Below are 72,089 nucleotides of genomic sequence, written 5' to 3'. Positions count from 1 at the left end.
TTAATAGGCCTTTGACAGTTAGGCTGGCGCGGAGCTGACTCCGGTGCATGCCCGCTGAACTGAATATCTGAATCTGACGCACGGTGATATTGGGACGCACGGCCGACATCACCGCACATCATTTTACGTGTCAACGAGCAGGCCCTGCCCCCACTCGCCAATCTGAAGATTTTGCTCTATATGAAAGGCACTATAGAAATGCAAGTTGTTGCTGATTTGCCCAAGTGCTAATCTTGGCACTGGTAGTACTCTCGTCTCAGAGTCAGATGGTCACAGGTTCAAGTTCCAGCCCAAAGTTCTGAGCACATAATATAGGCTGAATATTTCAGTGCAGTATCACCAGAGGGTTGCCCTGTCAGAGCTGCTGTGCCTTAATTGGGATGTTAAACTGAGTCTGCTTTCTCAGGTGAATGTCAAAGATTCCGATGGCCCTATTTGAAGAAGCTTAGGAGCTTTCCTAGTGTATTAGTATTTATTTCTCAACCAACATCACTAAAAGCATTTTACTTGGTCATTTATTTCAATACTGTTTGTGAATCCTTGCTGGGACCAAATTGGTTGGCACATTTTGCTCATTACAATAGCAACTACACTCCAGGAGTATTTCATTGGCTGTAGTGTACTTTGGGAGATAATGAAGCTTCTTCTTCTTCCTATTTTAAGGCCCAAGTCCTAAGAGACCCAATCCACTGGCAGAAGGCAGCAAAGTTGAGCTTTAATTTGCCCTTGGATCCTCATGCAGACCCTATCGTAAATCTGACGAATGGAGTCATTTAAAACAGACAGCCTGCATCTATAAGGAGGATGAAAATACATAATGCTGCTTTGACAGTGGATCAGAGACACAACTTCAATGATGGGGAACATGTCCAAAATGTTTAAAATTGCTCCTAAGGTAACTGTAATCAATCCTCTGTGAAACTCAGTACCTTCATCTGCTGAACTTCTGTAGCCTCCATTAGGCCTTCAAACAGAACACAATCCAATGGGCCAAATAGGGTGCAAGTCCCACAGGAGCTCAGTAATTCCTTCAGATTGAATTGCGGGCTGAAGACCCGCCTGCTCCCCACAACCAGAAATTCCTGTGCCGAATCCCAGAGCAACCAAGAACTATCCAAATTCTAAAGCCAACACTGCATTGTCCCCAACCTCAGGAATTTCAGATCCTTTGCTGTATACATGTGATGCCTCTTGTTTTGCATCTCTGTCATATTAGCATACAAGAAGGAAACACATGTAGCTAAAATAATTAAATGAATGCCCAGCACAAGAATGTGCAAGCCTGCCATACTTTCTTCAGTTTACAATAACTCATATACAAAGAAGAGTTATTTTCCAGCTGTTCCATGATCACAAACATCTGTGCTGTGTGAAAGCTGCAAATAGCACTCAGTAATCAGAGGGTTAACATGCAAGGTGGAACAAGAAATTACATACCACCACACTGCATTTCATGAAAAACTGACATGAGATGTTTCATAACTGAAAAGCTTGCTATCAGCATTTCCTAATTTAAGGATGTAATTTTCACTAAACTTATCAATCATCATAATTTTGTAATTTCACATTCAGGCTATTACAATAATTCCTCGCCTAACATTGCATTTGAGTTCCTGAAAAGTGCAACTTTAAGTAAAACAATGTTAAACGAATAAGATTTTCCCATTACAACCAATGTAAAAACTATAGTTAAGCTCTGTAGAACCTGTCTCATCAGAAAAAAATGAAACCCCACAAATTTAAATTCTGCACATTCCTGAATTTTGATATTTATAAATGAAATAACTTTTAAAATAACATATACTTAAAAACATAAAAGAAGTATGCAAATTCTTTCTACTTACTGGTTGACCCTCACACTCACAGCTACCTGTTCGCTGGCACCTTCTGTTCGCAGACTCTCTCCCGTGCCCCAATTCTCTCCCACTCGACGACTCTCTCCTGCTACTCGATGCTCTCCTGCTCACCGACTCTGTCCCACACACTGACACTGTCCCTCTCACCAACCGGCTCCTGCTCACACACTCACCCCCTCTCGCTGACTGTCTCCCGCCCACCGGTTCTGCTCCTCTTGCCTTTTCCCTCCCACTCACCAACTACCTTCGACTCTCTCCCACTCGCTGACTCTCTCCCACCCGCTGACTCTCTCCGACTCGCTGACTCTCCCCTCTCACTGGCTCTCTCCCTCTCATCAACTCTCTCTCTCTCTCACTGACTCTCTCCCACTCCCATACTATCCCCCCTCATGGACCCGGTCCCACTCAACGACTCTCCCTCTCACCGACTCTCCTCCTTTCAACGACTTTCCCCTATCGCCGACTCTCCCCCTCTCGCCGACTCTCCCCCCCACACGCCGACTCTCTCCCCCACACGCCGACTCTCTCCCCCACACGCCGACTCTCTCCCCCACACGCCGACTCTCCCCCCCACACGCCGACTCTCCCCCCCACACGCCGACTCTCCCCCTCTCGCCGACTCTCCCCCACTCGCCGACTCTCCCCCACTCGCCGACTCTCCCCCACTCGCCGACTCTCCCCCACTCGCCGACTCTCCCCCACTCACTGACGCTCTCCCACTCTGACCGACTCTCTGTCACCAATGACTCTCTGTTGCTCAATGACTCTGTCACTCACACACTCTTCCCCACTCACTAACTCGCTCCCTCTCACTGACCCTCTGCCACTCACTGATTCTCTGCCACTCACTGATGCTCCCACTCTAACCGTCTCTCTGTCGCTCAATGACTCTCTGTCGCTCAATGACTCTCTGCCGCTCACTGACACTCTCTGCCGCTCACTGACACTCTCCGCCGCTCACTGACACACTCCGCCGCTCACTGACACACTCCGCCGCTCACTGACACACTCCGCCGCTCACTGACACTCCGCCGCTCACTGACACTCCGCCGCTCACTGACTCTCCCCCACTCACTGACTCTCCCCCACTCACTGACTCTCTCCCTCTCACTGACTCTCTCCCTCTCACTGACTCTCTGTCACTCACTGACTCACTCCAATAACTGACTCTCCCCCACTCACTGACTCTCCCCCACTCACTGACCCTCCCCCAGTCACTGACCCTCCCCCAGTCACTGACCCTCCCCCAGTCACTGACTCTCCCCCAGTCACTGACTCTCTCCCTCTCACTGACTATCTCCCTCTCACTGACTCTCTGTCACTCACTGACTCACTCCAATCGCTGATGCTCTGCCACTCGCTGATGCTCCCCCACTCGCTGACGCTCCCCCCTCGCTGACGCTCTCACTCTGACCGACTCTCTGTCACCAATGACTCTCTGTTGCTCAATGACTCTGTCCTCACACGCTCTTTCCCACTCACTGACTCAATCCCACTCACTGACTCAATCCCACTCACTGACCCTCTCCCACTCACTGACCCTCTCCCACTCACTGACCCTCTCCCACTCACTGACCCTCTCCCACTCACTGACCCTCTCCCACTCACTGACTCTCTCCCACTCACTGACACTCTCCAATCACTGACACTCTCCAATCGCTGACACTCTCCAATCGCTGACTCTCTGCCTCTCGCTGACTCTCTGCCACGCACTGACGCTCCCCCACTCACTGACGCTCTCCCACTCACTGACGCTCTCCCACTCACTGACGCTCTCCCACTCACTGACGCTCTCCCACTCACTGACGCTCTCCCACTCTGACCGACTCTCTGTCACCAATGACCCTCTGTCGCTCAATGACTCTGTCACTCACACACTCTCTGCCGCTCACACACTCTCTGCCGCTCACACACTCTCTGCCGCTCACACACTCTCTGCCGCTCACACACTCTCTGCCGCTCACACACTCTCTGCCGCTCACACACACTCTGCCGCTCACACACACTCTGCCGCTCACACACACTCTGCCGCTCACACACACTCTGCCGCTCACTGACACTCTGCCGCTCACTGACACTCTGCCGCTCACTGACACACTCAAATCACTGACACTCTTCCTCTCACTGACTCTCCCCGACTCACTGACTCTCCCCGACTCACTGACTCTCCCCGACTCACTGACTCTCCCCCGCTCACTGACTCTCCCCCGCTCACTGACTCTCCCCCACTCACTGACTCTCCCCCACTCACTGACTCTCCCCCACTCACTGACTCTCCCCCACTCACTGACTCTCCCCCACTCACTGACTCTCCCCCACTCACTGACTCTCCCCCACTCACTGACTCTCCCCCACTCACTGACACTCCCCCACTCACTGACACTCTCCCACTCACTGACACTCTCCCACTCACTGACACTCTCCCACTCACTGACACTCTCCCACTCACTGACACTCTCCCACTCACTGACACTTTCCCACTCATTGACTCTTTCCCACTCACTGACTTTCTCCATCTCACTGACTTTCTCCATCTCAATGACCTTCTCCATCTCAATGACTTTCTCCCACTCACTGACACTCCGCCATTCACTGACACTCGACCACTCACTGATGCTCCCACTCTAACCGTCTCTCTGTCACTCAATGACTCTCTGCCACTCACTGACTGTCTCCCACTCACTGACTCTCTCCCACTCACTGACTCTCTGCCACTCACTGACTCCCTCCCTTTCACTGACTCTCTGTCACTCACTGACTCTCCGCCACTCACTGACTCTCCGCCATTCACTGACTCTCCTCCAATCACAAACACTCACCAATCACAGACACTCACCAATCACAGACACTCTCCAATCACAGACACACTCCAATCACAGACACACTCCAATCACAGACACACTCCAATCACAGACACACTCCAATCACTGATACTCTCCAATCACTGATACTCTCCAATCACTGATACTCTCCAATCACTGACACTCTTCCTCTCACTGACTCTGTCACTCACCGACTCTCGCCTTCGAACCGACTCTCCCCCTCGAACCGACTCTCGCCCTCGAACCGACTCTCGCCCTCGAACCGACTCTCTGTCACTCACCGACTCTCTGTCACTCACCGACTCTCTGTCACTCACTGATTCTCCCTCCCTCACCGACTCTTCCCCTCCAGCCGACACTCCCCCTCTCGCCGACTCTCCCCCTCTCCCCGTCTCTCTCCCTCTCCCCGGCTCTACTCCGCCCATGAACTCTAACCCCTCGCCGATCCTCTCCCATCACTGACTCTCCGCCACTCACTGACTCTCCGCCACTCACTGACTCTCCTCCACTCACTGACTCTCCGCCACTCACTGACTCTCCGCCACTCACAGACTCTCCGCCACTCACAGACTCTCCGCCACTCACAGACTCTCCGCCACTCACAGACTCTCCGCCACTCACAGACTCTCTGCCACTCACAGACTCTCCGCCACTCACAGACTCTCCGCCACTCACAGACTCTCCGCCACTCACAGACTCTCCGCCACTCACAGACTCTCCGCCACTCACAGACTCCCTCCCTCTCACTGGCTCTCTGCCATTCACTGGCTCTCTGCCATTCACTGACTCTCTGCCATTCACTGACTCTCTGCCATTCACTGACTCTCTGCCATTCACTGACTCTCTGCCATTCACTGACTCTCTGCCATTCACTGACTCTTTGTCACTCGCTGACTCTCTGTCACTCGCTGACTCTCTCCCTCTCGCTGACTCTCTCCCTCTCGCTGACTCTCTCCCTCTCGCTGACTCTCTGCCACTCGCTGACGCTCCGCCACTCGCTGACGCGCCCACTCTGACTGACTCTCTGTCACCAATGATTCTCTGTCGCTCAATGACTCTGTCACTCACACACTCTTTCCAACTCACTGACTCTCTCCCTCTCACTGACTCTCTCCCTCTCACTGACTCCCTCCCTCTCACTGACTCTCCGCCACTCACTGACTCTCCGCCACTCACTGACTCTCCGCCACTCACTGACTCTCCGCCACTCACTGACCCTCTGCCACTCACTGACCCTCTGCCACTCACTGACCCTCTGCCACTCACTGACCCTCCGCCACTCACTGACTCTCCCCCACTCACTGACCCTCCCCCACTCACTGACCCTCCCCCACTCACTGACCCTCCCCCACTCACTGACTCTCCCCCACTCACTGACTCTCCCCCACTCACTGACTCTCCCCCACTCACTGACTCTCCCCCAATCACTGACTCTCCCCCAATCACTGACTCACTCCAATCACTGACTCACTCCAGTCACTGACTCTCTGTCACTTACTGACTCCCCCACTCACTGACGCTCCCCCACTCACTGATGCTCCCCCACTCACTGACGCTCCCACTCTGACCGATTCTGTTACCAATGACTCTCTGTCGCTCAATGACTCTGTCACTCACACACTCTTTCCAACTCACTAACTCTCTCCCTCTTACTGACTCGCTGTCACTCACTGACTCACCCCCCACTCACTGACTCTCCCCCACTCACTGACTCTCCCCCACTCACTGACTCTCCCCCACTCACTGACTCTCCCCCACTCACTGACTCTCCCCCACTCACTGACTCTCCCCCACTCACTGACCCTCGCCACTCACTGACCCTCCGCCATTCACTGACCCTCCGCCACTCACTGACCCTCCCCCACTCACTGACCCTCCCCCACTCACTGACCCTCCCCCACTCACTGACTCTCTGTCGCCTACTGACCCTCCCCCTCTCACTGACGCTCCCCCACTCACTGAAGCTCCCCCACTCACACCGGCTCTCTGTCACCAATGACTCTCTGTCGCTCAATGACTCTATCACTCACACACTCTTTCCCACTCACTGACTCTCCGCCACTCACTGACCCTCCGCCACTCACTGACCCTCCGCCACTCACTGACCCTCCGCCACTCACTGACCCTCCGCCACTCACTGACCCTCCGCCACTCACTGACCCTCCGCCACTCACTGACCCTCCCACTCTGACCGAATCTCTGTCACCAATGACTCTCTGCACTCAATGACTCTGTCACTCACACACTCTGTCACTCACACACTCTTTCCCACTCACTGACTCCCTCCCTCTCACTGACACTCTGTCGCGCACACACTCTCCCGCTCACTGACTCTCCCCCGCTCACACACTCTCCCCCACACACCGACTCTCCCCCTCTCACCGACTCTCCCCCTCTCACCGACTCCCGCTCTCTCGCCGACTTTCCCCGTCTCGCCGACTCTCTCACACTTACCGTTACTCCCCCCTCACCAACTCTCTCCTGCTCACTCACTCTGCCCCTCTCAGCAACTCCCTGCCGCTCACCGACTTAACTCCTCCCACGAACTCTCCCCCCTTGCCGATTCTCTCTCATCACTGACTCTCCGTCACTCACTGACTCTCTCCCACTCACTGACTCTCTCCCACTCACTGACTCTCTCCCACTCACTGGCTCTCTGCCTCCCACTGGCTCTCTGCCTCCCACTGGCTCTCTGCCTCCCACTGGCTCTCTGCCTCCCACTGGCTCTCTGCCTCCCACTGGCTCTCTGCCTCCCACTGACTCTCTGCCTCCCACTGACTCTCTGCCTCCCACTGACTCTCTGCCTCCCACTGACTCTGCCTCCCACTGACTCTGCCTCCCACTGACTCTCTGCCTCCAACTGACTCTCTGCCTCCAACTGACTCTCTGCCTCCAACTGACTCCCTTCCTCTCACTGACTCTCTCCCTCTCACTGACTCTCTCCCTCTCACTGACTCTCTCCCTCTCACTGACTCACTCCCACTCACTGACTCTCTCCCACTCACTGACACTCTCCCACTCACTGACTCTCTCCCACTCACTGACTCTCTCCCACTCACTGACTCTCTCCCACTCACTGACTCTCTCCCACTCACTGACTCTCTCCCACTCACTGACTCACTCCAATCACTGACTCACTCCAATCAATGACTCTCTGTCAATTACGGACACCCCCACTCACTGAGGCTCCAGCACTCACTGACGCTCCCACTCTGACCGACTCTCTGTCACCAATTACTCTCTGTCGCTCAATGACTCTCTGCCTCCCACTGACTCTCTACCTCTCACTGACTCTCTCCCTCTCACTGACTCACTCACACTTACTGACTCTCCCCCACTCACTGACTCTCCCCCACTCACTGACTCTCCCCCACTCACTGACTCTCCCCCACTCACTGACTCTCCCCCACTCACTGACTCTCTGCGTCTCACTGACTCTCTGCCTCCCACTGAGTCTCTGCCTCTCACTGACTCTCTCCCTCTCACTGACTCTCTCCCTCTGACTGACTCACTCCCACTCACTGACTCACTCCCTCTCACTGACTCCATCCCTCTCACCGACTCTCCCCCACTCACCGACTCTCCCCCACTCACCGACCGTCCCCCACTCACCGACTATCCCCCACTCACCGACCCCACTCAATGACCGTCCCCCACTCAATGACCGTCCCCCACTCACTGACCGTCCCCCACTCACTGACCGTCCCCCACTCACTGACTCTTCCCGACTCACTGACCCTCTCCCTCTCACTGACTCTTCCCCACTCACTGACTCTCTCCCTCTCACTGACTCTCTCCCTCTCACTGACTCTCTCCCACTCACTGACTCTCTCCCACTCACTGACTCTCCCCCACTCAATGACTCTCCCCCACTCAATGACTCTCCCCCACTCAATGACTCTCCCCCACTCAATGACTCTCCCCCACTCAATGACTCTCCCCCACTCACTGACTCTCTCCCTCTCACTGACTCTCTCCCTCTCACTGACTCTCTCCCTCTCACTGACTCTCTCCCTCTCACTGACTCTCTCCCTCTCACTGACTCTCTGCCTCCCACTGACTCTCCCCCAGTCACCCACTCTCCCCCAGTCACCCACTCTCTCCCAGTCACTGACTCTCTCCCACTCACTGACTCTCTCCCACTCACTGACGCTCCAACTCACTGACTATCTCCCACTCACTGACTTTCTCCATCTCACTGACTCTCCGCCATTCACTGACTCTCGACCACTCACTGATGCTCCCACTCTAACCGTCTCTCTGTCACTCAATGACTCTCTGCCACTCACTGAATATCTCCCTCCCACCGACTCTCTGCCTCCCACCGACTCTCTGCCTCCCACCGACTCTCTGCCTCCCACCGACTCTCTGCCTCCCACCGACTCTCTGCCTCCCACCGACTCTCTGCCTCCCACCGACTCTCTGCCTCCCACCGACTCTCTGCCTCCCACCGACTCTCTGCCTCCCACCGACTCTCTGCCTCCCACCGACACTCTGCCTCCCACTGACACTCTGCCTCCCACTGACACTCTGCCTCCCACTGACACTCTGCCTCCCACTGACTCTCCCCCACTCACTGACTCTCCCCAACTCACTGACTCTCTCCCACTTACTGACTCTCCCCCACTCACTGACTCTTTCCCACTCACTGTCTCTCTGCCTCTCACAGACTCTCTGCCTCTCACAGACTCTCTGCCTCCCACTGACTCTCTCCCTCTCACTGACTCACTCCCTCTCACTGACTCACTCCCTCTCACTGACTCACTCCCTCTCACTGACTCTCTCCCTCTCACTGACTCTCTCCCACTCACTGACTCTCTCCCTCTCACTGATTCTCTGCCACTCACTGAGGCTCCCACTCCAACCGTCTCTCTGTCGCTCACTGACTCACTCCAATCACTGACTCTCCCCCACTCGCTGACTCTCCCCCACTCGCTGACATTCCCCTACTCGCTGACCCTCCCCTACTCGCTGACCCTCCCCCACTCGCTGACCCTCCCACACTCGCTGACTCTCTCCCACTCGCTGACTCTCTCCCTTTCGCTGACTCTCTGCCACTCGCTGACTCTCCGCCACTCAGACTCTGACTCTCCGCCACTCACTGACTCTCCGCCACTCACTGACTCTCCGCCACTCACTGACTCTCCGCCACTCACTGACTCTCCGCCACTCACTGACTCTCCGCCACTCACTGACACTCTCCAATCACAGACACTCTCCAATCACAGACACTCTCCAATCACTGACACTCTCCAATCACTGACACTCTCCAATCACTGACACTCTCCAATCACTGACACTCTCCAATCACTGACACTCTCCAATCACTGACACTCTGCAATCACTGACACTCTCCAATCACTGACACTCTCCAATCACTGACACTCTCCAATCACTGACACTCTTCCTCTCACTGACACTCTTCCTCTCACTGACACTCTTCCTCTCACTGACTCTGTCACTCACCGACTCTCCCCCTCGAACCGACTCTCCCCCTCGAACTGACTCTGCCCCTCGAAACGACTCTCTGTCACTCACCGACTCTCTGTCACTCACTGATTCTCCCTCCCTCACCGACTCTTCCCCTCCAGCCGACACTCCCCCTCTCGCCGACTCTCCCCCTCTCCCCAGCTCTCCCCCTCTCCCCGTCTCTCTCCCTCTCCCCGTCTCTCTCCCTCTCCCCGTCTCTCTCCCTCTCCCTGGCTCAACTCCGCCCATGAACTCGACCCCCTTGCCGATCCTCTCCCATCACTGACTCTCTCTCTGCCACTCACTGACTCTCCCCAACTCACTGACTCTCCCCCACTCACTGACTCTCCCCCACTCACTGACTCTCCTCCACTCACTGACTCTCCTCCACTCACTGACTCTCCTCCACTCACTGACACTCTCCCCCTCACTGACACTCTCCCTCTCACTGACACTCTCCCTCTCACTGACTCTCCACCACTCACAGACTCCCTCCCTCTCACTGACTCTCTGCCATTCGCTGACTCTCTGCCACTCGCTGACTCTCTGTCACTCGTTGACTCTCTCCCTCTCGCTGACTCTCTCCCTCTCGCCGACTCTCCCCCACTCACCGGCTCTCCCCCAGTCACCGGCTCTCCCCCAGTCACCGGCTCTCCCCCAGTCACCGGCTCTCCCCCAGTCACCGGCTCTCCCCCAGTCACCGGCTCTCCCCCAGTCACCCACTCTCCCCCAGTCACCCACTCTCCCACACTCACGGACTCTCTCCCACTCACTGACTCGCTCCCACTCACTGACTCTCTCCCACTCACTGACTCTCTCCCACTCACTGACTCTCTCCCACTCACTGACTCTCTCCCACTCACTGACTCTCTCCCACTCACTGACGCTCCCACTCACTGACTATCTCCCACTCACTGACTTTCTCCATCTCACTGACTCTCCGCCATTCTCTGACTCTCGACCACTCACTGATGCTCCCACTCTAACCGTCTATCTGTCACTCAATGACTCTCTGCCACTCACTGAATATCTCCCTCTCACCGACACTCTGCCTCCCACTGACACTCTGCCTCCCACTGACACTCTGCCTCCCACTGACACTCTGCCTCCCACTGACACTCTGCCTCCCACTGACACTCTGCCTCCCACTGACACTCTGCCTCCCACTGACACTCTGCCTCCCACTGACTCTCTCCCTCTCACTGACTCTCTCCCTCTCACTGACTCTCTCCCTCTCACTGACTCTCTCTCTCTCACTGACTCTCCCCCACTCACTGACTCTCCCCCTCTCACTGACTCTCCCCCACTCACTGACTCTTTCCCACTCACTGACTCTCTGCCTCTCACTGACTCTCTGCCTCTCACTGACTCTCTGCCTCTCACAGACTCTCTGCCTCTCACAGACTCTCTGCCTCCCACTGACTCTCTCCCTGTCACTGACTCACTCCCTCTCACTGACTCACTCCCTCTCACTGACTCACTCCCTCTCACTGACTCACTCCCTCACTCCATCTCACTGACTCACTCCATCTCACTGACTCACTCCATCTCACTGACTCACTCCCTCTCACTGACTCACTCCCTCTCACTGACTCTCTCCCTCTCACTGACTCTCTCCCTCTCACTGACTCTCTCCCACTCACTGACTCTCTCCCACTCATTGACTCTCTCCCTCTCACTGATTCTCTGCCACTCACTGAGGCTCCCACTCCAACCGTCTCTCTGTCGCTCACTGACTCACTCCAATCACTGACTCTCCCCCACTCGCTGACTCTCCCCCACTCGCTGACATTCCCCTACTCGCTGACCCTCCCCTACTCGCTGACCCTCCTCCACTCGCTGACCCTCCCCCACTCGCTGACCCTCTCCCACACGCTGACTCTCTGCCACTCGCTGACTCTCCACCACTCACTGTCTCTCCGCCACTCACTGACACTCTCCAATCACAGACACTCTCCAATCACAGACACTCTCCAATCACTGACACTCTCCAATCACTGACACTCTCCAATCACTGACACTCTCCAATCACTGACACTCTCCAATCACTGACACTCTCCAATCACTGACACTCTCCAATCACAGACACTCTTCCTCTCACTGACACTCTTCCTCTCACTGACACTCTTCCTCTCACTGACACTCTTCCTCTCACTGACTCTCTCCTTCGAACCGACTCTCCCCCTTGAACCGACTCTCCCCCTCGAACTGACTCTCCCCCTCGAAACGTCTCTCTGTCACTCACCGACTCTCTGTCACTCACTGATTCTCCCTCCCTCACCGACTCTTCCCCTCCAGCCGACACTCCCCCTCTCGCCGACACTCCCCCTCTCCCCAGCTCTCCCCCTCTCCCCGTCTCTTTCCCTCTCCCCGTCTCTCTCCCTCTCCCCGTCTCTCTCCCTCTCCCCGGCTCAACTCCGCCCATGAACTCGACCCCCTTGCCGATCCTCTCCCATCACTGACTCTCTCTCTGCCACTCACTGACTCTCCCCCACTCACTGACTCTCCCCCACTCACTGACTCTCCCCCACTCACTGACTCTCCTCCACTCACTGACTCTCCTCCACTCACTGACACTCTCCCTCTCACTGACACGCTCCCTCTCACTGACACGCTCCCTCTCACTGACACTCTCCCTCTCACTGACTCCCTCCCTCTCACTGACTCTCTGCCATTCACTGACTCTCTGCCATTCACTGACTCTCTGCCATTCACTGACTCTCTGCCACTCGCTGACTCTCTGTCACTCGTTGACTCTCTCCCTCTCGCTGACTCTCTCCCTCTCGCTGACGCTCTGCCACTCGCTGACGCTCCGCCACTCGCTGACGCGCCCACTCTGACCGACTCTGTCACCAATAATTCTCTGTCGCTCAATGACTCTGTCACTCACACACTTTTTCCAACTCAGTGACTCTCTCCCTCTCACTGACTCTCTCCCTTTCACTGACTCACCCCAACTCACTGACTCACCCCAACTCACTGACTCACCCCAACTCACTGACCCTCCCCCACTCACTGACCCTCCCCCACTCACTGACCCTCCCCCACTCACTGATTCTCCCCCACTCAGTGACTCACTCCAGTCACTGACTCACTCCAGTCACTGACTCTCTGTCACTTACTGACTCCCCCACTCACTGACGCTCCCCCACTCACTGATGCTCCCCCACTCACTGAAGCTCCCACTCTGACCGACTCTGTCACCAATGACTCTCTTTCGCTCAATGACTCTGTCACTCACACACTCTTTCCAACTCACTGACTCTCTCCCTCTCACTGACTCTCTGTCACTCACTGACTCACCCCCACTCACTGACTCACCCCCACTCACTGACTCACCCCCACTCACTGACTCACCCCCACTCACTGACCCTCCGCCACTCACTGACCCTCCGCCACTGACTGACGCTCCCCCAGTCACTGACGCTCCCCCACTCACACCGACACTCTGTCACCAATGACTCTCTGTCGCTCAATGACTCTGTCACTCACACAATCTTTCCCACTCACTGACTCTCCGTCACTCACTGACTCTCCGTCACTCACTGACCCTTCGCCACTCACTGACCCTCCCACTCTGACCGACGCTGTCACCAATGACTCTGTCACTCACACACTCTCTGTCACTCACACACTCTTTCCCACTCACTGACTCCCTCCCTCTCACTGACTCCCTCCCTCTCACTGACACTCTGTCGCTTACACACACTCTCCTGCTCACACACACTCTCCCCAGCTCACACACTCTCCCCCACAGACCGATTCTCCCCCACACACCGACTCCGGCTCTCTCGCCGACTTTCCCCGTTTCGCCGACTCTCTCACACTTACCGATACTCCCCCCTCACTAACTCTCTCCTGCTCACTCACTCTGCACCTCTCAGCAACTCTGTCCCGCTCCGTGGCTCTCTCCCTCTCACCGACTTAACTCTTCCCACGAACTCTCCCCCCTTGCCGATTCTCTCCCATCACTGACTCTCCCACTCTAACTGACTCTCCCACTCTAACTGACTCTCTCCCACTCACTGACTCTCTGCCTCCCACTGACTCTCTGCCTCCCACTGACTCTCTGCCTCCCACTGACTCTCTGCCTCCCACTGACTCTCTGCCTCCCACTGACTCTCTGCCTCCCACTGACTCTCTGCCTCCCACTGACTCTCTGCCTCCCACTGACTCTCTGCCTCCCATTGACTCTCTGCCTCCCATTGACTCTCTGCCTCCCATTGACTCTCTGCCTCCCACTGACTCTCTGCCTCCCACTGACTCCCTGCCTCCCACTGACTCCCTGCCTCCCACTGACTCCCTGCCTCCCACTGACTCTCTGCTCCCACTGACTCTCTGCTCCCACTGACTCTCTGCTCCCACTGACTCTCTCCCTCTCACTGACTCTCTCCCTCTCACTGACTCTCTCCCTCTCACTGACTCACTCCAAACACTCACACACTCCAATCACTGACTCTCTGCCAATCACTGACTCGCTGCCAATCACTGACTCGCTGCCAATCACTGACTCTCGCCACTCACTGACACTCCGCCACTCACTGAAACTCCGCCACTCACTGAAACTCCGCCACTCACTGAAACTCCGCCACTCACTGACAATCTGCCCCTCACTGACACTCCCCCCCACACTGACTCTCCCCCACTCACTGACTCTCCCCCACTCACTGACTCTCCCCCACTCACTGACTCTCTCCCTCTCACTGACTGTCTCCCACTCACTGACCCTCTCCCACTCACTGACTCTCTCCCACTCACTAAATCTCTCCCACTCACTAAATCTCTCCCACTCACTAAATCTCTCCCACTCACTGACAGTCTCCCACTCACTGACTGTCTCGCACTCACTGACTGTCTCGCACTCACTGACTGTCTCGCACTCACTGACTGTCTCGCACTCACTGACTGTCTCGCACTCACTGACTGTCTCGCACTCACTGACTGTCTCCCACTCACTGGCTGTCTCCCACTCACTGGCTGTCTCCCACTCACTGACTTTCTCCATCTCACTGACTTTCTCCATCTCACTGACTTTCTCCATCTCACTGACAATCCGCCATTCACTGACTCTCGACCACTCACTGATGCTCCCACTCTAACCATCTCTCTGTCACTCACTGACTCTCTCCCACTCACTGACTCTCTCCCACTCACTGACTCTCTCCCACTCACTGACTCTCTCCCACTCACTGACTCTCTGCCTCCCACTGACTCTCTGCCTCCCACTGACTCTCTGCCTCCCACTGACTCTCTGCCTCCCACTCACTGACTCTCTGCTTCCCACTCACTGACTCTCTGCCTCCCACTGACTCTCTCCCTCTCACTGACTCTCCCCAACTCACTGACTCTCCCCAACTCACTGACTCTCCCCAACTCACTGACTCTCCCCAACTCACTGACTCTCCCCAACTCACTGACTCTCCCCAACTCACTGACTCTCCCCAACTCACTGACTCTCCCCAACTCACTGACACTCCCCAACTCACTGACTCTCTGCCTCCCACTGACTCTCTGCCTCCCACTGACTCTCTGCCTCCCACTGACTCTCTCCCACTCACTGACTCTCTCCCACTCACTGACTCTCTCCCACTCACTGACTCTCTCCCACTCACTGACTCTCTCCCACTCACTGACTCTCTCCCACTCACTGACTCTCTCCCACTCACTGACTCTCCCCCACTCACTGATTCTCCCCAACTCACTGACTCTCCCCAACTCACTGACTCACTCCAATCACTGACTCTCTGTCACTTACTTACTTCCCCACTCACTGACGCTCCCCCACTCACTGATGCTCCCCCACTCACTGACGCTCCCACTCTGACCGACTCTGTCACCAATGACTCTCTGTCGCTCAATGACTCTGTCACTCACACACTCTTTCCAACTCACTAACTCTCTCCCTCTCACTGACTCACCCCCACTCACTGACTCACCCCCACTCACTGACTCACCCCCACTCACTGACTCACCCCCACTCACTGACTCACCCCCACTCACTGACAATCTGTCCCTCACTGACAATCTGTCCCTCACTGACAATCTGTCCCTCACTGACACTCCGCCCCTCACTGACACTCCGCCCCTCACTGACACTCCGCCCCTCACTGACACTCCGCCCCTCACTGACACTCTGCCCCTCACTGACACTCCGCCCCTCACTGACACTCCGACCCTCACTGACACTCCCCCACTCACTGACACTCCCCCACTCACTGACACTCCCCCACTCACTGACACTCCCCCACTCACAGACACTCCCCCACTCACAGACACTCCCCCACTCACTGACTCTCTCCCTCTCACTGACTCTCTCCCACTCACTGACTCTCTCCCACTCACTGACTCTCTCCCACTCACTAAATCTCTCCTACTCACTGACAGTCTCCCACTCACTGACTGTCTCCCACTCACTGACTGTCTCGCACTCACTGACTGTCTCGCACTCACTGACTGTCTCGCACTCACTGACTGTCTCGCACTCACTGACTGTCTCCCACTCACTGACTGTCTCCCACTCACTGGCTGTCTCCCACTCACTGGCTGTCTCCCACTCACTGGCTGTCTCCCACTCACTGACTTTCTCCATCTCACTGACTTTCTCCATCTCACTGACAATCCGCCATTCACTGACTCTCGACCACTCACTGATGCTCCCACTCTAACCGTCTCTCTGTCACTCACTGACTCTCTCCCACTCACTGACTCTCTCCCACTCACTGACTCTCTCCCACTCACTGACTCTCTGCCTCCCACTGACTCTCTGCCTCCCACTGACTCTCTGCCTCCCACTCACTGACTCTCTGCCTCCCACTCACTGACTCTCTGCCTCCCACTGACTCTCTCCCTCTCACTGACTCTCCCCAACTCACTGACTCTCCCCAACTCACTGACTCTCCCCAACTCACTGACTCTCCCCAACTCACTGACTCTCCCCAACTCACTGACTCTCCCCAACTCACTGACTCTCTGCCTCCCACTGACTCTCTGCCTCCCACTGACTCTCTGCCTCCCACTGACTCTCTGCCTCCCACTCACTGACTCTCTGCCTCCCACTCACTGACTCTCTGCCTCCCACTCACTGACTCTCTCCCTCTCACTGACTCTCCCCAACTCACTGACTCTCCCCAACTCACTGACTCTCCCCAACTCACTGACTCTCCCCAACTCACTGACTCTCCCCAACTCACTGACTCTCCCCAACTCACTGACTCTCTGCCTCCCACTGACTCTCTGCCTCCCACTGACTCTCTCCCACTCACTGACTCTCTCCCACTCACTGACTCTCTCCCACTCACTGACTCTCTCCCACTCACTGACTCTCTCCCACTCACTGACTCACTCCCACTCACTGACTCACTCCCACTCACTGACTCACTCCCACTCACTGACTCTCCCCCACTCACTGACTCTCCCCAACTCACTGACTCACTCCAATCACTGACTCTCTGTCACTTACTTACTCCCCCACTCACTGACGCTCCCCCACTCACTGATGCTCCCCCACTCACTGACGCTCCCACTCTGACCGACTCTGTCACCAATGACTCTCTGTCGCTCAATGACTCTGTCACTCACACACTCTTTCCAACTCACTAACTCTCTCCCTCTCACTGACTCACCCCCACTCACTGACTCACCCCCACTCACTGACTCACCCCCACTCACTGACTCACCCCCACTCACTGACTCACCCCCACTCACTGACTCACCCCCACTCACTGACTCACCCCCACTCACTGACTCACCCCCACTCACTGACTCACCCCCACTCACTGACTCACCGCCACTCACTGACTCACCGCCACTCACTGACAATCCGTCCCTCACTGACAATCTGTCCCTCACTGACAATCTGTCCCTCACTGACACTCCGCCCCTCACTGACACTCCGCCCCTCACTGACAATCCGTCCCTCACTGACACTCCGCCCCTCACTGACACTCCGCCCCTCACTGACACTCCGCCCCTCACTGACTCTCCGCCCCTCACTGACACTCCGCCCCTCACTGACACTCCGCCCCTCACTGACACTCCGCCCCTCACTGACACTCCGCCCCTCACTGACACTCCGCCCCTCACTGACACTCCGCCCCTCACTGACACTCCGCCCCTCACTGACACTCCGCCCCTCACTGACACTCCGCCCCTCACTGACACTCCGCCCCTCACTGACACTCCGCCCCTCACTGACACTCCGCCCCTCACTGACACTCCGCTCCTCACTGACTCTCTCCCACTCACTGACTCTCTCCCACTCACTGACTCTCCCCCACTCACTGACTCTCCCCCACTCACTGACTCTCCCCCACTCACTGACTCTCCCCCACTCACTGACTCTCCCCCACTCACTGACTCTCCCCCACTCACTGACTCTCCCCCACTCACTGACTCTCTGCCTCCCACTGACTCTCTCCCTCTCACTGACTCTCTCCCTCTCACTGACTCTCTCCCTCTCACTGACTCTCTCCCTCTCACTGACTCTCTCCCTCTCACTGACTCTCTCCCTCTCACTGACTCACTCCCACTCACTGACTCACTCCCACTCACTGACTCACTCCCACTCACCGACTCTCCCCCACTCACCGACCGTCCCCCACTCACCGATCGTCCCCCACTCACCGACCGTCCCACACTCACTGACTCTCTCCCACTCACTGACACTACCCACTCACTGACACTACCCACTCACTGACTCTCTCCCTCTCACTGACTCTCTCCCTCTCACTGACTCTCCCCCACTCACTGACTCTCCCCCACTCACTGACTCTCCCCCACTCACTGACTCTCCCCCACTCACTGACTCTCTGCCTCCCACTGACTCTCTCCCTCTCACTGACTCTCTCCCTCTCACTGACTCTCTCCCTCTCACTGACTCACTCCCACTCACTGACTCACTCCCACTCACTGACTCACTCCCACTCACCGACTCTCCCCCACTCACCGACCGTCCCCCACTCACCGATCGTCCCCCACTCACCGACCGTCCCCCACTCACTGACTCTCTCCCACTCACTGACACTACCCACTCACTGACACTACCCACTCACTGACACTACCCACTCACTGACACTACCCACTCACTGACTCTCTCCCTCTCACTGACACTCTGCCACTCACTGACTCTCCACCACTCACCGACCGTCCCCCACTCACCGACCGTCCCCCACTCACTGACTCTCTCCCACTCACTGACACTACCCACTCACTGACACTACCCACTCACTGACACTACCCACTCACTGACTCTCTCCCTCTCACTGAATCTCTCCCTCTCACTGACACTCTGCCACTCACTGACTCTCCACCACTCACAGACTCCCTCCCGCTCACTGACTCCCTCCCTCTCACTGACTCTCTGCCATTCACTGACTCTCTGCCATTCACTGACTCTCTGTCGCTCGCTGACTCTGTCACTCGCTGACTCTCTCCCTCTCGCTGACTCTCTCCCTCTGGCTGACTCTCTCCCTCTGGCTGACTCTCTCCCTCTCGCTGACTCTCTCCCTCTCGATGACTCTCTCCCTCTCGATGACTCTCTCCCTCTCGATGACTCTCTCCCTCTCGATGACTCTCTCCCTCTCGATGACTCTCTCCCTCTCGCTGACTCTCTCCCTCTCGCTGACGCTCTGCCACTCGCTGACGCTCTGCCACTCGCTGACGCTCCGCCACTCGCTGACGCACCCACTCTGACTGACTCTCTATCACCAATGATTCTCTGTCGCTCAATGACTCTGTCACTCACACACTCTTTCCAACTCACTGACTCTCTCCCTCTCACTGACTCTCTCCCTCTCACTGACTCTCTCCCTCTCACTGATTCACCCCAACTCACTGACTCACCCCCACTCACTGACTCTCTCCCACTCACTGACAGTCTCCCACTCACTGACTGTCTCCCACTCACTGACTTTCTCGCACTCACTGACTGTCTCGCACTCACTGACTGTCTCGCACTCACTGACTGTCTCGCACTCACTGACTGTCTCGCACTCACTGACTGTCTCGCTCTCACTGACTGTCTCGCTCTCACTGACTGTCTCGCTCTCACTGACTGTCTCGCTCTCACTGACTGTCTCGCTCTCACTGACTGTCTCGCACTCACTGACTGTCTCCCACTCACTGACTTTCTCCATCTCACTGACAATCCGCCATTCACTGACACTCGACCACTCACTGATGCTCGCACTCTAACCGTCTCTCTGTCACTCACTGACTCTCTCCCACTCACTGACTCTCTCCCACTCACTGACTCTCTGCCTCCCACTGACTCTCTGCCTCCCACTGACTCTCTGCCTCCCACTCACTGACTCTCTGCCTCCCACTGACTCTCTCCCTCTCACTGACTCTCCCCAATTCACTGACTCTCCCCAACTCACTGACTCTCCCCAACTCACTGATTCTCCCCAACTCACTGACTCTCTCCCACTCATTGACCCTCTGCCTCCCACTGACTCTCTGCCTCCCACTGACTCTCTGCCTCTCACTGACTCTCTGCCTCTCACTGACTCTCTGCCTCTCACTGACTCTCTGCCTCTCACTGACTCTCTCCCTCTCAGTGACTCTCTCCCTCTCACTGACTCACTCACACTCACTGACTCTCCCCAACTCACTGACTCTCCCCCACTCACTGACTCTCCCCCACTCACTGACTCTCCCCCACTCACTGACTCTCCCCCACTCACTGACTCTCTCCCACTCACTGACTCTCTGCCTCCCACTGACTCTCTGCCTCCCACTGACTCTCTGCCTCCCACTGACTCTCTGCCTCCCACTGACTCTCTGCCTCCCACTGACTCTCTGCCTCCCACTGACTCTCTGCCTCCCACTGACTCTCTGCCTCCCACTGACTCTCTCCCACTCACTGACTCTCTCCCACTCACTGACTCTCTCCCACTCACTGACTCACTCCCACTCACTGACTCACTCCCTCTCACTGACTCTCCCCCACTCACTGATTCTCCCCCACTCACTGACTCTCCCCAACTCACTGACTCACTCCAATCACTGACTCTCTGTCACTTACTTACTCCCCCACTCACTGACGCTCCCCCACTCACTGATGCTCCCCCACTCACTGACGCTCCCACTCTGACCGACTCTGTCACCAATGACTCTCTGTCGCTCAATGACTCTGTCACTCACACACTCTTTCCAACTCACTAACTCTCTCCCTCTCACTGACTCACCCCCACTCACTGACTCACCCCCACTCACTGACTCACCCCCACTCACTGACTCACCCCCACTCACTGACTCACCGCCACTCACTGACTCATCGCCACTCACTGACAATCTGTCCCTCACTGACAATCTGTCCCTCACTGACAATCTGTCCCTCACTGACACTCCGCCCCTCACTGACACTCCGCCCCTCACTGACACTCCGCCCCTCACTGACACTCCGCCCCTCACTGACACTCCGCCCCTCACTGACACTCCGCCTCTCACTGACTCTCTCCCACTCACTGACACTCCCCCACTCACTGACTCTCTCCCACTCACTGACTCTCTCCCACTCACTGACTCTCTCCCACTCACTAAATCTCTCCCACTCACTAAATCTCTCCCACTCACTGACAGTCTCCCACTCACTGACAGTCTCGCACTCACTGACTGTCTCGCACTCACTGACTGTCTCGCACTCACTGACTGTCTCGCACTCATTGACTGTCTCGCACTCACTGACTGTCTCGCACTCACTGACTGTCTCGCACTCACTGACTGTCTCGCACTCACTGACTGTCTCGCACTCACTGACTGTCTCGCACTCACTGACTGTCTCGCACTCACTGACTGTCTCGCACTCACTGACTGTCTCGCACTCACTGACTGTCTCGCACTCACTGACTGTCTCGCACTCACTGACTGTCTCGCACTCACTGACTGTCTCGCACTCACTGGCTGTCTCCCACTCACTGGCTGTCTCCCACTCACTGACTTTCTCCATCTCACTGACTTTCTCCATCTCACTGACTTTCTCCATCTCACTGACAATCCGCCATTCACTGACTCTCGACCACTCACTGATGCTCCCACTCTAACCGTCTCTCTGTCACTCACTGACTCTCTCCCACTCACTGACTCTCTCCCACTCACTGACTCTCTGCCTCACACTGACTCTCTGCCTCCCACTGACTCTCTGCCTCCCACTGACTCTCTGCCTCCCACTCACTGACTCTCTGCCTCCCACTCACTGACTCTCCCCAACTCACTGACTCTCCCCAACTCACTGACTCTCCCCAACTCACTGACTCTCCCCAACTCACTGACTCTCCCCAACTCACTGACTCTCTGCCTCCCACTGACTCTCTGCCTCCCACTGACTCTCTGCCTCCCACTGACTCTCTGCCTCCCACTGACTCTCTGCCTCCCACTGACTCTCTGCCTCCCACTGACTCTCTGCCTCCCACTGACTCTCTCCCACTCACTGACTCTCTCCCACTCACTGACTCTCTCCCACTCACTGACTCACTCCCACTCACTGACTCCCTCCCTCTCACTGACTCTCCCCCACTCACTGACTCTCCCCAACTCACTGACTCACTCCAATCACTGACTCTCTGTCACTTACTTACTCCCCCACTCACTGACGCTCCCCCACTCACTGATGCTCCCCCACTCACTGACGCTCCCACTCTGACCGACTCTGTCACCAATGACTCTCTGTCGCTCAATGACTCTGTCACTCACACACTCTTTCCAACTCACTAACTCTCTCCCTCTCACTGACTCACCCCCACTCACTGACTCACCCCCACTCACTGACTCATCCCCACTCACTGACTCATCCCCACTCACTGACTCATCCCCACTCACTGACTCACCCCCACTCACTGACTCACCCCCACTCACTGAAACTCCGCCACTCACTGACAATCTGTCCCTCACTGACAATCTGTCCCTCACTGACAATCTGTCCCTCACTGACACTCCGCCCCTCACTGACACTCCGCCCCTCACTGACACTCCGCCCCTCACTGGCACTCCGCCCCTCACTGGCACTCCGCCCCTCACTGGCACTCCGCCCCTCACTGGCACTCCGCCCCTCACTGGCACTCCGCCCCTCACTGGCACTCCGCCCCTCACTGGCACTCCCCCACTCACTGACTCTCCCCCACTCACTGACTCTCCCCCACTCACTGACTCTCCCCCACTCACTGACTCTCCCCCACTCACTTACTCTCCCCCACTCACTTACTCTCCCCCACTCACTTACTCTCCCCCACTCACTGACTCTCTGCCTCCCACTGACTCTCTGCCTCCCACTGACTCTCTGCCTCCCACTGACTCTCTCCCTCTCACTGACTCTCTCCCTCTCACTGACTCATTCCCACTCACTGACTCACTCCCACTCACTGACTCACTCCCACTCACTGACTCACTCCCACTCACTGACTCACTCCCACTCACCGACTCTCCCCCACTCACCGACCGTCCCCCACTCACCGACCGTCCCCCACTCACCGACCGTCCCCCACTCACCGACCGTCCCCCACTCACTGACTCTCCACCACTCACTGACACTACCCACTCACTGACACTACCCACTCACTGACACTACCCACTCACTGACTCTCTCCCTCTCACTGACACTCTGCCACTCACTGACTCTCCACCACTCACAGACTCTCCCCCACTCACTGACTCTCCCCCACTCACTGACTCTCCCCCACTCACTGACTCTCCCCCACTCACTGACTCTCTGCCTCCCACTGACTCTCTGCCTCCCACTGACTCTCTGCCTCCCACTGACTCTCTGCCTCCCACTGACTCTCTGCCTCCCACTGACTCTCTGCCTCCCACTGACTCTCTGCCTCCCACTGACTCTCTCCCTCTCACTGACTCTCTCCCTCTCACTGACTCACTCCCACTCACTGACTCACTCCCACTCACTGACTCACTCCCACTCACCGACTCTCCCCCACTCACCGACTCTCCGCCACTCACCGACCGTCCCCCACTCACTGACCGTCCCCCACTCACTGACTCTCTCCCACTCACTGACACTACCCACTCACTGACACTACCCACTCACTGACACTACCCACTCACTGACTCTCTCCCTCTCACTGACTCCCTCCCTCTCACTGACTCTCTGCCATTCACTGACTCTCTGCCATTCACTGACTCTCTGCCATTCACTGACTCACTGCCATTCGCTGACTCACTGCCATTCGCTGACTCTCTGTCACTCGCTGACTCTCTGTCACTCGCTGACTCTCAGTCACTCGCTGACTCTCTGTCACTCGCTGACTCTGTCACTCGCTGACTCTCTGTCACTCGCTGACTCTCTCCCTCTCGCTGACTCTCTCCCTCTGGCTGACTCTCTCCCTCTCGATGACTCTCTCCCTCTCGATGACTCTCTCCCTCTCGATGACTCTCTCCCTCTCGATGACTCTCTCCCTCTCGATGACTCTCTCCCTCTCGCTGACTCTCTCCCTCTCGCTGACGCTCTGCCACTCGCTGACGCTCTGCCACTCGCTGACGCTCCGCCACTCGCTGACGCACCCACTCTGACTGACTCTCTATCACCAATGATTCTCTGTCGCTCAATGACTCTGTCAATCACACACTCTTTCCAACTCACTGACTCTCTCCCTCTCACTGACTCTCTCCCTCTCACTGACTCTCTCCCTCTCACTGACTCTCTCCCTCTCACTGATTCACCCCCACTCACTGACTCTCTCCCACTCACTAAATCTCTCCCACTCACTGACAGTCTCCCACTCACTGACAGTCTCCCACTCACTGACAGTCTCCCACTCACTGACAGTCTCCCACTCACTGACAGTCTCCCACTCACTGACTGTCTCGCACTCACTGACTGTCTCGCACTCACTGACTGTCTCGCACTCACTGACTGTCTCGCACTCACTGACTGTCTCGCACTCACTGACTGTCTCGCACTCACTGACTGTCTCGCACTCACTGACTGTCTCGCACTCACTGGCTGTCTCCCACTCACTGGCTGTCTCCCACTCACTGGCTGTCTCCCACTCACTGACTTTCTCCATCTCACTGACTTTCTCCATCTCACTGACAATCCGCCATTCACTGACTCTCGACCACTCACTGATGCTCCCACTCTAACCGTCTCTCTGTCACTCACTGACTCTCTCCCACTCACTGACTCTCTCCCACTCACTGACTCTCTGCCTCCCACTGACTCTCTGCCTCCCACTGACTCTCTGCCTCCCACTGACTCTCCCCAACTCACTGACTCTCCCCAACTCACTGACTCTCCCCAACTCACTGACCCTCCCCAACTCACTGACCCTCCCCAACTCACTGACTCTCCCCAACTCACTGACTCTCCCCAACTCACTGACTCTCCCCCACTCACTGACTCTCTCCCACTCATTGACCCTCTGCCTCCCACTGACTCTCTGCCTCTCACTGACTCTCTGCCTCTCACTGACTCTCTGCCTCTCACTGACTCTCTGCCTCTCACTGACTCTCTCCCTCTCACTGACTCACTCACACTCACTGACTCTCCCCAACTCACTGACTCTCCCCCACTCACTGACTTTCCCCCACTCACTGACTCTCCCCCACTCACTGACTCTCCCCCACTCACTGACTCTCCCCCACTCACTGACTCTCCCCCACTCACTGACTCTCCCCCACTCACTGACTCTCCCCCACTCACTGACTCTCCCCCACTCACTGACTCTCCGCCTCCAACTGACTCTCTGCCTCCCACTGACTCTCTGCCTCCCACTGACTCTCTGCCTCCCACTGACTCTCTGCCTCCCACTGACTCTCTCCCACTCACTGACTCTCTCCCACTCACTGACTCACTCCCACTCACTGACTCCCTCCCTCTCACTGACTCTCCCCCACTCACTGATTCTCCCCCACTCACTGACTCTCCCCAACTCACTGACTCACTCCAATCACTGACTCTCTGTCACTTACTTACTCCCCCACTCACTGACGCTCCCCCACTCACTGATGCTCCCCCAGTCACTGACGCTCCCACTCTGACCGACTCTGTCACCAATGACTCTCTGTCGCTCAATGACTCTGTCACTCACACACTCTTTCCAACTCACTAACTCTCTCCCTCTCACTGACTCACCCCCACTCACTGACTCACCCCCACTCACTGACTCATCCCCACTCACTGACTCATCCCCACTCACTGACTCACCCCCACTCACTGACTCACCCCCACTCACTGACTCACCCCCACTCACTGAAACTCCGCCACTCACTGACAATCTGTCCCTCACTGACACTCCGCCCCTCACTGACACTCCGCCCCTCACTGACACTCCGCCGCTCACTGACACTCCGCCCCTCACTGACACTCCGCCCCTCACTGACACTCCGCCCCTCACTGACACTCCGCCCCTCACTGACACTCCGCCCCTCACTGACACTCCGCCCCTCACTGACACTCCGCCCCTCACTGACACTCCGCCCCTCACTGACACTCCGCCCCTCACTGACACTCCGCCCCTCACTGACTCTCTCCCACTCACTGACTCTCTCCCACTCACTAAATCTCTCCCACTCACTAAATCTCTCCCACTCACTAAATCTCTCCCACTCACTGACAGTCTCCCACTCACTGACTGTCTCGCACTCACTGACTGTCTCGCACTCACTGACTGTCTCGCACTCACTGACTGTCTCGCACTCACTGACTGTCTCGCACTCACTGACTGTCTCGCACTCACTGAGTGTCTCGCACTCACTGAGTGTCTCGCACTCACTGAGTGTCTCGCACTCACTGAGTGTCTCGCACTCACTGAGTGTCTCGCACTCACTGAGTGTCTCGCACTCACTGAGTGTCTCGCACTCACTGACTGTCTCGCACTCACTGACTGTCTCGCACTCACTGACTGTCTCGCACTCACTGACTGTCTCGCACTCACTGACTGTCTCGCACTCACTGACTGTCTCCCACTCACTGGCTGTCTCCCACTCACTGGCTGTCTCCCACTCACTGACTTTCTCCATCTCACTGACTTTCTCCATCTCACTGACAATCCGCCATTCACTGACTCTCGACCACTCACTGATGCTCCCACTCTAACCGTCTCTCTGTCACTCACTGACTCTCTGCCTCCCACTGACTCTCTGCCTCCCACTCACTGACTCTCTGCCTCCCACTCACTGACTCTCTGCCTCCCACTCACTGACTCTCTCCCTCTCACTGACTCTCCCCAACTCACTGACTCTCCCCAACTCACTGACTCTCCCCAACTCACTGACTCTCCCCAACTCACTGACTCTACCCAACTCACTGACTATCCCCAACTCACTGACTCTCCCCAACTCACTGACTCTCCCCAACTCACTGACTCTACCCAACTCACTGACTCTCCCCAACTCACTGACTCTCCCCAACTCACTCACTCTCCCCAACTCACTGACTCTCTGCCTCCCACTGACTCTCTGCCTCCCACTGACTCTCTGCCTCCCACTGACTCTCTGCCTCCCACTGACTCTCTGCCTCCCACTGACTCTCTCCCACTCACTGACTCTCTCCCACTCACTGACTCTCTCCCACTCACTGACTCTCTCCCACTCACTGACTCACTCCCACTCACTGACTCCCTCCCTCTCACTGACTCTCCCCCACTCACTGATTCTCCCCCACTCACTGACTCTCCCCAACTCACTGACTCACTCCAATCACTGACTCTCTGTCACTTACTTACTCCCCCACTCACTGACGCTCCCCCACTCACTGATGCTCCCCCACTCACTGACGCTCCCACTCTGACCGACTCTGTCACCAATGACTCTCTGTCGCTCAATGACTCTGTCACTCACACACTCTTTCCAACTCACTAACTCTCTCCCTCTCACTGACTCACCCCCACTCACTGACTCACCCCCACTCACTGACTCACCCCCACTCACTGACTCACCCCCACTCACTGACTCATCGCCACTCACTGAAACTCCGCCACTCACTGTCAATCTGTCCCTCACTGTCAATCTGCCCCTCACTGACACTCCGCCCCTCACTGACACTCCGCCCCTCACTGACACTCCGCCCCTCACTGACACTCCGCCCCTCACTGACACTCCGCCCCTCACTGACACTCCGCCCCTCACTGACACTCCGCCCCTCACTGACACTCCGCCCCTCACTGACACTCCGCCCCTCACTGACACTCCGCCCCTCACTGAATCTCTCCCACTCACTGACTCTCCCCCACTCACTGACTCTCCCCCACTCACTGACTCTCCCCCACTCACTGACTCTCCTCCACTCACTGACTCTCCTCCACTCACTGACTCTCCTCCACTCAGTGACACTCTCCCTCTCACTGACACTCTCCCTCTCACTGACACTCTCCCTCTCACTGACACTCTCCCTCTCACTGACTCTCCACCACTCACAGACTCCCTCCCTCTCACTGACTCTCTGCCATTCGCTGACTCTCTGCCACTCGCTGACTCTCTGTCACTCGTTGACTCTCTCCCTCTCGCTGACTCTCTCCCTCTCGCTGACTCTCTCCCTCTCGCTGACTCGCCCGCACTCACCGACTCTCCCCCACTCACCGACTCTCCCCCACTCACCGGCTCTCCCCCAGTCACCGAATCTCCCCCAGTCACCCACTCTCCCCCAGTCACCCACTCTCCCCCAGTCACCCACTCTCCCCCACTCACTGACTCTCTCCCACTCACTGACTCTCTCCCACTCACTGACTCTCTCCCACTCACTGACTCTCTCCCACTCACTGACGCTCCCACTCACTGACTATCTCCCACTCACTGACTTTCTCCATCTCACTGACTCTCCGCCATTCACTGACTCTCGACCACTCACTGATGCTCCCACTCTAACCGTCTATCTGTCACTCAATGACTCTCTGCCACTCACTGAATATCTCCCTCTCACCGAAACTCTGCCTCCCACTGACACTCTGCCTCCCACTGACACTCTGCCTCCCACTGACACTCTGCCTCCCACTGACACTCTGCCTCCCACTGACACTCTGCCTCCCACTGACACTCTGCCTCCCACTGACACTCTGCCTCCCACTGACACTCTGCCTCCCACTGACACTCTGCCTCCCACTGACACTCTGTCTCCCACTGACACTCTGTCTCCCACTGACACTCTGTCTCCCACTGACACTCTGTCTCCCACTGACACTCTGTCTCCCACTGACACTCTGCCTCCCACTGACACTCTGCCTGCCACTGACACTCTGCCTGCCACTGACACTCTGCCTCCCACTGACACTCTGCCTCCCACTGACACTCTGCCTCCCACTGACTCTCTCCCTCTCACTGACTCTCTCTCTCTCACTGACTCTCCCCCACTCACTGACTCTCCCCAACTCACTGACTCTCTCCCACTTACTGACTCTCTCCCATTCACTGACTCTCCCCCACTCACTGACTCTCCCCCTCTCACTGACTCTCCCCCACTCACTGACTCTCTGCCTCTCACTGACTCTCTGCCTCTCACAGACTCTCTGCCTCTCACAGACTCTCTGCCTCTCACAGACTCTCTCCCTGTCACTGACTCTCTCCCTGTCACTGACTCTCTCCCTGTCACTGACTCACTCCCTCTCACTGACTCACTCCCTCTCACTGACTCACTCCCTCTCACTGACTCACTCCCTCTCACTGACTCACTCCCTCACTCCATCTCACTGACTCACTCCCTTTCACTGACTCTCTCCCTCTCACTGACTCTCTCCCTCTCACTGACTCTCTCCCACTCACTGACTCTCTCCCACTCACTGACTCTCTCCCACTCACTGACTCTCTCCCACTCATTAACTCTCTCCCTCTCACTGATTCTCTGCCACTCACTGAGGCTCCCACTCCAACCGTCTCTCTGTCGCTCACTGACTCACTCCAATCACTGACTCTCCCCCACTCGCTGACTCTCCCCCACTCGCTGACATTCCCCTACTCGCTGACCCTCCCCTACTCGCTGACCCTCCTCCACTCGCTGACCCTCCCCCACTCGCTGACCCTCTCCCACTCGCTGACTCTCTGCCACTCGCTGACTCTCTGCCACTCGCTGACTCTCCGCCACTCACTCACTCTCCGCCACTCACTGTCTCTCCGCCACTCACTGACTCTCCGCCACTCACTGACACTCTCCACTCACTGACACTCTCCAATCACTGACACTCTCCAATCACTGACACTCTCCAATCACTGACACTCTCCAATCACTGACACTCTCCAATCACTGACACTCTCCAATCACTGACACTCTTCCTCTCACTGACACTCTTCCTCTCACTGACTCTGTCACTCACCGACTCTCTCCTTCGAACCGACTCTCCCCCTTGAACCGACTCTCCCCCTCGAACTGACTCTCCCCCTCGAAACGACTCTCTGTCACTCACCGACTCTCTGTCACTCACTGATTCTCCCTCCCTCACCGACTCTTCCCCTCCAGCCGACACTCCCCCTCTCGCCGACTCTCCCCCTCTCCCCAGCTCTCCCCCTCTCCCCGTCTCTTTCCCTCTCCCCGTCTCTCTCCCTCTCCCCGTCTCTCTCCCTCTCCCCGGCTCAACTCCGCCCATGAACTCGACCCCCTTGCCGATCCTCTCCCATCACTGACTCTCTCTCTGCCACTCACTGACTCTCCCCCACTCACTGACTCTCCCCCACTCACTGACTCTCCCCCACTCACTGACTCTCCTCCACTCACAGACTCCCTCCCTCTCACTGACTCCCTCCTTCTCACTGACTCTCTGCCATTCACTGACTCTCTGCCATTCACTGACTCTCTGCCATTCACTGACTCTCTGCCACTCGCTGACTCTCTGCCACTCGCTGACTCTCTGCCACTCGCTGACTCTCTGTCACTCGTTGACTCTCTCCCTCTCGCTGACTCTCTCCCTCTCGCTGACGCTCTGCCACTCGCTGACGCTCCGCCACTCGCTGACGCGCCCACTCTGACCGACTCTGTCACCAATAATTCTCTGTCGCTCAATGACTCTGTCACTCACACACTTTTTCCAACTCAGTGACTCTCTCCCTCTCACTGACTCTCTCCCTTTCACTGACTCACCCCAACTCACTGACTCACCCCAACTCACTGACTCACCCCAACTCACAGACCCTCCCCCACTCACTGACCCTCCCCCACTCACTGACCCTCCCCCACTCACTGATTCTCCCCCAGTCACTGACTCACTCCAGTCACTGACTCACTCCAGTCACTGACTCTCTGTCACTTACTGACTCCCCCACTCACTGACGCTCCCCCACTCACTGATGCTCCCCCACTCACTGAAGCTCCCACTCTGACCGACTCTGTCACCAATGACTCTCTTTCGCTCAATGACTCTGTCACTCACACACTCTTTCCAACTCACTGACTCTCTCCCTCTCACTGACTCTCTGTCACTCACTGACTCACCCCCACTCACTGACTCACCCCCACTCACTGACTCACCCCCACTCACTGACCCTCCGCCACTCACTGACCCTCCGCCACTGACTGACGCTCCCCCAGTCACTGACGCTCCCCCACTCACACCGACACTCTGTCACCAATGACTCTCTGTCGCTCAATGACTCTGTCACTCATACAATCTTTCCCACTCACTGACTCTCCGTCACTCACTGACTCTCCGTCACTCACTGACCCTTCGCCACTCACTGACCCTCCCACTCTGACCGACGCTGTCACCAATGACTCTGTCACTCACACACTCTCTGTCACTCACACACTCTTTCCCACTCACTGACTCCCTCCCTCTCACTGACTCCCTCCCTCTCACTGACACTCTGTCGCTTACACACACTCTCCTGCTCACACACACTCTCCCCCGCTCACACACTCTCCCCCACAGACCGATTCTCCCCCACACACCGACTCCGGCTCTCTCGCCGACTTTCCCCGTTTCGCCGACTCTCTCACACTTACCGATACTCCCCCCTCACTAACTCTCTCCTGCTCACTCACTCTGCACCTCTCAGCAACTCTGTCCCGATCCGTGGCTCTCTCCCTCTCACCGACTTAACTCTTCCCACGAACTCTCCCCCCTTGCCGATTCTCTCCCATCACTGACTCTCCCACTCTAACTGACTCTCCGTCACTCACTGACTCTCTCCCACTCACTGACTCTCTGCCTCCCACTGACTCTCTGCCTCCCACTGACTCTCTGCCTCCCACTGACTCTCTGCCTCCCACTGACTCTCTGCCTCCCACTGACTCTCTGCCTCCCACTGACTCTCTGCCTCCCACTGACTCTCTGCCTCCCACTGACTCTCTGCCTCCCACTGACTCTCTGCCTCCCACTGACTCTCTGCCTCCCATTGACTCTCTGCCTCCCACTGACTCTCTGCCTCCCACTGACTCCCTGCCTCCCACTGACTCGCTGCCTCCCACTGACTCGCTGCCTCCCACTGACTCTCTGCTCCCACTGACTCTCGGCTCCCACTGACTCTCTGCTCCCACTGACTCTCTCCCTCTCACTGACTCTCTCCCTCTCACTGACTCTCTCCCTCTCACTGACTCTCTCCCTCTCACTGACTCACTCCAAACACTCACACACTCCAATCACTGACTCTCTGCCAATCACTGACTCTCTGCCAATCACTGACTCGCTGCCAATCACTGACACTCCGCCACTCACTGAAACTCCGCCACTCACTGAAACTCCGCCACTCACTGAAACTCCGCCACTCACTGAAACACCGCCACTCACTGAAACACCGCCACTCACTGACAATATGCCCCTCACTGACACTCCGCCCCACACTGACTCTCCCCCACTCACTGACTCTCCCCCACTCACTGACTCTCTCCCTCTCACTGACTCTCTCCCACTCACTGACTCTCTCCCACTCACTGACCCTCTCCCACTCACTGACTCTCTCCCACTCACTAAATCTCTCCCACTCACTGACAGTCTCACACTCACTGACTGTCTCCCACTCACTGACTGTCTCGCACTCACTGACTGTCTCGCACTCACTGACTGTCTCCCACTCACTGGCTGTCTCCCACTCACTGACTTTCTCCATCTCACTGACTTTCTCCATCTCACTGACTTTCTCCATCTCACTGACAATCCGCCATTCACTGACTCTCGACCACTCACTGATGCTCCCACTCTAACCATCTCTCTGTCACTCACTGACTCTCACCCACTCACTGACTCTCTCCCACTCACTGACTCTCTCCCACTCACTGACTCTCTGCCTCCCACTGACTCTCTGCCTCCCACTGACTCTCTGCCTCCCACTCACTGACTCTCTGCCTCCCACTCACTGACTCTCTGCCTCCCACTCACTGACTCTCTGCCTCCCACTCACTGACTCTCCCCAACTCACTGACTCTCCCCAACTCACTGACTCTCCCCAACTCACTGACTCTCCCCAACTCACTGACTCTCCCCAACTCACTGACTCTCCCCAACTCACTGACTCTCTGCCTCCCACTGACTCTCTGCCTCCCACTGACTCTCTGCCTCCCACTGACTCTCTGCCTCCCACTGACTCTCTCCCACTCACTGACTCTCTCCCACTCACTGACTCTCTCCCACTCACTGACTCACTCCCACTCACTGACTCCCTCCCTCTCACTGACTCTCCCCCACTCACTGATTCTCCCCCACTCACTGACTCTCCCCAACTCACTGACTCACTCCAATCACTGACTCTCTGTCACTTACTTACTCCCCCACTCACTGACGCTCCCCCACTCACTGATGCTCCCCCACTCACTGACGCTCCCACTCTGACCGACTCTGTCACCAATGACTCTCTGTCGCTCAATGACTCTGTCACTCACACACTCTTTCCAACTCACTAACTCTCTCCCTCTCACTGACTCACCCCCACTCACTGACTCACCCCCACTCACTGACTCACCCCCACTCACTGACTCACCCCCACTCACTGACTCACCCCCACTCACTGACTCATCGCCCCTCACTGACACTCCGCCCCTCACTGACACTCCGCCCCTCACTGACACTCCGCCCCTCACTGACACTCCGCCCCTCACTGACACTCCGCCCCTCACTGACACTCCGCCCCTCACTGACACTCCGCCCCTCACTGACACTCCCCCACTCACTGACACTCCCCCACTCACTGACACTCCCCCACTCACTGACACTCCCCCACTCACTGACACTCCCCCACTCACTGACTCTCTCCCACTCACTGACTCTCGCCCACTCACTGACTCTCTCCCACTCACTGACAGTCTCCCACTCACTGACTGTCTCCCACTCACTGACTGTCTCCCACTCACTGACTGTCTCCCACTCACTGACTGTCTCGCACTCACTGACTGTCTCCCACTCACTGGCTGTCTCCCACTCACTGACTTTCTCCATCTCACTGACTTTCTCCATCTCACTGACTTTCTCCATCTCACTGACAATCCGCCATTCACTGACTCTCGACCACTCACTGATGCTCCCACTCTAACCGTCTCTCTGTCACTCACTGACTCTCTCCCACTCACTGACTCTCTCCCACTCACTGACTCTCTCCCACTCACTGACTCTCTGCCTCCCACTGACTCTCTGCCTCCCACTGACTCTCTGCCTCCCACTCACTGACTCTCTGCCTCCCACTCACTGACTCTCTGCCTCCCACTGACTCTCTCCCTCTCACTGACTCTCCCCAACTCACTGACTCTCCCCAACTCACTGACTCTCCCCAACTCACTGACTCTCCCCAACTCACTGACTCTCCCCAACTCACTGACTCTCTGCCTCCCACTGACTCTCTGCCTCCCACTGACTCTCTGCCTCCCACTGACTCTCTGCCTCCCACTGACTCTCTGCCTCCCACTGACTCTCTGCCTCCCACTGACTCTCTCCCACTCACTGACTCTCTCCCACTCACTGACTCTCTCCCACTCACTGACTCTCTCCCACTCACTGACTCTCTCCCACTCACTGACTCTCTCCCACTCACTGACTCACTCCCACTCACTGACTCCCTCCCTCTCACTGACTCCCTCCCTCTCACTGACTCTCCCCCACTCACTGACTCTCCCCAACTCACTGACTCACTCCAATCACTGACTCTCTGTCACTTACTTACTCCCCCACTCACTGACGCTCCCCCACTCACTGATGCTCCCACTCTGACCGACTCTGTCACCAATGACTCTCTGTCGCTCAATGACTCTGTCACTCACACACTCTTTCCAACTCACTAACTCTCTCCCTCTCACTGACTCACCCCCACTCACTGACTCACCCCCACTCACTGACTCACCCCCACTCACTGACTCACCCCCACTCACTGACTCACCGCCACTCACTGACTCATCGCCACTCACTGAAACTCCGCCACTCACTGACAATCTGTCCCTCACTGACAATCTGTCCCTCACTGACACTCCGCCCCTCACTGACACTCCGCCCCTCACTGACACTCCGCCCCTCACTGACAATCCGTCCCTCACTGAAAATCTGTCCCTCACTGACACTCCGCCCCTCACTGACACTCCGCCCCTCACTGACACTCCGCCCCTCACTGACACTCCGCCCCTCACTGACACTCCGCCCCTCACTGACACTCCGCCCCTCACTGACACTCCGCCCCTCACTGACACTCCGCCCCTCACTGACAATCCGTCCCTCACTGAAAATCTGTCCCTCACTGACACTCCGCCCCTCACTGACACTCCGCCCCTCACTGACACTCCGCCCCTCACTGACACTCCGCCCCTCACTGACACTCCGCCCCTCACTGACACTCCGCCCCTCACTGACACTCCGCCCCTCACTGACTCTCTCCCACTCACTGACTCTCTCCCACTCACTGACTCTCTCCCACTCACTGACTCTCTCCCACTCACTGACTCTCCCCCACTCACTGACTCTCCCCCACTCACTGACTCTCCCCCACTCACTGACTCTCCCCCACTCACTGACTCTCTGCCTCCCACTGACTCTCTGCCTCCCACTGACTCTCTGCCTCCCACTGACTCTCTCCCTCTCACTGACTCTCTCCCTCTCACTGACTCTCTCCCTCTCACTGACTCTCTCCCTCTCACTGACTCACTCCCACTCACTGACTCACTCCCACTCACTCCCACTCACCGACACTCCCCCACTCACCGACCGTCCCCCACTCACCGACCGTCCCCCACTCACCGACCGTCCCCCACTCACTGACTCTCTCCCACTCACTGACACTACCCACTCACTGACACTACCCACTAACTGACACTACCCACTCACTGACTCTCTCCCTCTCACTGACTCTCTCCATCTCACTGACACTCTGCCACTCACTGACACTCTGCCACTCACAGACTCTCCCCCACTCACTGACTCTCCCCCACTCACTGACTCTCCCCCACTCACTGACTCTCTGCCTCCCACTGACTCTCTGCCTCCCACTGACTCTCTGCCTCCCACTGACTCTCTCCCTCTCACTGACTCTCTCCCTCTCACTGACTCTCTCCCTCTCACTGACTCACTCCCACTCACTGACTCACTCCCACTCACTGACTCTCTCCCACTCACTGACTCACTCCCACTCACCGACTCTCCCCCACTCACCGACTCTCCACCACTCACCGACCGTCCCCCACTCACTGACCGTCCCCCACTCACTGACTCTCTCCCACTCACTGACACTACCCACTCACTGACACTACCCACTCACTGACTCTCTCCCTCTCACTGACTCTCTCCCTCTCACTGACACTCTGACACTCACTGACTCTCCACCACTCACAGACTCCCTCCCGCTCACTGACTCCCTCCCTCTCACTGACTCCCTCCCTCTCACTGACTCCCTCCCTCTCACTGACTCCCTCCCTCTCACTGACTCCCTCCCTCTCACTGACTCTCTGCCGTTCGCTGACTCTCTGCCGTTCGCTGACTCTCTGTCGCTCGCTGACTCTGTCACTCGCTGACTCTCTCCCTCTCGCTGACTCTCTCCCTCTGGCTGACTCTCTCCCTCTCGCTGACTCTCTCCCTCTCGCTGACTCTCTCCCTCTCGCTGACTCTCTCCCTCTCGATGACTCTCTCCCTCTCGCTGACGCTCTGCCACTCGCTGACGCTCTGCCACTCGCTGACGCTCCGCCACTCGCTGACGCACCCACTCTGACTGACTCTCTATCACCAATGATTCTCTGTCGCTCAATGACTCTGTCACTCACACACTCTTTCCAACTCACTGACTCTCTCCCTCTCACTGACTCTCTCCCTCTCACTGACTCTCTCCCTCTCACTGATTCACCCCAACTCACTGACTCACACCCACTCACTGACTCTCTCCCACTCACTAAATCTCCCCAACTCACTAAATCTCTCCCACTCACTGACAGTCTCCCACTCACTGACAGTCTCCCACTCACTGACTGTCTCGCACTCACTGACTGTCTCGCACTCACTGACTGTCTCGCACTCACTGACTGTCTCGCACTCACTGACTGTCTCCCACTCACTGGCTGTCTCCCACTCACTGACTTTCTCCATCTCACTGACTTTCTCCATCTCACTGACAATCCGCCATTCACTGACTCTCGAACACTCACTGATGCTCCCACTCTAACCGTCTCTCTGTCACTCACTGACTCTCTCCCACTCACTGACTCTCTGCCTCCCACTCACTGACTCTCTGCTTCCCACTGACTCTCTGCCTCCCACTGACTCTCTGCCTCCCACTGACTCTCTCCCTCTCACTGACTCTCTCCCTCTCACTGACTCTCCCCAACTCACTGACTCTCCCCAACTCACTGACTCTCCCCAACTCACTGACTCTCCCCAACTCACTGACTCTCTCCCACTCACTGACCCTCTGCCTCCCACTGACTCTCTGCCTCCCACTGACTCTCTGCCTCTCACTGACTCTCTGCCTCTCACTGACTCTCTCCCTCTCAGTGACTCTCTCCCTCTCACTGACTCACTCACACTCACTGACTCACTCACACTCACTGACTCTCCCCCACTCACTGACTCTCCCCCACTCACTGACTCTCCCCCACTCACTGACTCTCTCCCACTCACTGACTCTCTGCCTCCCACTGATTCTCTGCCTCCCACAGACTCTCTGCCTCCCACTGACTCTCTCCCACTCACTGACTCTCTCCCACTCACTGACTCTCTCCCACTCACTGACTCACTCCCACTCACTGACTCACTCCCACTCACTGACTCACTCCCTCTCACTGACTCTCCCCCACTCACTGATTCTCCCCCACTCACTGACTCTCCCCAACTCACTGACTCACTCCAATCACTGACTCTCTGTCACTTACTTACTCCCCCACTCACTGACACTCCCCCACTCACTGATGCTCCCCCATTCACTGACGCTCCCACTCTGACCGACTCTGTCACCAATGACTCTCTGTCGCTCAATGACTCTGTCACTCACACACTCTTTCCAACTCACTAACTCTCTCCCTCTCACTGACTCACCCCCACTCACTGACTCACCCCCACTCACTGACTCACCCCCAATCACTGACTCACCCCCAATCACTGACTCACCCCCACTCACTGACTCATCGCCACTCACTGACAATCTGTCCCTCACTGACAATCTGTCCCTCACTGACAATCTGTCCCTCACTGACACTCCGCCCCTCACTGACACTCCGCCCCTCACTGACACTCCGCCCCTCACTGACACTCCGCCCCTCACTGACTCTCTCCCACTCACTTACTCTCTCCCACTCACTGACTCTCTCCCACTCACTGACTCTCTCCAACTCACTGACTCTCTGCCTCCCACTGACTCTCTCCCTCTCACTGACTCTCCCCAACTCACTGACTCTCCCCAACTCACTGACTCTCCCCAACTCACTGACTCTCCCCAACTCACTGACTCTCCCCAACTCACTGACTCTCCCCAACTCACTGACTCTCCCCAACTCACTGACTCTCCCCAACTCACTGACTCTCTGCCTCCCACTGACTCTCTGCCTCCCACTGACTCTCTGCCTCCCACTGACTCTCTGCCTCCCACTGACTCTCTGCCTCCCACTGACTCTCTGCCTCCCACTGACTCTCTGTCTCCCATTGACTCTCTCCCTCTCACTGACTCTCTCCCTCTCACTGACTCACTCACACTCACTGACTCTCCCCAACTCACTGACTCTCCCCCGCTCACTGACAATCCCCCGCTCACTGACTCTCCCCCTCACTGACTCTCCCCCACTCACGGGCTCACTCCAATTACTGACTCACTCCAATCACTGACTCACTCCAATCACTGACTCACTCCAATCACTGACTCACTCCAATCACTGACTCACTCCAATCACTGACTCACTCCAATCACTGACTCTCTGTCGCTTACTGACTCCCCCACTCACTGACGCTCCCCCACTCACTGACGCTCCCACTCTGACCGACTCTCTGTCACCAATGACTCTATGTCGCTCAATGACTCTGTCACTCACACACTTTCCAACTCACTGACTCTCTCCCTCTCACTGACTCTCTGTCACTCAGTGACTCTCTCCCACTCACTGACTCTCTCCCACTCACTGACTCTCTCCCACTCACTGACTCTCTCCCACTCACTGACTCTCTCCCACTCACTGACTCTCTCCCACTCACTGACTCTCTCCCACTCACTGACTCTCCCCCACTCACTGACTCTCCCCCACTCACTGACTCTCCCCCACTCACTGACACTCCACCACTCACTGACACTCCACCACTCACTGACACTCCACCACTCACTGACACTCCCCCACTCACTGACACTCCCCCACTCACTGACACTCCCCCGCTCACTTACTCTCTGCCTCCCACTGACTCTCTGCCTCCCACTGACTCTCTGCCTCCCACTGACTCTCTGCCTCCCACTGACTCTCTGCCTCCCACTGACTCTCTGCCTCCCACTGACTCTCTGCCTCCCACTGACTCTCTGCCTCCCACTGACTCTCTCCCACTCACTGACTCTCTCCCACTCACTGACTCTCTCCCACTCACTGACAGTCTCCCACTCACTGACAGTCTCCCACTCACTGACTGTCTCGCACTCACTGACTGTCTCGCACTCACTGACTGTCTCGCACTCACTGACTGTCTCGCACTCACTGACTGTCTCGCACTCACTGACTGTCTCGCACTCACTGACTGTCTCGCACTCACTGGCTGTCTCCCACTCACTGGCTGTCTCCCACTCACTGGCTGTCTCCCACTCACTGACTTTCTCCATCTCACTGACTTTCTCCATCTCACTGACAATCCGCCATTCACTGACTCTCGACCACTCACTGATGCTCCCACTCTAACCGTCTCTCTGTCACTCACTGACTCTCTCCCACTCACTGACTCTCTCCCACTCACTGACTCTCTCCCACTCACTGACTCTCTCCCACTCACTGACTCTCTGCCTCCCACTGACTCTCTGCCTCCCACTGACTCTCCCCAACTCACTGACTCTCCCCAACTCACTGACTCTCCCCAACTCACTGACTCTCCCCAACTCACTGACCCTCCCCAACTCACTGACTCTCCCCAACTCACTGACTCTCCCCCACTCACTGACTTTCCCCCACTCACTGACTCTCCCCCACTCACTGACTCTCCCCCACTCACTGACTCTCCCCCACTCACTGACTCTCCCCCACTCACTGACTCTCCGCCTCCAACTGACTCTCTGCCTCCCACTGACTCTCTGCCTCCCACTGACTCTCTGCCTCCCACTGACTCTCTGCCTCCCACTGACTCTCTCCCACTCACTGACTCTCTCCCACTCACTGACTCTCTCCCACTCACTGACTCTCTCCCACTCACTGACTCACTCCCACTCACTGACTCCCTCCCTCTCACTGACTCTCCCCCACTCACTGATTCTCCCCCACTCACTGACTCTCCCCAACTCACTGACTCACTCCAATCACTGACTCTCTGTCACTTACTTACTCCCCCACTCACTGACGCTCCCCCACTCACTGATGCTCCCCCAGTCACTGACGCTCCCACTCTGACCGACTCTGTCACCAATGACTCTCTGTCGCTCAATGACTCTGTCACTCACACACTCTTTCCAACTCACTAACTCTCTCCCTCTCACTGACTCACCCCCACTCACTGACTCATCCCCACTCACTGACTCATCCCCACTCACTGACTCACCCCCACTCACTGACTCACCCCCACTCACTGACTCACCCCCACTCACTGACTCATCCCCACTCACTGACTCATCCCCACTCACTGACTCACCCCCACTCACTGACTCACCCCCACTCACTGAAACTCCGCCACTCACTGACAATCCGTCCCTCACTGACACTCCGCCCCTCACTGACACTCCGCCCCTCACTGACACTCCGCCCCTCACTGACACTCCGTCCCTCACTGACACTCCGCCCCTCACTGACACTCCGCCCCTCACTGACACTCCGCCCCTCACTGACACTCCGCCCCTCACTGACACTCCGCCCCTCACTGACACTCCGCCCCTCACTGACTCTCTCCCACTCACTGACTCTCTCCCACTCACTTACTCTCTCCCACTCACTGACTCTCTCCCACTCACTGACTCTCTCCCACTCACTGACTCTCTCCCACTCACTGACTCTCTCCCACTTACTAAATCTCTCCCACTCACTGACAGTCTCCCACTCACTGACAGTCTCCCACTCACTGACAGTCTCCCACTCACTGACTGTCTCGCACTCACTGACTGTCTCGCACTCACTGACTGTCTCGCACTCACTGACTGTCTCGCACTCACTGACTGTCTCGCACTCACTGAGTGTCTCGCACTCACTGACTGTCTCGCACTCACTGACTGTCTCGCACTCACTGACTGTCTCGCACTCACTGACTGTCTCGCACTCACTGACTGTCTCGCACTCACTGACTGTCTCGCACTCACTGACTGTCTCGCACTCACTGACTGTCTCGCACTCACTGAGTGTCTCGCACTCACTGAGTGTCTCGCACTCACTGACTGTCTCGCACTCACTGACTGTCTCGCACTCACTGACTGTCTCCCACTCACTGGCTGTCTCCCACTCACTGACTTTCTCCATCTCACTGACTTTCTCCATCTCACTGACAATCCGCCATTCACTGACTCTCGACCACTCACTGATGCTCCCACTCTAACCGTCTCTCTGTCACTCACTGACTCTCTGCCTCCCACTGACTCTCTGCCTCCCACTCACTGACTCTCTGCCTCCCACTCACTGACTCTCTGCCTCCCACTCACTGACTCTCTGCCTCCCACTCACTGACTCTCCCCAACTCACTGACTCTCCCCAACTCACTGACTCTCCCCAACTCACTGACTCTCCCCAACTCACTGACTCTCCCCAACTCACTGACTCTCTGCCTCCCACTGACTCTCTGCCTCCCACTGACTCTCTGCCTCCCACTGACTCTCTGCCTCCCACTGACTCTCTGCTTCCCACTGACTCTCTGCCTCCCACTGACTCTCTGCCTCCCACTGACTCTCTCCCACTCACTGACTCTCTCCCACTCACTGACTCTCTCCCACTCACTGACTCACTCCCACTCACTGACTCCCTCCCTCTCACTGACTCTCCCCCACTCACTGATTCTCCCCCACTCACTGACTCTCCCCAACTCACTGACTCACTCCAATCACTGACTCTCTGTCACTTACTTACTCCCCCACTCACTGACGCTCCCCCACTCACTGATGCTCCCCCACTCACTGACCCTCCCACTCTGACCGACTCTGTCACCAATGACTCTCTGTCGCTCAATGACTCTGTCACTCACACACTCTTTCCAACTCACTAACTCTCTCCCTCTCACTGACTCACCCCCACTCACTGACTCACCCCCACTCACTGACTCACCCCCACTCACTGACTCACCCCCACTCACTGACTCACCCCCACTCACTGACTCACACCCACTCACTGACTCACCCCCACTCACTGAAACTCCGCCACTCACTGTCAATCTGTCCCTCACTGTCAATCTGTCCCTCACTGACACTCCGCCCCTCACTGACACTCCGCCCCTCACTGACACTCCGCCCCTCACTGACACTCCGCCCCTCACTGACACTCCGCCCCTCACTGACACTCCGCCCCTCACTGACACTCCGCCCCTCACTGACACTCCGCCCCTCACTGACACTCCGCCCCTCACTGAATCTCTCCCACTCACTGACTCTCTCCCACTCACTGACTCTCCCCCACTCACTGACTCTCCCCCACTCACTGACTCTCCCCCACTCACTGACTCTCCTCCACTCACTGACTCTCCTCCACTCACTGACTCTCCTCCACTCACTGACTCTCCTCCACTCACTGACTCTCCTCCACTCACTGACACTCTCCCTCTCACTGACACTCTCCCTCTCACTGACACTCTCCCTCTCACTGACACTCTCCCTCTCACTGACTCTCCACCACTCACAGACTCCCTCCCTCTCACTGACTCTCTGCCATTCGCTGACTCTCTGCCACTCGCTGACTCTCTGTCACTCGTTGACTCTCTCCCTCTCGCTGACTCTCTCCCTCTCGCTGACTCGCCCGCACTCACCGACTCTCCCCCACTCACCGACTCTCCCCCACTCACCGGCTCTCCCCCAGTCACCGGCTCTCCCCCAGTCACCGGCTCTCCCCCAGTCACCCACTCTCCCCCAGTCACCCACTCTCCCCCACTCACTGACTCTCTCCCACTCACTGACTCTCTCCCACTCACTGACTCTCTCCCACTCACTGACTCTCTCCCACTCACTGACGCTCCCACTCACTGACTATCTCCCACTCACTGACTTTCTCCATCTCACTGACTCTCCGCCATTCACTGACTCTCGACCACTCACTGATGCTCCCACTCTAACCGTCTATCTGTCACTCACTGACTCTCTGCCACTCACTGAATATCTCCCTCTCACCGACACTCTGCCTCCCACTGACACTCTGCCTCCCACTGACACTCTGCCTCCCACTGACACTCTGCCTCCCACTGACACTCTGCCTCCCACTGACACTCTGCCTCCCACTGACACTCTGCCTCCCACTGACACTCTGCCTCCCACTGACACTCTGCCTCCCACTGACACTCTGCCTCCCACTGACACTCTGCCTCCCACTGACACTCTGCCTCCCACTGACACTCTGCCTCCCACTGACACTCTGCCTCCCACTGACTCTCTCCCTCTCACTGACTCTCTCCCTCTCACTGACTCTCTCCCTCTCACTGACTCTCTCCCTCTCACTGACACTCTGCCTCCCACTGACACTCTGCCTCCCACTGACACTCTGCCTCCCACTGACACTCTGCCTCCCACTGACACTCTGCCTCCCACTGACACTCTGCCTCCCACTGACACTCTGCCTCCCACTGACTCTCTCCCTCTCACTGACTCTCTCCCTCTCACTCTCCCTCTGCCACTCACTGAGGCTCCCACTCCAACCGTCTCTCTGTCGCTCACTGACTCACTCCAATCACTGACTCTCCCCCACTCGCTGACTCTCCCCCACTCGCTGACATTCCCCTACTCGCTGACCCTCCCCTACTCGCTGACCCTCCTCCACTCGCTGACCCTCCCCCACTCGCTGACCCTCTCCCACTCGCTGACTCTCTGCCACTCGCTGACTCTCTGCCACTCACTCACTCTCCGCCACTCACTCACTCTCCGCCACTCACTGACTCTCCGCCACTCACTGACACTCTCCAATCACTGACACTCTCCAATCACTGACACTCTCCAATCACTGACACTCTCCAATCACTGACACTCTCCAATCACTGACACTCTCCAATCACTGACACTCTCCAATCACTGACACTCTTCCTCTCACTGACACTCTTCCTCTCACTGACACTCTTCCTCTCACTGACTCTGTCACTCACCGACTCTCTCCTTCGAACCGACTCTCCCCCTTGAACCGACTCTCCCCCTCGAACTGACCCTCCCCCTCGAAACGACTCTCTGTCACTCACCGACTCTCTGTCACTCACTGATTCTCCCTCCCTCACCGACTCTTCCCCTCCAGCCGACACTCCCCCTCTCGCCGACTCTCCCCCTCTCCCCAGCTCTCCCCCTCTCCCCGTCTCTTTCCCTCTCCCCGTCTCTCTCCCTCTCCCCGTCTCTCTCCCTCTCCCCGGCTCAACTCCGCCCATGAACTCGACCCCCTTGCCGATCCTCTCCCATCACTGACTCTCTCTCTGCCACTCACTGACTCTCCCCCACTCACTGACTCTCCCCCACTCACTGACTCTCCCCCACTCACTGACTCTCCTCCACTCACTGACTCTCCTCCACTCACTGACACTCTCCCTCTCACTGACACGCTCCCTCTCACTGACACTCTCCCTCTCACTGACTCTCCACCACTCACAGACTCCCTCCCTCTCACTGACTCCCTCCTTCTCACTGACTCTCTGCCATTCACTGACTCTCTGCCATTCACTGACTCTCTGCCATTCACTGACTCTCTCCCACTCACTGACTCTCTCCCACTCACTGACTCTCTCCCACTCACTGACTCTCTCCCACTCACTGACTCACTCCCACTCACTGACTCCCTCCCTCTCACTGACTCTCCCCCACTCACTGATTCTCCCCCACTCACTGACTCTCCCCAACTCACTGACTCACTCCAATCACTGACTCTCTGTCACTTACTTACTCCCCCACTCACTGACGCTCCCCCACTCACTGATGCTCCCCCAGTCACTGACGCTCCCACTCTGACCGACTCTGTCACCAATGACTCTCTGTCGCTCAATGACTCTGTCACTCACACACTCTTTCCAACTCACTAACTCTCTCCCTCTCACTGACTCACCCCCACTCACTGACTCATCCCCACTCACTGACTCATCCCCACTCACTGACTCATCCCCACTCACTGACTCACCCCCACTCACTGACTCACCCCCACTCTCTGACTCACCCCCACTCACTGACTCACCCCCACTCACTGACTCACCCCCACTCACTGACTCATCCCCACTCACTGACTCATCCCCACTCACTGACTCACCCCCACTCACTGACTCACCCCCACTCACTGAAACTCCGCCCCTCACTGACACTCCGCCCCTCACTGACACTCCGCCCCTCACTGACACTCCGCCCCTCACTGACACTCCGCCCCTCACTGACACTCCGCCCCTCACTGACACTCCGCCCCTCACTGACACTCCGCCCCTCACTGACACTCCGCCCCTCACTGACTCTCTCCCACTCACTGACTCTCTCCCACTCACTTACTCTCTCCCACTCACTTACTCTCTCCCACTCACTGACTCTCTCCCACTCACTGACTCTCTCCCACTCACTGACTCTCTCCCACTTACTAAATCTCTCCCACTCACTGACAGTCTCCCACTCACTGACAGTCTCCCACTCACTGACTGTCTCGCACTCACTGACTGTCTCGCACTCACTGACTGTCTCGCACTCACTGACTGTCTCGCACTCACTGACTGTCTCGCACTCACTGAGTGTCTCGCACTCACTGAGTGTCTCGCACTCACTGACTGTCTCGCACTCACTGACTGTCTCGCACTCACTGACTGTCTCGCACTCACTGACTGTCTCGCACTCACTGACTGTCTCGCACTCACTGACTGTCTCGCACTCACTGAGTGTCTCGCACTCACTGACTGTCTCGCACTCACTGACTGTCTCGCACTCACTGACTGTCTCCCACTCACTGGCTGTCTCCCACTCACTGACTTTCTCCATCTCACTGACTTTCTCCATCTCACTGACAATCCGCCATTCACTGACTCTCGACCACTCACTGATGCTCCCACTCTAACCGTCTCTCTGTCACTCACTGACTCTCTGCCTCCCACTGACTCTCTGCCTCCCACTCACTGACTCTCTGCCTCCCACTCACTGACTCTCTGCCTCCCACTCACTGACTCTCTGCCTCCCACTCACTGACTCTCCCCAACTCACTGACTCTCCCCAACTCACTGACTCTCTGCCTCCCACTGACTCTCTGCCTCCCACTGACTCTCTGCCTCCCACTGACTCTCTGCCTCCCACTGACTCTCTGCCTCCCACTGACTCTCTGCCTCCCACTGACTCTCTGCCTCCCACTGACTCTCTGCTTCCCACTGACTCTCTGCTTCCCACTGACTCTCTGCCTCCCACTGACTCTCTGCCTCCCACTGACTCTCTCCCACTCACTGACTCTCTCCCACTCACTGACTCTCTCCCACTCACTGACTCACTCCCACTCACTGACTCCCTCCCTCTCACTGACTCTCCCCCACTCACTGATTCTCCCCCACTCACTGACTCTCCCCAACTCACTGACTCACTCCAATCACTGACTCTCTGTCACTTACTTACTCCCCCACTCACTGACGCTCCCCCACTCACTGATGCTCCCCCACTCACTGACCCTCCCACTCTGACCGACTCTGTCACCAATGACTCTCTGTCGCTCAATGACTCTGTCACTCACACACTCTTTCCAACTCACTAACTCTCTCCCTCTCACTGACTCACCCCCACTCACTGACTCACCCCCACTCACTGACTCACCCCCACTCACTGACTCACCCCCACTCACTGACTCACCCCCACTCACTGACTCACCCCCACTCACTGACTCATCGCCACTCACTGAAACTCCGCCACTCACTGTCAATCTGTCCCTCACTGTCAATCTGTCCCTCACTGTCAATCTGTCCCTCACTGACACTCCGCCCCTCACTGACACTCCGCCCCTCACTGACACTCCGCCCCTCACTGACACTCCGCCCCTCACTGACACTCCGCCCCTCACTGACACTCCGCCCCTCACTGACACTCCGCCCCTCACTGAATCTCTCCCACTCACTGACTCTCTCCCACTCACTGACTCTCCCCCACTCACTGACTCTCCCCCACTCACTGACTCTCCTCCACTCACTGACTCTCCTCCACTCACTGACACTCCTCCACTCACTGACTCTCCTCCACTCACTGACACTCTCCCTCTCACTGACACTCTCCCTCTCACTGACACTCTCCCTCTCACTGACACTCTCCCTCTCACTGACACTCTCCCTCTCACTGACACTCTCCCTCTCACTGACACTCTCCCTCTCACTGACTCTCCACCACTCACAGACTCCCTCCCTCTCACTGACTCTCTGCCATTCGCTGACTCTCTGCCACTCGCTGACTCTCTGTCACTCGTTGACTCTCTCCCTCTCGCTGACTCTCTCCCTCTCGCTGACTCGCCCGCACTCACTGACTCTCCCCCACTCACCGACTCTCCCCCACTCACCGGCTCTCCCCCAGTCACCGGCTCTCCCCCAGTCACCGGCTCTCCCCCAGTCACCCACTCTCCCCCAGTCACCCACTCTCCCCCACTCACTGACTCTCTCCCACTCACTGACTCTCTCCCACTCACTGACTCTCTCCCACTCACTGACGCTCCCACTCACTGACTATCTCCCACTCACTGACTTTCTCCATCTCACTGACTCTCCGCCATTCACTGACTCTCGACCACTCACTGATGCTCCCACTCTAACCGTCTATCTGTCACTCAATGACTCTCTGCCACTCACTGAATATCTCCCTCTCACCGACACTCTGCCTCCCACTGACACTCTGCCTCCCACTGACACTCTGCCTCCCACTGACACTCTGCCTCCCACTGACACTCTGCCTCCCACTGACACTCTGCCTCCCACTGACACTCTGCCTCCCACTGACACTCTGCCTCCCACTGACACTCTGCCTCCCACTGTCACTCTGCCTCCCACTGTCTCTCTCCCTCTCACTGACTCTCTCCCACTCACTGACTCTCTCCCACTCACTGACTCACTCCCACTCACTGACTCACTCCCTCTCACTGACTCTCCCCCACTCACTGATTCTCCCCCACTCACTGACTCTCCCCAACTCACTGACTCACTCCAATCACTGACTCTCTGTCACTTACTTACTCCCCCACTCACTGACGCTCCCCCACTCACTGATGCTCCCCCATTCACTGACGCTCCCACTCTGACCGACTCTGTCACCAATGACTCTCTGTCGCTCAATGACTCTGTCACTCACACACTCTTTCCAACTCACTAACTCTCTCCCTCTCACTGACTCACCCCCACTCACTGACTCACCCCCAATCACTGACTCACCCCCACTCACTGACTCATCGCCACTCACTGACAATCTGTCCCTCACTGACAATCTGTCCCTCACTGACAATCTGTCCCTCACTGACACTCCGCCCCTCACTGACACTCCGCCCCTCACTGACACTCCGCCCCTCACTGACACTCCGCCCCTCACTGACACTCCGCCCCTCACTGACACTCCCCCTCTCACTGACTCTCTCCCACTCACTGACTCTCTCCCACTCACTGACTCTCTCCAACTCACTGACTCTCTGCCTCCCACTGACTCTCTCCCTCTCACTGACTCTCCCCAACTCACTGACTCTCCCCAACTCACTGACTCTCCCCAACTCACTGACTCTCCCCAACTCACTGACTCTCCCCAACTCACTGACTCTCTGCCTCCCACTGACTCTCTGCCTCCCACTGACTCTCTGCCTCCCACTGACTCTCTGCCTCCCACTGACTCTCTGCCTCCCACTGACTCTCTGCCTCCCACTGACTCTCTGCCTCCCACTGACTCTCTGTCTCCCATTGACTCTCTCCCTCTCACTGACTCTCTCCCTCTCACTGACTCACTCACACTCACTGACTCTCCCCAACTCACTGACTCTCCCCCGCTCACTGACAATCCCCCGCTCACTGACTCTCCCCCTCACTGACTCTCCCCCTCACTGACTCTCCCCCACTCACGGGCTCACTCCAATTACTGACTCACTCCAATCACTGACTCACTCCAATCACTGACTCACTCCAATCACTGACTCACTCCAATCACTGACTCTCTGTCGCTTACTGACTCCCCCACTCACTGACGCTCCCCCACTCACTGACGCTCCCACTCTGACCGACTCTCTGTCACCAATGACTCTATGTCGCTCAATGACTCTGTCACTCACACACTTTCCAACTCACTGACTCTCTCCCTCTCACTGACTCTCTGTCACTCACTGACACTCCACCACTCACTGACACTCCACCACTCACTGACACTCCCCCACTCACTGACACTCCCCCACTAACTGACACTCCCCCGCTCACTTACTCTCTGCCTCCCACTGACTCTCTGCCTCCCACTGACTCTCTGCCTCCCACTGACTCTCTCCTTCTCACTGACTCTCTCCTTCTCACTGACTCTCTCCCTCTCACTGACTCTCTCCCTCTCACTGACTCTCTCCCTCTCACTGACTCTCTCCCACTCACTGACTCTCTCCCACTCACTGACTCACTCCCACTCACTGACTCACTCCCACTCACTGACTCTCTCCCTCTCACTGACTCTCCCCCACTCACTGACTCACTCCAGTCACTGACTCACTCCAGCCACTGACTCTCTGTCACTTACTTACTCCCCCACTCACTGACGCTCCCCCACTCACTGATGCTCCCACTCTGACCGACTCTGTCACCAATGACCCTCTGTCGCTCAATGACTCTGTCTCTCACACACTCTTTCCAACTCACTGACTCTCTCCCTCTCACTGACTCTCTGTCACTCACTGACTCACCCCCACTCACTGACTCACCCCCACTCACTGAATCACCCCCACTCACTGAAACTTCGCCACTCACTGACAATCTGTCCCTCACTGACAATCTGTCCCTCACTGACAATCTGTCCCTCACTGACACTCCGCCCCTCACTGACTCTCCCCCACTCACTGACGCTCCCCCACTCACTGACTCTCCCCCACTCACTGACTCTCCCCCACTCACTGCCTCTCCCCCACTCACTGCCTCTCCCCCACTCACTGACTCTCCCCCACTCACTGACTCTCTCCCACGCACTGAATCTCTCCCACTCACAGACTGTCTCCCACTCACTGACTGTCTCCCACTCACTGACTGTCTCCCACTCACTGACTGTCTCCCACTCACTGGCTGTCTCGCACTCACTGACTGTCTCGCACTCACTGACTGTCTCGCACTCACTGACTGTCTCCCACTCACTGACTGTCCCCCACTCACTGACTTTCTCCATCTCAGTGACTTTCTCCATCTCACTGACACTCCGCCATTCACTGACTCTCGACCACTGACTGATGCTCCCACTCTAACCGTCTCTCTGTCACTCACTGACTCTCTGTCACTCACTGATTCTCTCCCACTCACTGACACTCTCCCACTCACTGACACTCTCCCACGCACTGACACTCTCCCACTCACTGACACTCTCCCACTCACTGACACTCTCCCACTCACTGACACTCTCCCACTCACTGACACTCTCCCACTCACTGACACTCTCCCACCCACTGACACTCTCCCACCCACTGACACTCTCCCACCCACTGACACTCTCCCACCCACTGACACTCTCCCACCCACTGACACTCTCCCACCCACTGACACTCTGCCTCCCACTGACACTCTGCCTCCCACTGACACTCTGCCTCCCACTGACACTCTGCCTGCCACTGACACTCTGCCTCCCACTGACACTCTGCCTCCCACTGACACTCTGCCTCCCACTGACACTCTGCCTCCCACTGACACTCTGCCTCCCACTGACACTCTGCCTCCCACTGACACTCTGCCTCCCACTGTCACTCTGCCTCCCACTGTCTCTCTCCCTCTCACTGACTATCTCCCACTCACTGACTCTCTCCCACTCACTGACTCTCTCCCTCTCACTGACTCTCCCCAACTCACTGACTCTCCCCAACTCACTGACTCTCCCCAACTCACTGACTCTCCCCAACTCACTGACTCTCCCCAACTCACTGACTCTCCCCAACTCACTGACTCTCTGCCTCCCACTGACTCTCTGCCTCCCACTGACTCTCTGCCTCCCACTGACTCTCTGCCTCCCACTGACTCTCTGCCTCCCACTGACTCTCTGCCTCCCACTGACTCTCTGCCTCCCACTGACTCTCTGCCTCCCACTGACTCTCTGTCTCCCATTGACTCTCTCCCTCTCACTGACTCTCTCCCTCTCACTGACTCACTCACACTCACTGACTCTCCCCAACTCACTGACTCTCCCCCGCTCACTGACAATCCCCCGCTCACTGACTCTCCCCCTCACTGACTCTCCCCCACTCACGGGCTCACTCCAATTACTGACTCACTCCAATCACTGACTCACTCCAATCACTGACTCACTCCAATCACTGACTCTCTGTCGCTTACTGACTCCCCCACTCACTGACGCTCCCCCACTCACTGACGCTCCCACTCTGACCGACTCTCTGTCACCAATGACTCTATGTCGCTCAATGACTCTGTCACTCACACACTTTCCAACTCACTGACTCTCTCCCTCTCACTGACTCTCTGTCACTCACTGACTCTCTCCCACTCACTGACTCTCTCCCACTCACTGACTCTCTCCCACTCACTGACTCTCTCCCACTCACTGACTCTCCCCCACTCACTGACTCTCCCCCACTCACTGACTCTCCCCCACTCACTGACTCTCCCCCACTCACTGACACTCCACCACTCACTGACACTCCACCACTCACTGACACTCCCCCACTCACTGACACTCCCCCACTAACTGACACTCCCCCGCTCACTTACTCTCTGCCTCCCACTGACTCTCTGCCTCCCACTGACTCTCTCCTTCTCACTGACTCTCTCCCTCTCACTGACTCTCTCCCTCTCACTGACTCTCTCCCACTCACTGACTCTCTCCCACTCACTGACTCACTCCCACTCACTGACTCACTCCCACTCACTGACTCTCTCCCTCTCACTGACTCTCCCCCACTCACTGACTCTCCCCCACTCACTGACTCACTCCAGTCACTGACTCACTCCAGTCACTGACTCTCTGTCACTTACTTACTCCCCCACTCACTGACGCTCCCCCACACACTGATGCTCCCACTCTGACCGACTCTGTCACCAATGACCCTCTGTCGCTCAATGACTCTGTCTCTCACACACTCTTTCCAACTCACTGACTCTCTCCCTCTCACTGACTCTCTGTCACTCACTGACTCACCCCCACTCACTGAATCACCCCCACTCACTGACTCATCGCCACTCACTGAAACTTCGCCACTCACTGACAATCTGTCCCTCACTGACAATCTGTCCCTCACTGACAATCTGTCCCTCACTGACACTCCGCCCCTCACTGACTCTCCCCCACTCACTGACGCTCCCCCACTCACTGACTCTCCCCCACTCACTGACTCTCCCCCACTCACTGACTCTCCCCCACTCACTGACTCTCCCCCACTCACTGCCTCTCCCCCACTCACTGACTCTCCCCCACTCACTGACTCTCCCCCACTCACTGACTCTCTCCCACGCACTGAATCTCTCCCACTCACAGACTGTCTCCCACTCACTGACTGTCTCCCACTCACTGACTGTCTCCCACTCACTGACTGTCTCCCACTCACTGACTGTCTCGCACTCACTGACTGTCTCGCACTCACTGACTGTCTCGCACTCACTGACTGTCTCGCACTCACTGACTGTCTCGCACTCACTGACTGTCTCCCACTCACTGACTGTCTCCCACTCACTGACTGTCTCCCACTCACTGACTTTCTCCATCTCAGTGACTTTCTCCATCTCACTGACACTCCGCCATTCACTGACTCTCGACCACTGACTGATGCTCCCACTCTAACCGTCTCTCTGTCACTCACTGATTCTCTCCCACTCACTGACACTCTCCCACTCACTGACACTCTCCCACTCACTGACACTCTCCCACTCACTGACACTCTCCCACCCACTGACACTCTCCCACCCACTGACACTCTCCCACCCACTGACACTCTCCCACCCACTGACACTCTCCCACCCACTGACACTCTCCCACACACTGACACTCTGCCTCCCACTGACACTCTGCCTCCCACTGACACTCTGCCTCCCACTGACACTCTGCCTCCCACGGTCACTCTGCCTCCCACTGACTCTCTCCCTCTCACTGACTCTCTCCCACTCACTGACTCTCTCCCACTCACTGACTCTCTCCCACTCACTGACTCTCTCCCACTCACTGACTCTCTCCCACTCACTGACTCTCTGCCTCTCACTGACTCTCTGCCTCTCACGGACTCTCTGCCTCACACTGACTCTCTCCCACTCACTGAAACTCTCCCACCCACTGACTCTCTGCCTCCCACTGACTCTCTGCCTCCCACTGACTCTCTGCCTCCCACTGACTCTCTGCCTCCCACTGACTCTCTGCCTCCCACTGACACTCTCCCTCTCACTGACACTCTCCCTCTCACTGACACTATCCCTCTCACTGACTCTCTCCCTCTCCCTGACTCACTCCAATCACTCACTCACTCCACTCAATGACTCCAATCACTCACTCCAATCACTGACTCTCTGCCAATCACTGACACTCCGCCACTCACTGACACTCCGCCACTCACTGACACTCCGCCACTCACTGACACTCCGCCACTCACTGACACTCCGCCACTCACTGACACTCCGCCACTCACTGACACTCCGCCACTCACTGACACTCCGCCACTCACTGACACTCCGCCACTCACTGACACTCCGCCACTCACTGACACTCCCCCATTCACTGACACTCCCCCATTCACTGACTCTCCCCCACTCACTGACTCTCCCCCACTCACTGACTCTCCCCCACTCACAGACTCTCCGGCACTCACAGACTCTCCCCCACTCACTGTCTCTCTCCCACTCACTGTCTCTCTCCCACTCACTGTCTCTCTCCAACTCACTGACTCTCTCCCACTCACTGACTCTCTCCCACTCACTGACTCTCTCCCACTCACTGACTCTCTCCCACTCACTGACTCTTTCCCACTCACTGATACTCTTCCTCTCACTGACTCTCTGCCACTCACTGACTCTCTGCCACTCACTGACTCTCTGCCACTCACTGACACTCTGCCACTCACTGACACTCCCCCACTCACTCACTCTCCCCCACTCACTGACTCTCCCCCACTCACTGACTCTCCCCCACTCACTGACTCTCCCCCACTCACTGACTCTCCCCCACTCCCTGACTCTCCCCCACTCACTGACTCTCCCCCACTCACTGACTCTCCCCCACTCACTGACTCTCCCCCACTCACTTACTCTCTCCCACTCACTTACTCTCTCCCACTCACTTACTCGCTCCCACTCACTGACTCTCTCCCACTCACTGACTCTCTCCCACTCACTGACTCTTTCCCACTCACTGACACTCTCCCACTCACTGACTCTCTCTCTCTCACTGACTCTTCCCTACTCACGGACTCTCTCCCTCTCACTGACTTTTTCCATCTCACTGACACTCCGCCATTCACTGAATCTCGACCACTCACTGATGCTGCCACTCTAACCGTCTCTCTGTCACTCAATGACTCTCTGCCACTCACTGACTCTCTCTCTCTCACTGACTCTCTCTCTCTCACTGACTCTCTCTCTCTCACTGACTCTCTCTCTCTCACTGACTCTCTCTCTCTCACTGACTCTCTATCTCTCACTGACTCACTCCCTCTGACTGACTCTCTCTCTCTCACTGACTCTCTCTCTCTCTCACTGACTCACTCCCTCTGACTGACTTTCTCCCACTCACTGACACTCTCCCACTCACTGACACTACCCACTCCCTGACTCTCGCCCACTCACTGACTCTCCCCCACTCACTGACTCTCCCCCACTCACTGACTCTCTGCCTCCCACTGACTCTCTGCCTCCCACTGACTCTCTGCCTCCCACTGACTCTCTGCCTCCCACTGACTCTCACCCACTCACTGACTTACTCACACTCACTGACTTACTCACACTCACTGACTCTCCCCATCTCACTGAATATCCCCCACTCACTGAATATCCCCCACTCACTGACTCTCTCCCACTCAATGACTCTCTCCCACTCAATGACTCTCTCCCACTCAATGACACTCTCCCACTCAATGACTCTCACCCACTCACTGACTCTCTCCCACTCACTGACTCTCTCCCACTCACTGACTCTCACCCACTCACTGACTCTCACCCACTCACTGAATCTCACCCACTCACTGAATCTCACCCACTCACTGACTCTCTGCCTCTCACTGACTCTCTGCCTCTCACTGACTCTCTGCCTCTCACTGACTCTCTGCCTCTCACTGACTCTCTGCCTCTCACTGACTCTCTCCCACTCATTGACTCTCTGCCTCCCACTGACTCTCTGCCTTCCACTGACTCTCTGCCTCCCACTGACTCTCTCCCTCTCACTGACTCATTCCCTCTCACTGACTCATTCCCTCTCACTGACTCTCTCACTCTCACTGACTCTCTCACTCTCACTGACTCACTCCCACTCACTGACTCATTCCCACTCACTGACACTCTCCCTCTCACTGACTCTCCCCCACTCACCGACCGTCCCCCACTCACCGACCGTCCCCCACTCACCGACCGTCCCCCAATCACCGACCGTCCCCTAATCACCGACCGTCCACCACCCACCGACCGTCCCCCACTCACCGACCGTCCCCCACTCACTGACTCTTCCCCACTCACTGACTCTCTCCCTCTCACTGACTCTCTCCCTCTCACTGACTCTCTGCCTCTCACTGACTCTCTGCCTCTCACTGACTCTCTCCCACTCACTGACTCTCCCCCACCCATTGACTCTCTGCCTCCCACTGACTCTCTGCCTTCCACTAACTCTCTGCCTCCCACTGACTCTCTGCCTCCCACTGACTCTCTGCCTCCCACTGACTCTCTGCCTCCCACTGACTCTCTGCCTCCCACTGACTCTCTGCCTCCCACTGCCTCTCTGCCTCCCACTGACTCTCTGCCTCCCACTGACACTCTCCCTCTCACTGACACTCTCCCTCTCACTGACACTATCCCTCTCACTGACTCTCTCCCTCTCCCTGACTCACTCCAATCACTCACTCACTCCACTCAATGACTCCAATCACTCACTCCAATCACTGACTCTCTGCCAATCACTGACACTCCGCCACTCACTGACACTCCGCCACTCACTGACACTCCGCCACTCACTGACACTCCGCCACTCACTGACACTCCGCCACTCACTGACACTCCGCCACTCACTGACACTCCGCCACTCACTGACACTCCCCCATTCACTGACTCTCCCCCACTCACTGACTCTCCCCCACTCACAGACTCTCCCCCACTCACAGACTCTCCGGCACTCACAGACTCTCCGGCACTCACAGACTCTCCCCCACTCACTGTCTCTCTCCCACTCACTGTCTCTCTCCCACTCACTGTCTCTCTCCCACTCACTGTCTCTCTCCAACTCACTGACTCTCTCCCACTCACTGACTCTCTCCCACTCACTGACTCTCTCCCACTCACTGACTCTTTCCCACTCACTGATACTCTTCCTCTCACTGACTCTCTGCCACTCACTGACTCTCTGCCACTCACTGACTCTCTGCCACTCACTGACTCTCTGCCACTCACTGACTCTCTGCCACTCACTGACTCTCTGCCACTCACTGACACTCTGCCACTCACTGACACTCCCCCACTCACTGACTCTCCCCCACTCACTGACTCTCCCCCACTCACTGACTCTCCCCCACTCACTGACTCTCCCCCACTCCCTGACTCTCCCCCACTCCCTGACTCTCCCCCACTCACTGACTCTCCCCCACTCACTGACTCTCCCCCACTCACTGACTCTCCCCCACTCACTTACTCTCTCCCACTCACTTACTCTCTCCCACTCACTTACTCGCTCCCACTCACTGACTCTCTCCCACTCACTGACTCTTTCCCACTCACTGACACTCTCCCACTCACTGACTCTCTCTCTCTCACTGACTCTTCCCTACTCACGGACTCTCTCCCTCTCACTGACTTTTTCCATCTCACTGACACTCCGCCATTCACTGAATCTCGACCACTCACTGATGCTGCCACTCTAACCGTCTCTCTGTCACTCAATGACTCTCTGCCACTCACTGACTCTCTCTCTCTCACTGACTCTCTCTCTCTCACTGACTCTCTCTCTCTCACTGACTCTCTCTCTCTCACTGACTCACTCCCTCTGACTGACTCTCTCTCTCTCACTGACTCTCTCTCTCTCACTGACTCACTCCCTCTGACTGACTTTCTCCCACTCACTGACACTCTCCCACTCACTGACACTACCCACTCACTGACACTACCCACTCCCTGACTCTCGCCCACTCACTGACTCTCCCCCACTCACTGACTCTCCCCCACTCACTGACTCTCCCCCACTCACTGACTCTCTGCCTCCCACTGACTCTCTGCCTCCCACTGACTCTCTGCCTCCCACTGACTCTCTGCCTCCCACTGACTCTCTGCCTCCCACTGACTCTCACCCACTCACTGACTTACTCACACTCACTGACTTACTCACACTCACTGACTTACTCACACTCACTGACTCTCCCCATCTCACTGAATATCCCCCACTCACTGACTCTCTCCCACTCAATGACTCTCTCCCACTCAATGACTCTCTCCCACTCAATGACTCTCTCCCACTCAATGACTCTCACCCACTCACTGACTCTCTCCCACTCACTGACTCTCTCCCACTCACTGACTCTCACCCACTCACTGAATCTCACCCACTCACTGACTCTCACCCACTCACTGACTCTCTGCCTCTCACTGACTCTCTGCCTCTCACTGACTCTCTGCCTCTCACTGACTCTCTGCCTCTCACTGACTCTCTGCCTCACACTGACTCTCTGCCTCTCACTGACTCTCTGCCTCTCACTGACTCTCTCCCACTCATTGACTCTCTGCCTCCCACTGACTCTCTGCCTTCCACTAACTCTCTGCCTCCCACTGACTCTCTCCCTCTCACTGACTCATTCCCTCTCACTGACTCATTCCCTCTCACTGACTCTCTCACTCTCACTGACTCTCTCACTCTCACTGACTCACTCCCACTCACTGACTCATTCCCACTCACTGACACTCTCCCTCTCACTGACTCTCCCCCACTCACCGACCGTCCCCCACTCACCGACCGTCCCCCACTCACCGACCGTCCCCCAATCACCGACCGTCCACCACCCACCGACCGTCCCCCACTCACCGACCGTCCCCCACTCACTGACTCTTCCCCACTCACTGACTCTCTCCCTCTCACTGACTCTCTCCCTCTCACTGACTCTCTGCCTCTCACTGACTCTCTGCCTCTCACTGACTCTCTGCCTCTCACTGACTCTCTCCCACTCACTGACTCTCCCCCACCCATTGACTCTCTGCCTCCCACTGACTCTCTGCCTTCCACTAACTCTCTGCCTCCCACTGACTCTCTGCCTCCCACTGACTCTCTGCCTCCCACTGACTCTCTGCCTCCCACTGACTCTCTGCCTCCCACTGCCTCTCTGCCTCCCACTGACTCTCACCCACTCACTGACTTACTCACACTCACTGACTTACTCACACTCACTGACTTACTCACACTCACTGACTCTCCCCAACTCACTGAATATTCCCCACTCACTGACTCTCTCCCACTCAATGACTCTCTCCCACTCAATGACTCTCTCCCACTCAATGACTCTCTCCCACTCAATGACTCTCACCCACTCAATGACTCTCACCCACTCAATGACTCTCACCCACTCACTGACTCTCACCCACTCACTGAATCTCTCCCACTCACTGACTCTCTCCCACTCACTGACTCTCTCCCACTCACTGACTCTCACCCACTCACTGACTCTCACCCACTCACTGACTCTCACCCACTCACTGACTCTCTGCCTCTCACTGACTCTCTGCCTCTCACTGACTCTCTGCCTCTCACTGACTCTCTGCCTCTCACTGACTGTCTGCCTCTCACTGACTCTCTGCCTCTCACTGACTCTCTCCCACTCATTGACTCTCTGCCTCTCACTGACTCTCTGCCTCTCACTGACTCTCTGCCTCTCACTGACTCTCTGCCTCTCACTGACTCTCTCCCACTCATTGACTCTCTGCCTCCCACTGACTCTCTGCCTTCCACTAACTCTCTGCCTCCCACTGACTCTCTCCCTCTCACTGACTCATTCCCTCTTACTGACTCATTCCCTCTCACTGACTCTCTCACTCTCACTGACTCTCTCACTCTCACTGACTCACTCCCACTCACTGACTCATTCCCACTCACTGACACTCTCCCTCTCACTGACACCCTCCCTCTCACTGACTCTCCCCCACTCACCGACCGTCCCCCACTCACCGACCGTCCCCCAATCACCGACCGTCCCCCACCCACCGACCGTCCCCCACTCACCGACCGTCCCCCACTCACTGACTCTTCCCCACTCACTGACTCTCTCCCTCTCACTGACTCTCTCCCTCTCACTGACTCTCTCCCTCTCACTGACTCTCTGCCTCTCACTGACTCTCTGCCTCTCACTGACTCTCTGCCTCTCACTGACTCTCTCCCACTCACTGACTCTCCCCCACCCATTGACTCTCTGCCTCCCACTGACTCTCTGCCTTCCACTAACTCTCTGCCTCCCACTGACTCTCTCCCTCTCACTGACTCATTCCCTCTCACTGATTCATTCCCTCTCACTGACTCTCTCACTCTGACTGACTCTCTCACTCTCACTGACTCACTCCCACTCACTGACTCATTCCCACTCACTGACACTCTCCCTCTCACTGACACCCTCCCTCTCACTAACACCCTCCCTCTCACTGACTCTCCCCCACTCACCGACCGTCCCCCACTCACCGACCGTCCCCCACTCACCGACCGTCCCCCACTCACCGACCGTCCCCCACTCACCGACCGTCCCCCACTCACCGACCGTCCCCCACTCACCGACCGTCCCCCACTCACTGACTCTTCCCCACTCACTGACTCTCTCCCTCTCACTGACTCTCACCCACTCACTGACTCTCTCCCTCTCACTGACTCTCTCCCTCTCACTGACTCTCTCCCTCTCACTGACTCTCTCCCTCTCACTGACTCTCTCCCTCTCACTGACTCACTCCCTCTCACTGACTCTCTCCCATTCACTGACTCTCTCCCATTCACTGACTCTCTCCCACTCAGTGACACTACCCACTCACTGACACTACCCACTCACTGACTCTCTGCCTCCCACTGACCCTCTGCCTCCCACTGACTCTCTCCCTCTCTCTGACTCTCTCCCACTCACTGACTCTCTCCCTCTCACTGACTCTCTGTCACTCACTGACTCACCCCCACTCACTGAATCACCCCCACTCACTGACTCAACCCCATTCACTGACTCATCGCCACTCACTGAAACTTCGCCACTCACTGACAATCTGTCCCTCACTGACACTCCGCCCCTCACTGACTCTCCCCCACTCACTGACTCTCCCCCACTCACTTACTCTCCCCCACTCACTTACTCTCTCCCACTCACTGACTCTCTCCCACTCACTGACTCTCTCCCACTCACTGACTCTCTCCCACTCACTGACACTCTCCCACTCACTGACTCTCTCTCTCTCACTGACTCTTCCCTACTCACGGACTCTCTCCCTCTCACTGACTTTTTCCATCTCACTGACACTCCGCCATTAACTGAATCTCGACCACTCACTGATGCTGCCACTCTAACCGTCTCTCTGTCACTCAATGACTCTCTGCCACTCACTGACTCTCTCCCTCTCACTGACTCTCTCTCTCTCACTGACTCTCTCTCTCTCACTGACTCTCTCTCTCTCACTGACTCTCTCTCTCTCACTGACTCACTCCATCTGACTGACTTTCTCCCACTCACTGACACTCTCCCACTCACTGACACTACCCACTCACTGACACGACCCACTCCCTGACTCTCGCCCACTCACTGACTCTCGCCCACTCACTGACTCTCTGCCTCCCACTGATTCTCTGCCTCCCACTGACTCTCTGCCTCCCACTGACTCTCTGCCTCCCACTGACTCTCTGCCTCCCACTGACTCTCACCCACTCACTGACTTACTCACACTCACTGACTCTCCCCAACTCACTGAATATCCCCCACTCACTGACTCTCTCCCACTCAATGACTCTCTCCCACTCAATGACTCTCTCCCACTCAATGACTCTCTCCCACTCAATGACTCTCTCCCACTCAATGACTCTCTCCCACTCAATGAATCTCTCCCACTCAATGAATCTCTCCCACTCACTGACTCTCACCCACTCACTGACTCTCACCCACTCACTGACTCTCTCCCACTCACTGACTCTCTCCCACTCACTGACTCTCTCCCACTCACTGACTCTCACCCACTCACTGACTCTCACCCACTCACTGACTCTCTGCCTTTCACTGACTCTCTGCCTCTCACTGCCTCTCTCCCACTCACTGACTCTCTCCCACCCATTGACTCTCTGCCTCCCACTGACTCTCCGCCTTCCACTAACTCTCTGCCTCCCACTGACTCTCTCCCTCTCACTGACTCATTCCCTCTCACTGACTCTCTCACTCTCACTGACTCTCTCACTCTCACTGACTCTCTCACTCTCACTGACTCACTCCCACTCACTGACTCATTCCCACTCACTGACACTCTCCCTCTCACTGACACCCTCCCTCTCACTGACTCTCCCCCACTCACCGACCGTCCCCCACTCACCGACCGTCCCCCAATCACCGACCGTCCCCCACTCACCGACCGTCCCCCACTCACCGACCGTCCCCCACTCACCGACCGTCCCCCACTCACCGACCGTCCCCCACTCACCGACCGTCCCCCACTCACTGACTCTCTCCCTCTCACTGACTCTCTCCCTCTCACTGACTCTCTCCCTCTCACTGACTCTCTCCCTCTCACTGACTCTCTCCCATTCACTGACTCTCTCCCATTCACTGAATCTCTCCCACTCAGTGACACTACCCACTCACTGACACTACACACTCACTGACTCTCTGCCTCCCACTGACCCTCTGCCTCCCACTGACTCTCTACCTCTCTCTGACTCTCTCCCACTCACTGACTCTCTCCCTCTCACTGACTCTCTGTCACTCACTGACTCACCCCCACTCACTGAATCACCCCCACTCACTGACTGTCTCCCACTCACTGACTCTCCGCCCCTCACTGACTCTCCCCCACTCACTGACTCTCCCCCACTCACTGACTCTCCCCCACTCACTGACTCTCCCCCACTCACTGACTCTCCCCCACTCACTGACTCTCTCCCACGCACTGACTGTCTCCCACGCACTGACTGTCTCCCACTCACTGACTGTCTCCCACTCACTGACTGTCTCCCACTCACTGACTGTCTCCCACTCACTGACTTTCTCCATCTCAGTGACTTTCTCCATCTCACTGACACTCCGCCATTCACTGACTCTCGACCACTGACTGATGCTCCCACTCTAACCGTCTCTCTGTCACTCACTGACTCTCTGTCACTCACTGATTCTCTCCCATTCACTGACTCTCTCCCACTCACTGACACTCTGCCTCCCACTGACTCTCTCCCTCTCACTGACTCATTCCCTCTTACTGACTCATTCCCTCTCACTGACTCTCTCACTCTCACTGACTCTCTCACTCTCACTGACTCACTCCCTCTCACTGACTCATTCCCACTCACTGACACTCTCCCTCTCACTGACTCCCTCCCTCTCACTGACTCTCCCCCACTCACCGACCGTCCCCCACTCACCGACCGTCCCCCAATCACCGACCGTCCCCCACCCACCGACCGTCCCCCACTCACCGACCGTCCCCCACTCACTGACTCTTCCCCACTCACTGACTCTCTCCCTCTCACTGACTCTCTCCCTCTCACTGACTCTCTCCCTCTCACTGACTCTCTCCCTCTCACTGACTCTCTGCCTCTCACTGACTCTCTGCCTCTCACTGACTCTCTGCCTCTCACTGACACTCTCCCACTCACTGACTCTCCCCCACCCATTGACTCTCTGCCTCCCACTGACTCTCTGCCTTCCACTAACTCTCTGCCTCCCACTGACTCTCTCCCTCTCACTGACTCATTCCCTCTCACTGACTCATTCCCTCTCACTGACTCTCTCACTCTGACTGACTCTCTCACTCTCACTGACTCACTCCCACTCACTGACTCATTCCCACTCACTGACACTCTCCCTCTCACTGACACCCTCCCTCTCACTAACACCCTCCCTCTCACTGACTCTCCCCCACTCACCGACCGTCCCCCACTCACCGACCGTCCCCCACTCACCGACCGTCCCCCACTCACCGACCGTCCCCCACTCACTGACTCTTCCCCACTCACTGACTCTCTCCCTCTCACTGACTCTCTCCCTCTCACTGACTCTCTCCCTCTCACTGACTCTCTCCCTCTCACTGACTCTCTCCCTCTCACTGACTCTCTCCCTCTCACTGACTCACTCCCTCTCACTGACTCTCTCCCATTCACTGACTCTCTCCCATTCACTGACTCTCTCCCACTCAGTGACACTACCCACTCACTGACACTACCCACTCACTGACTCTCTGCCTCCCACTGACCCTCTGCCTCCCACTGACTCTCTCCCTCTCTCTGACTCTCTCCCACTCACTGACTCTCTCCCTCTCACTGACTCTCTGTCACTCACTGACTCACCCCCACTCACTGAATCACCCCCACTCACTGACTCAACCCCATTCACTGACTCATCGCCACTCACTGAAACTTCGCCACTCACTGACAATCTGTCCCTCACTGACACTCCGCCCCTCACTGACTCTCCCCCACTCACTTACTCTCTCCCACTCACTTACTCTCTCCCACTCACTGACTCTCTCCCACTCACTGACTCTCTCCCACTCACTGACTCTCTCCCACTCACTGACACTCTCCCACTCACTGACACTCTCCCACTCACTGACTCTCTCTCTCTCACTGACTCTTCCCTACTCACGGACTCTCTCCCTCTCACTGACTTTTTCCATCTCACTGACACTCCGCCATTAACTGAATCTCGACCACTCACTGATGCTGCCACTCTAACCGTCTCTCTGTCACTCAATGACTCTCTGCCACTCACTGACTCTCTCCCTCTCACTGACTCTCTCTCTCTCACTGACTCTCTCTCTCTCACTGACTCTCTCTCTCTCACTGACTCTCTCTCTCTCACTGACTCTCTCTCTCTCACTGACTTACTCCATCTGACTGACTTTCTCCCACTCACTGACACTCTCCCACTCACTGACACTACCCACTCACTGACACGACCCACTCCCTGACTCTCGCCCACTCACTGACTCTCTGCCTCCCACTGATTCTCTGCCTCCCACTGACTCTCTGCCTCCCACTGACTCTCTGCCTCCCACTGACTCTCTGCCTCCCACTGACTCTCTGCCTCCCACTGACTCTCTGCCTCCCACTGACTCTCACCCACTCACTGACTTACTCACACTCACTGACTCTCCCCAACTCACTGAATATCCCCCACTCACTGACTCTCTCCCACTCAATGACTCTCTCCCACTCAATGACTCTCTCCCACTCAATGACTCTCTCCCACTCAATGACTCTCTCCCACTCACTGACTCTCACCCACTCACTGACTCTCACCCACTCACTGACTCTCACCCACTCACTGACTCTCACCCACTCATTGACTCTCTCCCACTCACTGACTCTCTCCCACTCACTGACTCTCTCCCACTCACTGACTCTCTCCCACTCACTGACTCTCTCCCACTCACTGACTCTCACCCACTCACTGACTCTCACCCACTCACTGACTCTCACCCACTCACTGACTCTCTGCCTTTCACTGACTCTCTGCCTCTCACTGCCTCTCTCCCACTCACTGACTCTCTCCCACCCATTGACTCTCTGCCTCCCACTGACTCTCCGCCTTCCACTAACTCTCTGCCTCCCACTGACTCTCTCCCTCTCACTGACTCATTCCCTCTCACTGACTCTCTCACTCTCACTGACTCTCTCACTCTCACTGACTCTCTCACTCTCACTGACTCTCTCCCACTCACTGACTCATTCCAACTCACTGACACTCTCCCTCTCACTGACACCCTCCCTCTCACTGACTCTCCCCCACTCACCAACCGTCCCCCAATCACCGACCGTCCCCCACTCACCGACCGTCCCCCACTCACCGACCGTCCCCCACTCACCGACCGTCCCCCACTCACCGACCGTCCCCCACTCACCGACCGTCCCCCACTCACCGACCGTCCCCCACTCACTGACTCTCTCCCTCTCACTGACTCTCTCCCTCTCACTGACTCTCTCCCTCTCACTGACTCACCCCCTCTCACTGACTCTCTCCCATTCACTGACTCTCTCCCATTCACTGACTCTCTCCCACTCACTGACACTACACACTCACTGACACTACACACTCACTGACTCTCTGCCTCCCACTGACCCTCTGCCTCCCACTGACTCTCTACCTCTCTCTGACTCTCTCCCACTCACTGACTCTCTCCCTCTCACTGACTCTCTGTCACTCACTGACTCACCCCCACTCACTGAATCACCCCCACTCACTGACTGTCTCCCACTCACTGACTCTCCGCCCCTCACTGACTCTCCCCCACTCACTGACTCTCCCCCACTCACTGACTCTCCCCCACTCACTGACTCTCTCCCACGCACTGACTGTCTCCCACTCACTGACTGTCTCCCACTCACTGACTGTCTCCCACTCACTGACTGTCTCCCACTCACTGACTGTCTCCCACTCACTGACTTTCTCCATCTCAGTGACTTTCTCCATCTCACTGACACTCCGCCATTCACTGACTCTCGACCACTGACTGATGCTCCCACTCTAACCGTCTCTCTGTCACTCACTGACTCTCTGTCACTCACTGATTCTCTCCCATTCACTGACTCTCTCCCACTCACTGACACTCTCCCACTCACTGACACTCTCCCACTCACTGACACTCTCCCACTCACTGACACTCTCCCACTCACTGACACTCTCCCACTCACTGACACTCTCCCACTCACTGACACTCTCCCACTCACTGACACTCTGCCTCCCACTGACACTCTGCCTCCCACTGACACTCTGCCTCCCACTGACACTCTGCCTCCCACTGACACTCTGCCTCCCACTGACACTCTGCCTCCCACTGACACTCTGCCTCCCACTGACACTCTGCCTCCCACTGACACTCTGCCTCCCACTGACACTCTGACACTCTGCCTCCCACTGACACTCTGCCTCCCACTGACACTCTGCCTCCCACTGACACTCTGCCTCCCACTGACACTCTGCCTCCCACTGACACTCTGCCTCCCACTGACACTCTGCCTCCCACTGACACTCTGCCTCCCACTGACACTCTGCCTCCCACTGACACTCTGCCTCCCACTGACACTCTGCCTCCCACTGACACTCTGCCTCCCACTGACACTCTGCCTCCCACTGACACTCTGCCTCCCACTGACACTCTGCCTCCAACTGACACTCTGCCTCCCACTGACACTCTGCCTCCCACTGACACTCTGCCTCCCACTGACACTCTGCCTCCCACTGACTCTCTCCCACTCACTGACTCTCTCCCACTCACTGACTCTCTGCCTCTCACGGACTCTCTGCCTCTCACGGACTTTCTGCCTCTCACGGATTCTCTGCCTCTCACTGACTCTCTCCCACTCACTGAAACTCTCCCACTCACTGACTCTCTGCCTCCCACTGACTCTCTGCCTCGCACTGACTCTCTGCCTCCCACTGACTCTCTGCCTCCCACTGACTCTCTGCCTCCCACTGACTCTCTGCCTCCCACTGACTCTCTGCCTCCCACTGACTCTCTGCCTCCCACTGACTCTCTGCCTCCCACTGACTCTCTCCCTCTCACTGACTCTCTCCCTCTCACTGACTCTCTCCCATTCACTGACTCTCTCCCATTCACTGACTCTCTCCCACTCAGTGACACTACCCACTCACTGACACTACACACTCACTGACTCTCTGCCTCCCACTGACCCTCTGCCTCCCACTGACTCTCTACCTCTCTCTGACTCTCTCCCACTCACTGACTCTCTCCCTCTCACTGACTCTCTGTCACTCACTGACTCACCCCCACTCACTGAATCACCCCCACTCACTGACTGTCTCCCACTCACTGACTCTCCGCCCCTCACGGACTCTCCCCCACTCACTGACTCTCCCCCACTCACTGACTCTCCCCCACTCACTGACTCTCCCCCACTCACTGACTCTCCCCCACTCACTGACTCTCCCCCACTCACTGACTCTCTCCCACGCACTGACTGTCTCCCACGCACTGACTGTCTCCCACTCACTGACTGTCTCCCACTCACTGACTGTCTCCCACTCACTGACTGTCTCCCACTCACTGACTTTCTCCATCTCAGTGACTTTCTCCATCTCACTGACACTCCGCCATTCACTGACTCTCGACCACTGACTGATGCTCCCACTCTAACCGTCTCTCTGTCACTCACTGACTCTCTGTCACTCACTGATTCTCTCCCATTCACTGACTCTCTCCCACTCACTGACACTCTGCCTCCCACTGACTCTCTCCCTCTCACTGACTCATTCCCTCTTACTGACTCATTCCCTCTCACTGACTCTCTCACTCTCACTGACTCTCTCACTCTCACTGACTCACTCCCACTCACTGACTCATTCCCACTCACTGACACTCTCCCTCTCACTGACACCCTCCCTCTCACTGACTCTCCCCCACTCACCGACCGTCCCCCACTCACCGACCGTCCCCCAATCACCGACCGTCCCCCACCCACCGACCGTCCCCCACTCACCGACCGTCCCCCACTCACTGACTCTTCCCCACTCACTGACTCTCTCCCTCTCACTGACTCTCTCCCTCTCACTGACTCTCTCCCTCTCACTGACTCTCTCCCTCTCACTGACTCTCTGCCTCTCACTGACTCTCTGCCTCTCACTGACTCTCTGCCTCTCACTGACTCTCTGCCTCTCACTGACACTCTCCCACTCACTGACTCTCCCCCACCCATTGACTCTCTGCCTCCCACTGACTCTCTGCCTTCCACTAACTCTCTGCCTCCCACTGACTCTCTCCCTCTCACTGACTCATTCCCTCTCACTGACTCATTCCCTCTCACTGACTCATTCCCTCTCACTGACTCTCTCACTCTGACTGACTCTCTCACTCTCACTGACTCACTCCCACTCACTGACTCATTCCCACTCACTGACACTCTCCCTCTCACTGACACCCTCCCTCTCACTAACACCCTCCCTCTCACTGACTCTCCCCCACTCACCGACCGTCCCCCACTCACCGACCGTCCCCCACTCACCGACCGTCCCCCACTCACCGACCGTCCCCCACTCACCGACCGTCCCCCACTCACCGACCGTCCCCCACTCACTGACTCTTCCCCACTCACTGACTCTCTCCCTCTCACTGACTCTCTCCCTCTCACTGACTCTCTCCCTCTCACTGACTCTCTCCCTCTCACTGACTCACTCCCTCTCACTGACTCTCTCCCATTCACTGACTCTCTCCCATTCACTGACTCTCTCCCACTCAGTGACACTACCCACTCACTGACACTACCCACTCACTGACTCTCTGCCTCCCACTGACCCTCTGCCTCCCACTGACTCTCTCCCTCTCTCTGACTCTCTCCCACTCACTGACTCTCTCCCTCTCACTGACTCTCTGTCACTCACTGACTCACCCCCACTCACTGAATCACCCCCACTCACTGACTCAACCCCATTCACTGACTCATCGCCACTCACTGAAACTTCGCCACTCACTGACAATCTGTCCCTCACTGACACTCCGCCCCTCACTGACTCTCCCCCACACACTTACTCTCTCCCACTCACTTACTCTCTCCCACTCACTGACTCTCTCCCACTCACTGACTCTCTCCCACTCACTGACTCTCTCCCACTCACTGACACTCTCCCACTCACTGACACTCTCCCACTCACTGACTCTCTCTCTCTCACTGACTCTTCCCTACTCACGGACTCTCTCCCTCTCACTGACTTTTTCCATCTCACTGACACTCCGCCATTAACTGAATCTCGACCACTCACTGATGCTGCCACTCTAACCGTCTCTCTGTCACTCAATGACTCTCTGCCACTCACTGACTCTCTCCCTCTCACTGACTCTCTCTCTCTCACTGACTCTCTCTCTCTCACTGACTCTCTCTCTCTCACTGACTCTCTCTCTCTCACTGACACTCTCCCACTCACTGACACTACCCACTCACTGACACGACCCACTCCCTGACTCTCGCCCACTCACTGACTCTCTGCCTCCCACTGACTCTCTGCCTCCCACTGACTCTCTGCCTCCCACTGACTCTCTGCCTCCCACTGACTCTCTGCCTCCCACTGACTCTCTGCCTCCCACTGACTCTCACCCACTCACTGACTTACTCACACTCACTGACTCTCCCCAACTCACTGAATATCCCCCACTCACTGACTCTCTCCCACTCAATGACTCTCTCCCACTCAATGACTCTCTCCCACTCAATGACTCTCTCCCACTCACTGACTCTCACCCACTCACTGACTCTCACCCACTCACTGACTCTCACCCACTCACTGACTCTCACCCACTCATTGACTCTCTCCCACTCACTGACTCTCTCCCACTCACTGACTCTCTCCCACTCACTGACTCTCTCCCACTCACTGACTCTCACCCACTCACTGACTCTCACCCACTCACTGACTCTCTGCCTCTCACTGCCTCTCTCCCACTCACTGACTCTCTCCCACCCATTGACTCTCTGCCTCCCACTGACTCTCCGCCTTCCACTAACTCTCTGCCTCCCACTGACGCTCTCCCTCTCACTGACTCATTCCCTCTCACTGACTCTCTCACTCTCACTGACTCTCTCACTCTCACTGACTCTCTCACTCTCACTGACTCTCTCACTCTCACTGACTCTCTCCCACTCACTGACTCATTCCAACTCACTGACACTCTCCCTCTCACTGACACCCTCCCACTCACTGACACTCTCCCACTCACTGACACTCTCCCACTCACTGACACTCTCCCACTCACTGACACTCTCCCACTCACTGACACTCTCCCACTCACTGACACTCTGCCTCCCACTGACACTCTGCCTCCCACTGACACTCTGCCTCCCACTGACACTCTGCCTCCCACTGACACTCTGCCTCCCACTGACACTCTGCCTCCCACTGACACTCTGCCTCCCACTGACACTCTGCCTCCCACTGACTCTCTCCCTCTCACTGACTCTCTCCCACTCACTGACTCTCTCCCACTCACTGACTCTCTCCCACTCACTGACTCTCTGCCTCTCACGGACTCTCTGCCTCTCACGGACTTTCTGCCTCTCACGGATTCTCTGCCTCTCACTGACTCTCTCCCACTCACTGAAACTCTCCCACTCACTGACTCTCTGCCTCCCACTGACTCTCTGCCTCCCACTGACTCTCTGCCTCCCACTGACTCTCTGCCTCCCACTGACTCTCTGCCTCCCACTGACTCTCTGCCTCCCACTGACTCTCTGCCTCCCACTGACACTCTCCCTCTCACTGACTCTCTCCCTCTCACTGACTCTCTCCCTCTCACTGACTCTCTCCCTCTCCCTGACTCACTCCAATCACTCACTCACTCCACTCAATGACTCCAATCACTCACTCCAATCACTGACTCTCTGCCACTCACTGACTCTCCGCCACTCACTGACCCCCCGTCACTCACTGACCCTCCGTCACTCACTGACCCTCCGTCACTCACTGACCCTCCGCCACTCACTGACCCTCCGCCACTCACTGACCCTCCGCCACTCACTGACTCTCCCCTACTCACTGAGTGTCCGCCACTCACTGACCCTCCCCCACTCACTGACTCTCCCCCACTCACTGACTCTCCCCCACTCACTGACTCTCCCCCACTCACTGACTCTCCCCCACTCACAGACTCTCTCCCACTCACTGACTCTCTGCCTCTCACTGCCTCTCTCCCACTCACTGACTCTCTCCCACCCATTGACTCTCTGCCTCCCACTGACTCTGCCTTCCACTAAATCTCTGCCTCCCACTGACTCTCTCCCTCTCACTGACTCATTCCCTCTTACTGACTCATTCCCTCTTACTGACTCATTCCCT

The sequence above is a fragment of the Carcharodon carcharias genome, chromosome 16 (assembly GCF_017639515.1).
Source record: "Carcharodon carcharias isolate sCarCar2 chromosome 16, sCarCar2.pri, whole genome shotgun sequence".
NCBI lineage: Eukaryota > Metazoa > Chordata > Chondrichthyes > Lamniformes > Lamnidae > Carcharodon > Carcharodon carcharias.
This window is presented reverse-complemented; position numbering follows the sequence as displayed.